The sequence below is a fragment of the Salvia miltiorrhiza genome, chromosome 6 (genome assembly GCF_028751815.1).
Source record: "Salvia miltiorrhiza cultivar Shanhuang (shh) chromosome 6, IMPLAD_Smil_shh, whole genome shotgun sequence".
In the NCBI taxonomy this organism is placed as follows: Eukaryota; Viridiplantae; Streptophyta; class Magnoliopsida; order Lamiales; family Lamiaceae; genus Salvia; species Salvia miltiorrhiza.
In genome coordinates this window covers 31905210-31977298 of record NC_080392.1, presented here as the reverse complement: position 1 = coordinate 31977298, position 72089 = coordinate 31905210, and the positions used below count along the sequence as shown (strand labels likewise).

The following is a 72089-nucleotide window of genomic DNA, read 5'->3' as shown; positions in this document are numbered from 1 at the left end:
CTCCCAGTCACACGAGAAACATCGTCCCGAACTTGAAGGGCCATGAACATTCTATACATAACAAAGTCATAAGTTCATTATGACAACTAAACTTATCTTAAGGTTCCTTATCCTATTGATCTCAAACCCCAAACCTCTCTTAAGACATATACACACAGACATACGTACACAGGCAAAACACTCTATTCATAAAATCTATCCTGTAGCAAAAGTCGATTTGATATTCCGTCGTACTTGAACATTTGAACGTAGAGACTATGGTTCAACCTTTGATGCAACGTTTACCTTGAATTCGTTCGCGTATCCGTCATTCTGTGTTTTTCCTTTACCTCGTACATATCTTTCCATTCCTCTTTGTAGTTCAAAAGAATCATTGTTTTCTTGAGGGAGCTGAAATGCTCTAAGTTCTCTTTCATTCTTCTACATCATCACCTTAAGAATCTAGATTGTAGAGATATCCTACTAATCTAGTAGTCTATGTTCTTTTAAAATTGTGATCATGCAACTTATAGCAATCTATGTTTTCCGGGAAAACATATGTCAATTTTTTCTATCATTCGTCTGATCATAACATCATAGATTGCGAAAATATGCCATGAAAGGCAAAACATTCAACATTTCATCATAACCTGCTCTTCACATAAACATATTCATGAAGCATTTTAGAACATTAACATCTTTAAAACGTTGAAACTGCAGTTACCTTCTTTCCTTGATTGAGCACGATGCAATGGAGTGTTGAGCGGTGCCATATGAACCCGTGTAAGTCTAAAGAATCAAACTAGACTCGACTCTTTAGAATAAGGTTTCTAGGGTCAGAGCGAACGAACCGCTCTGATACCACTCTGTCACAGCCCAACTATCCCAATGACGGTTTAACAGGGGTTATGACTTGGGGTGAACAATAAGAAATGGAAATGGACAATTACTTAACATTAAAGTATATGGAAATGTCACTCATAGATAAAATGCTAGGATCATATATGATTATTTGGATACTTATAAAACATACACATAAATGAGAACTGATTAAGGTGGTTACCCAATAACACGTATCACAACTTCATACCATAGAGCTATCCTAATCAAGTGTTTTGCAGCGGAAAACGTGTGAGATATACATATGAAGATGTATACTCAAGGTTACATTTCTTGAAATGTCAAAGGAACACCCGCTCAACATCATTCCATTCCATCAGTTGCTCAACCTGCACATTTAGAAATACATGCAGGGCTGAGTATAAAAATACTCAATGGGCATAGCCGAAAATACAACATGCATACATATATAAATTGAACTGCCATAACAGTAACACACATGGGTTTTCTTAAATGACATGTGCTTACTAAAATATTTCTTTCATTTTCATAAAGTCGATCGGCCGATCATTTTCCTTCATATGATCCAGTATCTGTTCCTTTCTGTCACGCGCCGGGAAGGAGGCCTCCTTACCACGGACGCCAAGACCGGTCGCAAGCGACTCGCGGTCTCCATAAGTGTACACGTTAACCCTAGCTAGCGACCTTTGTCTAGCATAGGATCCCAATTGGATTTCCTTTAAAGTTGGCGAACCAACACAGATAGGATACATATAAAAACATAAACATTTTGGCAGTCAATCATTTCATAAACATTTCATTTTCATAAACATTTCATTTTCATTTCATAAGAGTCATTTATCATTTGGGCATAATAATAAACTGAAATTAACAGTTAAAATCATCTCATGCATATATTCGTATAAGAGGCCTACGACACGCAGGGGATCTCTATATACGTATAGTAAAAGTAATGCCCACCTGTATAGGCAAAGCCTGTCGTTTAACCTTATCTCTGAATCGGAATAGCAGTACTAATCCTTCTGATGCTCGAAGCCTACAAGAAATTCTATTCTTAATAGGTCTCGTGAAACTAACTTAAAGTCTTAGTGGATGCACTAAACATACTTGATTCATCACGCCGGGTTTCCAAAATTTAGTAAATAAATAATTGAAAACTAAATTCTTGAGTTAAGGACACCAACAATATCCTTACTCGATTTTCTTAAAAATTGGAATTATAATTAAAACCAATTAAATACTTTTATTGCAAGTAAAAATGCAATTTCATGTCATGCTTAGCATATAATAAGTAATTTACTTAAAATATGCACATAATAATAATTTAATATTATTATGAAAACAAATCTTTGAATAAATTAATTAAACTAATTAATAGTCCAATTAATTAATATAAGTGTAGTCCATTTAATTAATAGAAGACAGCCCAAAATTTTTAAATAAATAAAGGCCCAACTATTAATTAAAACTGAGTCCATGTTGAATAATAAAATTAGCCCAGATTCAATTAAAAGAAAATCGGCCCATAACTTATTTAAATAAACTGAGCCCAATACTCAAGCCCAACACTCTAGTCCTAAAGGAAAAGACTCGGCCCAAATGATTTAATTCGGCCCAAAATAGAAGCCCAAAACCCCAAGCCCAAACCTAACCCAACTCTCACCCTTTTCTCCCCCTTCACCCCCTTCAGACGCACACACACACAAACACATATCTGATATCTCACACTCTCTCTCCCAAGGCTCCATCCCTCTCTCTCTCTCGGTTCACGCGCAGACACATACTCACACAACAAGCGGCGCGGCTTCTCCGGCGACAACAGCTGCCGGAAATCGCCCCATCTCCATCTGATCTCTCTCTATTCGGCTGGTAACAGCCGCCCGTTTCTTCTTCTCTCCCTCAAACGTCCGTGGCCGAGCAGTAGCAGCCATGGCCGCCGAGCTCTGCCTTCCTCCGCTGAACTCCGGCTGCCACGACCAGTAGCTGGTCGCCGCCCCTTCTCACCCTCTCTCTCTCCGTCCTCGGCCCGACATCAGCGGGCAGAGCCGCCGTGCAACGGCCTCCTCTCTCTCTCACTTCCGCCAACGAGTAGCGGAAGCCGCTCTCTTCCCCGACTTGACTCGGCAGCCGACGGCAGTAGCTTCGCCCCGCCGTCGCCGCTCACCCTCTGAAACTCCCTCTCTGCCCGTCCTTGGCTGGGCAGCAGCGGCACCACCGCCGCCAAACCCAGCCTCCCTCATCTCCCTCCGACGAACAGCGGCTGCCAGACCGCCGCCGCCAAGTTCTGACCCAGTCAACAGAAGACATGCACCCTCGGCTTCACTCTTCTCTCGGCTGAAACAGGCCCGACATCCCACCGCGAAGAGCGGCGCCCGAGCCCTAGCTCCCTCTCTCTCACCGTGGCCGGGCGACAGCAGCGCCGCTGCCGTGCCGTGCCTCCGTCCACCTCCCGACTCAACACAACAAGTTCGAACAGAGAAAGTTAAAGCTTCAAGACTTTTTTTTTTCTACTCTTCTTTTCATTTTTAAAACAAATCATGCTTTCATTGATGTATATGCACAGATTATGTATACATATCTATTTTCATAGTAAAGTATGTTTATGATCGAAAAGATGCACTAAATATATGTATATGTATGCATTTCTATCTGATGCTCGGTGAAGTTGAAATTTTGGGGAAAGGCCCTGAGTTCTAAAACAATTGTTGCGAAAATAAATATTTAAGGCAAGGTCTAGGATCTATTCAGTGTGGAGAAAACCTTGTGATACTGATTTGTTGATCTGTTGAGGGAGAGTCCTTTAAAACCAAGCTTCTTGTGGTGTGAAAGCATGCAGCAACAAAAACTTTGTAAGTTCAAGTTCTGTTCTTGAAAGAGGGAATTTGGTGAATAAGGCCCTCCATCTGCGTTTTTCTTGTGAGAATAAATTGTGGTGATTTGTTTGAAACAGAGTTAAAGCTTCCCTTAGCTGATATAAAATGTTTTAGTTGGTATAGTGGTGTAAAGGAAGCATAACTAGGTGATATAAAATTGTGAGGGAGTCGGTGGTTGATGGAATAAGTGGAAGGAAAGGTGCAGTGGAAGTTGGTGGTGGGAGTAGTGGAATGGAAAGTGGGAGGAAAGGTGGAGAGTAGGTGGGAGTAGTGGAATAAAATAAAATAAAATAAAAAAAAAATCTTCCGGGTTGTACTATGAAAACTGTAATAATCTTTCAATGTTTGCTTAAATAAATAGCTCATGAAAATGCTTGAATGCTAAATTAAATAAATATTCAATGCATATAAATTTAATTACTAAATTTACAAATATTTTTGTAAATCATTTTTGTTGGAATTAAAAATAAATTCATTTTCTTTTATCCGGCGTGAATCATCTTAAATCTTAAGTTCAAAATAAATTCTAAATTTAACTCAGGGAAACGGGGTATTACAGTATCACTTGTTGATTTTGCATGAAGAGTTTGAACGTGTGATGATGAGCTAAATGTTGCACCTCCAAGAACTTGAAAAAGAAATGAGCTTGTGAGAATTGAGCCTTTGATTGTCATACATTTACAATCTCATTTTGTTCTTGAGTGTAAATCATTTGAGCATGTGTGTTGATCTCTAGAACTTGCCATGAGTCCTCTCTTGAAAATAAAAGTAGATGTGTTGTTAATATTGAAGTGATTTAAGGCCATCTTTGTTAGCCACTTAACTCAAATTGTGTCCAAATTCTCATATGATCCTAGTTTACCCCTTTTGTGCCTTGTAGCCTTTCTTTGAATAACCAATAATAAAGGGGTAGAACCTAGAGTGTTGGTGGTTGCTTTGATGAAGAAAAGTTTGGGAAATGATTGAAAGTGCTTATCAAGCTTTGATTAAGTGAAAATCACTAGTCCCCTATGAGCTCAAAAAGAAAAAGAAATGAAAATGAATGTGAATAAAAGAGCATAAAGGGGAGTGATTTGCCTTTTTAATCATGGCCATGATAGATATCACTAAGGATGAAATGCAGGGATTGTGGTTTATGTTTGATAAGAGAAATAGTGAAGTCGATTTGTTCATTATGATTATTTGATCGTGGGATGAGTCACTTTGCCTAAAAACTACTCACCTTACCAAAGAACCCTCATTACAACCCAAGGAAAGCCCTTTTTGATCTTTATTTATAACACATTGAAGTATAAAGAGTTAGGATAAATGGCAAGCTTATGGTAGACTGCATGCATTGTTTCAAGTTGAGTGCAAACACGTCCATTCTAAACACTTGAGAGTTGAGTGCACCATTGAAACATCCACCTTGTGAGGATTCAAGCTTGGAGGCTATAATGTTGAACTTACTATCACTTGTGACTTCTTGAAATGCATATCTACTTGTGATACACTAGTGAAATATTTTGAAAAAAATTGAAGCCCTTGAAATGACATCAATTCATGCTTACATGTTTGTTTACTTTTATCTCTTTCTTTTTGTCGTTTGGGGACAAACAACGCTTTAAGTTTGGGGGGTTGACAAACATGGATTTCATACCTCAATATCACACGAATTGTTGTCATTTTTCCCCATGAATTGATTGCATATATGTGTTTGTATCCCAATTTTGAGTATTTATGAAGTTTTGATTGCTTAGTATAGTTTTTGAGTATTTTCAGGGCAAATCAAGAGTTGATTGGAGAATTGTGAGAGCATAGGATTGAAGTACGTCTCGAGAGGAATCCATGAGCGTGAACAGCGCCCGAATCGGAGCTCGGACGAGGGAGAACGGGGCCGACAAAGTCAGCCGCGCACAGAGGCCGCGGCCGCGGTCACGCGTCGTGGGGAAGGTATCGCCCGCGGTCACCACCCGCGGCCGCGGGGTGGGACCGCGGGCTAAGTGCTCGAGTCCAGGGGTGTCCCGCGGTCACCACCCGCGACCGCGGTCTGGGACCGCGGGTCCCCCCACGGTCACCACCCGCGGCCGCGGGGCGGGACCGCGGGTTCCCTGAGTTTTGCCCACGTTTGAGCACCACGGGCGCGGGCCATGACCGCGGGAAAAGAGCGGAGTCGCGTTTTCCAGCCCTTAAACCCCATTTTCCCCCTTTTTTCTCTCATTCTTCTTCTTCCCCATCACTCATCTTCCCCAACACTACACACACAAAACCCTAGCCTCCTTTAACACACCCATCTACCATTGAAGACCATTGAAGAGAAGAGAAGGAAGAAGAAGCTCATAAATAGGATTTGTCATTTCTTACTCTCTATTTCATTATGTACACCTTTAACTTTGATTTATTGTGTTTGAACATGTTAGGCTAAATTTCTCTTTGATTTGGGGATTAGGCTAGATGATTATTGTAATGGATTGATTATTTATGCTCAATATAAATCTTGTTTGTTCATTTGCACATTATCTTTTCAAACCCTTGATTTATTTCTTGTATGGATTGTTGGCCACATTCTATGCATTTCTAATTTGTACTTTGAATCGGGAGAGGATAATTGCAATAGATAAGGTGTTTGAAACATATCAATTCGATAACCGGGAGGTTGAGAGTTGGGTGAGAGTATGTCGATCTTTGTGTGCTTTTGGGAGTTATAGGTTAGAAGTTGACCGGGGACGGCAATTATGACCCGTAATCTACCGTTCTAGTCGTCCGGGAGGGGGCTAGAACTAGTTGGGAGATCACTCTAGATAATTAGGATTGTCAAGATTAATATTGAGCTATAATTGAAGTCTTTTGCTTAATTATCGATGCCTAGTCCCTAAATCGCCTTAATCATCTTATTTATCCACTTTGCTTATTTGATTTTTATTTGTCTTTGCACTTGTTAAGTATTTAGTTAGATAATCAAACCAATCACTCAATCGTTTAGTCTAGATAGTCGAGTAAAATGAATTAGGATAATCACTAGATTGAACTACTAATCCTTGTGGGATACGACCTTGCTTCCATATATTACAATTACCCGTATACTTGCGGCGTGGTGAAAATATTAGCGAACACTCTCCCCTCTCGGTTCTTCAACTTCTCACTCCTGCGCCGCCTCACTCCCATCTTCCATCGGCCATCTCCTTCTCGGTCTCAGTCACGCCGCCTCACCTCCATCGCCAGTCGCCTTCTCCACTTCTCTCGCCCGCCCGCCGCCGGAGAAATAGGGAACAGCAGCAGCAGTGCAGCACACTTCGTCCGCCCAGCCGCACGAACTCCCATCGCCGGTGACTTCGTCCGCCCAGCAGCAGTGCAGCACTTCGTCCGGCACTTCGTCCACACTTCGTCCGCCCAGAAGCAGTGCCGGTGACTTCGTCCGCACTTCGTCCGCCCAGCAGCAGTGCAGCACACTTCGTCCGCCCAGCCGCACGAACTTCGGCCGCCGCCTTTCTGTCACTCCAGTTCGGCTCGCCGCCAGACTCCACCGCCGCGGCACCGCCGTCGTTCAGCCATGAGTTTGGAAATAGTAGATCCATGGATCTGGACCCGCGGATCCGCGGATCTGACGGATCTGGATCTGGATCCAAAATTTTCAGACCCGCGGATCTGGATCCAGATCTGGATCTGGTATATGAAAACGGATCTGGATCTGGTATTGGCCAGACCCAGTCCAGATCCGGCCCGTTGCCATCCCTACTTAGAGGTAACTAACTACAACTCCCAAGATTCCCCCTACATATTCAAGAATCATCAACTTAATTATTTTCTTCTATCTCTAGGATGGATTATGGTGGGAGAGACCTTGGAGCAAAGCAATCAAGCCAGGAGAGAGACTACAAAGCATGGAGCTGGAGATGAGAGGAATCGAGTACTCCGTGATTTCTTCTGCTACGATCATTCCATTTCAAGCAGCAGAACAACACCAACTCTCCCAAATCTCACAAGCTATATCCACACGCATCGAGGAGAGAATCAAGCAACTTAGATGCTACTCTCCTTTCAACTCCAAAGTAGAATCAGAAACAAGACAACTCATGGCAAACTCATCATCATTACTCGAGCTGAAGCTCCCAAATCCCAAGCAAGGATGGCTCTATTTCTATTTCTCCTGCATACACATGTTCCTCAACGACACCGTGTGCTGCAACTCTGCAGCTTCAAGAAAGCCAGAAACAAAGGCCCAAGGCATCGCCACAAGATTCAAACATTGGATTCACAAACTAACCAGCCACGACAGGCTGTTGTTTGCCACCAAGTGCTCACTTTGCCTTAGCCTCGCAGTGCTGCTCGGATTGACATTTGACAAAGAAAACGGATGCTGGGCAGGCCTCACAATCGCCATCAGCTTCGTTACAGGAAGGCAGGCAATCTTCACAGTAGCAAACTCCAGAGTGCAAGGAACAGCTCTGGGATCAGTCTATGGAGTAATATGTTGTTTTCTCTTCCATTACGAAGAACTGAGGCTTCTGGCACTTCTTCCATGGATCATTTTCACGAGCTTTCTGAGACACAGCAAAATGTACGGCCAAACAGGCGGGGTGTCAGCAGCCATAGGAGCGTTGGTGATACTAGGGAGAAAGAACTATGGTGCTCCAAATGAATTTGCCATCTCTTGACTTACAGAGGTTTTTTTAGGCCTGACGGCCTTCATTGTCGTGGAGCTTGTCCTGCAGCCAACTAGAACAGCCACTCTAGCCAGGAATCACGCGTATCTAACACTACACGCCCTGCAAGACTGCATAAAAGGAACAAGAATGCAGAAAAACCAGACAACTAATGAGTTTCTTGATTTGAAAGAGAGGAAAATAAATCTGAATCACCTAGTCTCTCAGATACAGAAAAGCCAGAGCATGTTTAATAATATAATAGTATTAAACATAGTAGTGTTTTTCATATAACATAATAGTGTTAGTTGGAGACTTAAATAGTGTTATTCTTAATAGTATTAAACGTAGTAGTGTTTTTCATATAACATAATAGTGTTTTTCAACACCACTTAAAATGTGTTAGTTGGAGACTTAAATAGTGTTATTCTTAATAGTATTAAACGTAGTAGTGTTTTTCATATAACATAATAGTGCTTTTCAACACTTAAAATGACTATCGACACCATCTGCAGCTGATCGCCGAACTCCATTGCTGCACCTCACGGTGAAGAGTATCTGCAGCTGATCGCCGAACTCCAAAACTCAGAGCACTAACGGAATCCAATCCATCGACACCATCTGCTTCGCCTTGGGCTTCACCAGGTAAAGCAGAGCCGGAGCTTTCAAGAACAAATTAGAGCCGCTGAGGGATCGGCGAGTGGTGGCACCTCCTGACGTCGTCCCCTTCTCTCATCTCTCATTCTCGCTGAACCCTCCGCTCACAAGAAGACGGTGAAAGGTTTAGAAAAGGGGAAAAATTTAGGGTTTTCTTTTGGTTTTATTTTTCCAGTGAGAGACGAAGAGAGGGAGAAAGAAAGAGGGATCACCAGTGTAAAGGCGAGGACGTTGCCGGATCTTGAAAGGAATAAGCTGTGGTCTCTGGCTCCGAAACCGCACTCGCCAAGACCAAGTATTTGGGAGGCGACGAATTCTCCTTGGCCGATCTGAAATGTGAGAAGAGCGAGACGCAGAGAGAAGGAGTTGAGGTTTTTTTTTTTAAATATATGTTGGATCCGGGTCTGGGATCCGACCCGACCCAGACCCGCGCGCATTCTGTGAGCGCTCAATTTGTGAGGCGCGCAGATAAGTTTTTGTGTAATTTATATGTGGTTGAAAGGGATAAATTAACAACATATAATAGACAAAATCACGTTATCATGAAAATTAAAATTGCTACAACAGACCTGGAAAATTCATGATGAAAATGATAAAAGACAAACCTGATGAACTCATGATTTCTTGGAACGAAGATATATAAAATGAAAAATCAGTTGGCACTAGAAATGATAAATAGAGAGAGAGAGAGAGAGATAGTGTATTAACCGGAACTGGAGAGTGAGAGAGAAGGAAATAGATAAGTATTAAAATAATTTTACACAATTAATAGTATTTATAAAACTAATATTATGATCTAAATTATTCCACCAAATAAGGGACGGTTAATTGAAAGATCCCACAAAAAGAGCGTAGAAACATTTAATTAGTTATTAAGTCTTAAACATTAATTATTATCAATTAATCTTGTCCATAGATCTTTTAAAATGAAGGGCTCATATTGGTTCCTAGTTAACACATAAGTTAATGTTTTCATTTGATCTCTCTTATATATATATATATATATATATATATATATATATATAGGGGCGCTCCAGTGAGACCCCATATTTTTCGTGTAACATGAGTACAATGAATAAGACATATAATACTAATGAACAAAACGTATATCTAATGAACAAGATGTATATACTGATGAAAAATAAAATTTTAAAAATTCGTAATGAATAAGACATATATACTGATGAACATGGGCGTATATACTGATGAACAACGCAGTATATACTGATGAATAACAAAATTTAAAATATTCTGCTCCCTCCAGGATTCGAACCCTGCGAAAAAAAATCACCCTCCAGATACAATATCAGCCATAGGATTGATAAAATAAACGCACCAGATCGTGCCCTAGATCTCACTAAAATTAGGGGGTCTCATTGGAGCGCCCCCCTATATATATATATATATATATATATATATATATATACTAACTTTCAAAACTAAAGTAATGAAGTTTAAAAAACAAATAACAAGATTTTTTTTAGTTAATCAATTAAGTCCTATGGGGCTCAAGTTAATTTCGGATCAACCTTATCTGGTTGCAAGTTATTTGATTACAAGTCATTCAGGTTGAAATCTTTTTAGGGCTATAAATATTTAGCCCTAACTCTTTCGAATAGTCTGTCAATTCAAATCAATCTATGATTTAGGGCTGAATTGACATCTCTACTGCTAAATTAGAAAGGTTTACATGTATTTATATACTCCCCCGTCCTAAAAAAGTTTGCCCCACTTTCTTTTTCGAGATGTCCCCAAATTTTTTTTGCCCTAATCTACTTATGTTTTATTTTTGTATATAATCATATCAATAATTTTACAGTTACAATCATTTAAACACTATTTTTGCACATGACTCCACCGTCAAATAGTAACATTTTACCAATTTTTATTAAAACCTATGTCATTCACGTTGGGATAAATTTTTGAGGAACAGAGGAAGTATGAGATTTATTTGAATAAGCTTGTTTATTTATTAGAAAATTAAAATGAGGACTATAAAGATAAATTAATATAATTATATATTTTTTAAATCATTATTGTAAGTAAAGGGCTATGGCAAAATTTTTGAGCTGTGTTTAGAAATTATCCATGATTGAGCTGCCCCTTGCGGTATTTTGGATTTGGGAAAACCCTTTATAATCGAGCCCACCCCATTTTCCTTTACTAATTTTGCTTTTGAAGGGAAGACCCTTAAAAAAAGAAAAAGGAGTTGGCGGGAAAATTTAATCTGATGATAGCTATTGAACAACACCAACGCTCCGCCCCTCTTTGGCTCTAGAACAAGACCTGCGTAGTGAATCGGCAATAATCAGAAGATAAGACATTCATAGTAAATCTGAGGCGTCGCCGTGCAAGAAATGCGTCGGAAAGAGGAGTCGAGCCAGCAGCAGCAGCTGATCGCGGCGAAGAGGGCCTACAAGGCGGCGGCGGCGGAAGGGAACCGGCAGGAGGAAGCGCGTTGGGCGAACTTCATCGGCGACTTACTCAAGAATCGTGGCGAGTACGTGGAGGCCCTCAAGTGGCTGCGCAAGGACTACGATGTCTCCCTAAGGCACCTGCCCGATAAGCAGCTGCTTGCCACGTGTCAGTCCCTCGGTGAGCTCCACCTCCGTCTCCAGAATTATGAAGACGCCCTAAAATATCAGGTACATCAGGACTGATGCTCAATTCTCTTTTTACCTTGTTTAATTTGGTCTGAGTTTAGTTAATTTAATCATGTTTGGTTGTTGTTGAATGAAGCTTATGAATTTAACTATCGTATTTGAGATTGATGGTTGTCTGCTTGTTATTTCATTCCTTTTGATCTTGGGCATTTTCTAAACGGGTATTCATTTTCTGAAGATTTTCTCTGTTATTCAGCATTAAAAACCATTTTGGTTTTCTTCTTACTATTTTGGCAGAAAAAGCATTTAGATCTCGCCAAGGATGAAAATGACCTCATTGAGCAACAAAGAGCCAGCACGCAGCTTGGACGAACTTACCACGAAATGTTTTTGAAGTCCGATGATGACCATTCCTCAATTCGAAATGCCAAGAAGTATTTTGAACTTTCCATGGAGCTTGCACGAACTATAAAGGAGAAGCCGCCTTCTGAGGAAGTTTCTTTTGTAAAGGAGTACATTGATGCCTATAATAACCTTGGAATGCTTGAAATCGATCTCGACAACTTGAATGCAGCAGAGAAGAATCTTAGAGAAGGATTAGAGATATGTCATGAAGAAGAAGTCCCTGAGGGTGATGCTACACGCAGTAGGCTCCATCACAACCTCGGAAATGTTTACATGGAGTTGAGGAAATGGGATAAAGCATATGAGCACATTAAAAAGGATATTAATATCTGCAAGCTAATTGGGCATTGTCAAGGGGAAGCGAAAGGTTATATTAATTATGGGGAGCTGCATTACAGAAATCAAAGATATGAAGAAGCCATTGCATCTTATCGAAAGGCGCTTGATCTGGTAAAGTCATTGGAAGATGAGATTGCGCTGACTGAACAAATACATCAAAATATTTCAACTGTAACAGAAGCAATGCAAGTGATGAATGAAATAAAAACTGAAGAGTTGAATCTTAAGAAGCTCGAAAGGAACTCACAAATGGCCAGAGGAACAGAGGGCGAACGGAAATTTCTGCTGAAACAGAATTCCTCCCTTGATCGCCTTGTTGAGAAATCCAGGATTATCTTTGCTTGGCTAAAAGTATGTTGCTACAGTAGCCCTTAATTCTCCGTCATCATTTATACATATGTTCTCAAAAAAAAAAAAAGACAAATTACAGAAAAATGAAAAAGAATACAATTTAACCTGCCTTTTCGATTGCCATTATTTCTCAATTTCTCGTACCAAGAATAATTCCTTACTGTATAATTTTATGTCTGCAATATTTACATGTTTAATTGTTCTTAGGTTGGTGAATATGGGAAAAGGAAGAAGAGGATAGCAAATGACCTTTGCGACAGGATGAAACTGAGTGATTCGTTTCTGGTTGTTGGAGAGTCATACCAGAAGCTCAGGAGATTCAGCAAAGCCCTTAAATGGTATAAAAAAGGCTGGGAAACTTACCATTTGATTGGAAACTTGGAGGTGATTTTGTTTGTCATGCCAACTAATTAGTATCTTCATTTTTCCATTGTGGAGCCTGTCAGTAAATTTGCAATTCTTCTGTTCTTTTCAATCATTGTACAATGATTGTTGAATGTAGATTAGGTGTTGATTCTAATGATTGGTACAGGAATGTAGTAGTTACTGAATCTGAACAACTAGAACAACCTAACTGGAACATGTTTTGGCACTTGTTCTGAAAACAATGTTGATATCAGGGGCAAGCACTGGCTAAGATAAACATTGGTGATGTTTTGGACTCCACTGGTGACTTTGCAGATGCTTTGGATGCTTTTAGAGAGGGTTACAGGTAATTATCTTAAAGTAAATTCCCTATTGCCTTTGAAGATTAATTCTCCAATCTAGTTTTGGTGTGTTTACCTATTAGTTTAATAGATTTAAACTGCTGACAATTGCAGCATCACCACAAACAATGAGTTACTAGCAATTGCTTCATTCTCCTTTGTCAGCTTGCCTGATTTTTTGCATTTCTGTGGTGTGCTTTTACACATGGGAACTGGATGCACTTCACGTGTTTAGCATGCTGAACAGAATGTAGAAACATTTTGGTTACAATCTTTCCTCCTAATATTGAAAGATTGTAACTAAAGGTATATCTTTGATCTCTGCTGAAGATTGTTATTCTTTGCGACAGGATTTCTGTCAAAGGAAACCTTCCTTCCTTGCAGCTGTCTGCCCTAGAAAATATGCACTACAGCCACATGATTCGCTTTGATGATGCTGAAGAGGCCAGGTAAATTGTAGTGCTACCTATTTTGCGACTTTGGACATAAGTCCAGGTCAGCTTAAGAAATGGCGAGAACTTCACTATGAATATATACATTTGAGATTGGCCATTGTAAATGCTACCTTCCCTTTGGCTACTACATGAGCGTTCATTAATCTGTGGCTGGTTTCCAGGAAGACAAAAAATTTAATAGACAAATTAAAGCAATCCAAAGATGGTGAGATCCAGCCTGGAGGTTCTCTAGGTGACTGCTGTTCTGAGACTGAAACGGAGTCGGATAACCTATCTACAGATGATAGGTCTGATGGTAGCTTTACACCGAAAAAACATAATATACCGAATGCTCTTGGAGTAAAATGTTATGACACTTGTGATGAATCGGAGGAAGATATAACTTTGATATCCCTGCTTCAATCTAAAAAAGGCACGAGAAAGCGAAGACCCACTTGTGAAACTACACCTATCACTTCTTGTACTCCATGTGGATCCCCTGCAAGGAGCATATCCAGATCCTCCTGTAGTCTTACAGTTAACCGAAAACGTTTACGGGTCATTCTTTCTGATGATGAAGGTGAAAATGATGAAAACATTTTCTCAGACAGAATAGGTAGCAGGTGTCTAGTGGAAGGCATTGCAACTTCTGATGAACGTAAGCTGCATGCAGTGGTCATGTTTATTTTAATCTTAACACATCTATTGAAGATAAAACATTAACATTGTCTCTTCGATTGCAGTGAACAAAAAGGATGCTCCCTGTCATGAAGTCCAGGTAATAGAGTCTTACAACTCATTCAATATGGTTTTCTCAGTCCTTACAACTGTCTCAATAGGGTTTTCCTTTTCATCAAACCTCAAATTGTAATTCTTTTGTTCTATAGGATGTTTCACCTGTTGCTTCAAGATGTACAGTTGATGCATCTACTCCTGCCAGTCTTCAGCACAGCACCTCCTCACACAAATCCAGAAGTTCTAAATCTAACCACGCCAATGATTCTAGAATTACAGGATCATGTGCTGCTGTGTGTGATTCTAATACTCATGGAAATATCAACAGCATCTCCATTGGTTCCTCCAACTTATTGCGAAATGAAATGCCCACTGTGGTGCACGTTTGTTCTGATCAATCCTGTGTGAGTATAAATAATAAGAGAAACATGAAATTTACTCATTTTTTTTTCTATACCCCCGTCTCCTTGTCTTTTGTCTGTAAATTGTGATATTGAACAGTAAAATCTTGATACAGACAATGCGTTTTTTTTACGTGTCTGCCTAGACTGAATTTCTAAAGTCCAGATACACATAGCAAATGGTGATCATATCTCATGAGAGTACCTTTAATACATGTACTTAGAATGAGAAATTGACACTTGTTATGTCTAGATGGTTAGGTTCTTGATTATAACAATAAGCTGTTCTTGGATCTTTCATAAACACATCCTTCTAACTAATTTCTGTTACTTTGATGTGTGTTGCAGAAGCATATCAGGTTTAAAATTGATCAAGAATTGGTATACATGGACCCAAGCATGTATCTGGTTGATGGCAAACTCAACATAGAGCAGATGAAGGTTGATTTGGCATGCTCTTATTATTTACAGCTCTCCCATGAAAAGAGGTCAAGAGGTACAGACAAAATCTTATTTTGAATTTAGTTTAATTTGTTACATTTTCTATATTACCATATTTATAATGTTAGGTGTATGGTAATTGAAAGTCGGTCTATGGTAATTGAAAGTCCTGACCTTTGGATAGTACACAGCAAATTGATTCAGAGTCATATATTCAATATGATGTTTTTGTGTATGTGACTTTCACAATCAACTATACTTCATTTATTCCGGACTATAGATAAATTCAACCGATGGATAAGCACTTTGACTCATTCACGTCCAATATCATGAATGTTTGGGATGTTGTTAATAGATTGGTAAGACTATTGTTATGGTGAAGCTTGTACTATGTCAAATTCCACCGTATCATATATAATTATTATTTTGTAGCATCCTTATGTTGTCTTATGTGGAAAATTGTCAAGAAGACAAAATTATGGGGCTTTGTTTTGGTTGGTATGTGCTCGTCATGATTTCCATGTTGGGATATAGAATGCTGATGATACTCCTTAAGATCCTTAAGAAAGAAATAGACATAAGCGGAAGGGAAAGTTAATTTAGAACTCTGTATTTAGATTTCATGCAGTTATGAGCAATAACCTTGATCTTCAGCACTCTGCATTCAATTAATTTTTTGTTAACTAGCTGTTATTAGATATTCACATTTGAGTATCATGAAATTCTTAATTTCTTTGTGATATTATATACTCCCTCCGTCCGTCAAGATTATGTCACAATTACTATATCGGGCGTCCGCTAAGATTATGTCACTTTCCTTTTATGGAAATGGTCCCACCATCCTCTTTAATATTTTATCCTTACTAACACTCTTTATTTACAAAAAATCCACTCAAAATTCAATCTCAACCACTAGTGGTGGGACCCTTTCTCCACTACATCAAAATCATCACCAATTTTATTAAATCCCGTGCCCAAGCAAATTGCCATAATTTTGGCGGACGGAGGGAGTATTAATTTAGTCGTGCTTCATGTTAATAACTTGTTTATATGTGCTCCACTCAACGGCACAACTCCATAGATAAAATTACTCATTATCTGAAATATTTAATGTTTGAAAATTTTATGTCAATTATCCAGAAAGATGAAGGTTCTATGCCAATTCTCAGAAAGGAGAACAGAATAAGCCTGTGCATGAGAACCATTCCAGCACTCGCATAACCAACTTTTTCTGCTTACAATCACTGAAATATCAATTTGCTACTTCACAAATTTAGTTCCCTACGCTAAGGATATGCTTAAATAGGCCGCTTATATCCTGGTTGATTCCATATCAGCAGGATTGGTGCCAGTCATTCAAGATATGAAGTGTAGTGAGAAAATTCTTGAATCTGTGGAAACATTATACAGCTTTAACGATCATGCTCCAGAGAAGACCTGGATCGAGGTTTCTATTGGTGGTAAATCTTTAGGCTCAAAGAAGTATTTCATGCATTTGTCTGTTTCTTTTTCATTTCTTTCCTCTATTGCCCTCACACGTTCCTTGTCTGGATTAAATGCTGCTATGCCGTGCAACTGATTAAAGAATCACAGAAATATTTTTAAAAAATTCACCAATGAATAACCTAATCAAATTTAGAATCTTCTTTCCATACCTGCATAAAAAAGTTTATTCTCAAACACTAGAACTTCAATAGCCAAATTTCTGGATATGTGCTTTTAAGGTGTGGCCCTATAGAATACCTTGTAAAAACAACAAAGAAAAAAGTTTAACAATAGTTTCTCTGTAAGCATGTAAACAGGCATCCGGAAGTTTAACATAGCTGGTGGATATACATTTGATGTACTTAGACAATGAAACGTAACCTTGGAATATTATTGCCAAATGAATTAAAAAAACTAGTGGCATATGGTTGTAACTGGAAGTTAGAACATGGGATTATGGCATATTGATGGATTAGACTCATATGTTGGAGTAAAAATGTGTTAGGTCATACTTCTATCTTTTGAGATAGATCCACTTGATCTTAAATGTTTTTAACTTTTGAGTCATCTTGCTGGTATCGCCTATATTAAGTACATGTATCAACAGATCTCTTTGCATTGCCAGTTTAGCAAGATGGAATGGATGAACAAATCAAACCAATAGTGCTTCACTAGAAAATTGTCTATAATTGTGGATGTACAACTATGTTCAACTCATCATCAGTCTGATTAGTGCACATAGCACCTTCCAATAAAATTAAATACATCAGGGAAGGGTGATTGAAATGGATATGCTGATTGCTGATGCAATGGAGACTGTATGTCTTTTCATTTTTCCCTGTAATCTGAAAGGCTAGAGTATTTATTCAATTTCATCTATTTCACCAATGTTACATTGAGGGTTATTTTATTTTTTCAATCAGTTATGGTGCCGAAAAATGTGATGAAACTGTACATTGACTGCTGTGAGGAACTATCTGAAGTGCCTAATATGGAAGTGGTCCGGAGGTTGTACAACTTAGAGGTAACCTTTAATTTCATTTTCTTTTGAGGGGGGGGGGGGGGTTGATGGGAATGAGTATTTGATTTTGGTGATCTAGATTAAATTAAACTATCAAGCCAATATTGACATTTTTCTTTGTTAACTCTTTATTAGGTGTCAGAGGACGAAATTTTAGTGTCTGATTGCCAATTGCGAGATGTATCAGTAGCACCATTGTTGAATGCTCTGCAAATGCATAAAACACTTGCAGTCTTGGACCTATCGCATAATCTATTAGGTAAATGAGATCTGTTCTTCATTCTGTAATCATTGCACATTGGCGAAATGATGCCTGTATCTTCATATTTATAAAGTGCCATGAAGCTTGTTGTTGGGCACTGAAAATCTTTTGTTAAAACTTCTTACTTTTTACTTCAAATTTTGGAAACATACCTTTGCAGGAAATGGCACTGTTGAGAAACTCAGACGAGTATTCATGTCATCAGGACAAAGTTATGGTGGTCTTATAATGAATCTGCATAACAATCGTCTTGGTCCAGCTGCTTTGTTTCAGGTCTTGAATTGCTTACTATCAAACAAATACCTGCTTGGTATTCATAAATTTTACTTACACCAGGTGGAAATACACATGGTATAGTATCTACCATCTGTATGCTCGCGCACCGAAACCTATTACCTTTCTCTAAAGCTGCCTCCTACTCTTTAATACAAAAACAAAAAGTCACTTCAGAGTGCTTATACTTCAAAAGTCCTAGACATAATTCTACGCGACTGTCAGAAGCGTTTGATTTTATGTAATCATCCTAGAGATATGTTACTACTAAACCTTACCAGAAAATTAATCTCCATGGATTTGTTTTGTTGGACTCTAGTTTTTCATGTTGTTGGCGCCTATTTCATCAGGTCTGGATGTTTCCCTTAAAGCCATTGTCCTTTTTATTTGCAGATTTGTGAATGCCCAGTGCTCTATGCACGATTGGAAGTTCTCAATGTATCTGGAAACTCTTTGACTGATGCCTGTGCTTCTTACCTGTCAACCATCCTCCGAAACTGCAAAGGTGAAACCTTCTTATTGCTTTATCTATTTTTCAGGATTATCATAAGATGCTCTTTGCCTAGTGAGTTTTTCATGTTTTGAGAAGAATCAACCGAGTTTCGATGTCTCCAACAAACATATGTTGACATTGAACTGCATGATAAAGATTTCACCTGCATGGTAAATATTCTTATATCCTCCATTTAGTCATAGAAGAATTCTGTTTTTGCAGCTCTTTATAGTTTGAACATAGAGAACTGTTCAGTTACATCGAGAACAATTCAAAAAGTTGCTGATTCTTTGGATTCTGAATCGGCACTTACGCATCTCTTTATAGGTAGGTTCTATTTACGAAATTGATGGATTCATTGCAACTTTATGATTTACTTTCCCGAACAAAAGTTTGAAAACTCTTCATTGTTCAACAGGACACAATCACCCTGTATCTGGCAATGCGGTAATTAATCTTTTGCTCAAACTCACTGCAACCAACCGGTGCGCTGTTTATCTACTCATTCCTACTTTCGTGTCACAGGTCATTGTATTATATAAATTGTCTGATGCAGATAACAAACATTATGGTTTTTTAGGTTTCAAGTGCTCAGTCTAAATGGGATAAAGCTCAGCAAGCCAGTGGTTGATAGCCTTTGCCAACTTGCTATGGATTGTTGCTTGTCTGGGTTGCTTCTGGGAAATACAAACATTGGAACCGTGAGTTACTCATCCATTACATGTCAGGTTACAGGAACTATCATATCATTCATGCTTTAGTTCCTGTTTCATCATCCTTCACTCTCATTGCTTTTTTATAAATTTATTCATTTGCTTTTTATAAGAGTTAAAAAAAATATACTTTGCCTGTTATTATTTGCGACCGAACTCTATAATCCTCGCCTAGCCCATTTGTTTTACCTCGTCTTCTCTATGAAGTTTGGCTAGGTTTAAATTGACGGACTAAAACTTTTGGGTGTTTCACCGTGATACTGACCTTTATGCATAATCTAATCATATGAGGATGCTTTTCAGGAAGGTGCATTACAGTTGATCAAACCATTATCCAAGGACACCCAGGAACTAGTCAGGCTTGATCTATCAAATTGTGCACTTACTTGTGACTACATTGTTAGTCTCAAAGATGAAGCTTCATTGGTTTTTGGTATTCTTGAATTGAATCTTGCTGGAAATCCAATCATGAAAGAGGTTTGTATCCTTTTAATTGAGTGCTTGGCTTGGGTCTATTTTATGTTTCGCAATGCCCATTCACATTTCATAGCTGCTCATATAATCAGCAGAAAATAGGTCTAGTGAGTGAATTTTCATTGTTTGAGTAATTTTGCACAAATTAACCGCTAATATCATTCTTTCAGCTCATTGTCTGTTGTGAAATTTGAATAGAACTTAATGATAACTGAACACATAACTTCCATTCTACATGAACTGACCTCTGTAAGTATTTGCATCTGTCCTTGACATTATGAAGTTTGACTTAGTGTATATTAGAGCTATTTTTTATAAAAACACACCAATACCGCAAAGCTCCTAAAACGTTGTTTTGATGGAATAGTGTCAGCTTATTCTATTGTGCATTCGTTTGTAATATTTTCTGAAGTTATCAAGCTGTTTTGTATGTAAGTCTACAAGGAATGAAAATTAGTTTCGTGCATATTCTTTAGCAGGCAAATATCTGTAAATGGGATTGACAAATTAGCTTTGTGCATATTCTTTAGTTGGGTACTCTTATATCTCTAATGGTTCTAGAGTGAATGACTAACGCAGGGAAGCATTGAATTGTCATCTTTACTCGGCAATCCACAGTGTTGTTTAAGGGTTCTGGTGGTCTGCAAATGTGAACTAGGTCTTGAAGGTGTTGTTCACATGCTTCGAGCACTATCAGAGAATCACACTCTTGAAGAACTCAACCTGGCTGACAATATCAATCCAGATGAAGTTGAAGCATTAACAAGCAACTTCAGACTGCCAGAGAAAGGGCATAACTATTCACCGGCAGCCAAAAACGAGTTGAAAGTGGCTGCATCAGATCTTGATAATGCTCTACCTCAAGAGATGTGTGCCTTGGATACAGGTGAGAACCAGCTCGAAGTTGCTGACAGTGAAGATGAGCTAGAAAAGCCGCGAACTACATTATCTGGTTCAGGAGAAAGCCAGCCCATGCAACAACTTTCTTCTTCTGTTGAGATGGCAAGATCTTTAAAGCTGTTGGATCTTAGTGGTAATGGATTCTCTCGAGAAGTCATTGATGTTTTATTTTCAGCATGGTCCTCAGGAGCTAGAGCTGGTTTGGGTCAGAGACATGTCAATGGAAAGATGGTCCATTACTCGGTGCAGGGGATCATGTGCTGCGGCATTAAGTCTTGCTGCAGCAAGGTTTGAGATGTATGTATGAGAATATACAACGTCGTCGATATTTTGAGAGCCCAAAATTTGTAAGACCGACTCCACTCAAGTATATGTAATTATCTGCGGATCTTAAGGGTTCGTTTGCATGTTTATTTCTGAATAAACAAATAATTATATAGATCATGTAATGATTGACTCAAATTTGAGACGTTTGATCTCATGCATCAATTATTCTACGACTAAACCAGCGTATGTACATGGAGCTTTTACTTTTTATTATTTGTAAGATAGTTTTTTTGTTCTTATTATTAGGATTTCTTTAATTCTGTCTTTATTTTAATCGAATATGAATAAGAAAAAGTTAGCTCTAATAATATAAATTATTAAGAATTTTAGGATATTTTAAAGTTCTTTATTTTATAAATAATTACTTAATTCTTATGTAAGATATCATTGATGTGATTTAATGGGATGCAATCACATCCTCTGATATTTGGTTCCCAACACTCATTTATAAGGTATTTGATCTTGTGACAAAATACAATAACTTGATTTGTTCATCATGCTTTATCTCCACATCCTCTCATATTTGGTTCCCAACACTCATTTATAAGGTATTTGATCTTGTGACAAAATACAATAACTTGATTTGTTCATCATGCTTTATCTCCACATTAGCCATTAAATTCCAAGAATTTAGTAACGCTCGTGGTAAAGCAAATTAACATATCCATATCCTGAGTAATTGTCAATTGAATTGATTAAGTACCTATTAACCTTATAAGCTTTATAGACTATACAGATTAGATAAATATCTTATGCTTCATTCAAACTTTGCTATTTAAAGCTTGGTTACTATATGACCTAAAATATTATAATACCCCATGTTTTTTATTCTGGGATTAATAATATTTTAATGATATTATTAATATAAGATAGGTTCATAATTCCCGATTAATGAGAAAGAGTCTTTGATGCCTAGGATTTCTCTTAAGAAAGACGGAGAATAAAATAAATTAAGTTATTTATTTTTATTCTTTCGTGTGTCATATTGATTTAAAATCAATATAGTTTATACATTTTAAATGTGTGAAATTAAGTGGGCATTTATTTTTTGTTAGATCTCGATTTAATTCGAGTATCAAGCGAATGTGGGTTTGTAGAGAAGATTGAAGGTGGGGCGAGTTTTAGGGACGGTTTGGCCGATTTTGGGGCCCATTTTAGCCCAAAGGCATCCCAAATTCAGCCAATACCCACTTATAATATCAGCGACTCCCTCCGTCCCATTAAAACCGGTCACATTCTTTTCTTTTCGCACATAGATTAAGAAATGTATAGTTAGTGTTTAATTAGTGTGGTCCCCTACAATTTTACTTTTTTTGTGATACTTAATTAAAGTTTTAGTTCCAACCAACTCTACAACTATTTATTTCAATATTTACAATTTTAATTTATTTTAACTTATTAATTTAAAATCTGATAACACTCAAATTAATTTAAAATTTGGGGCGGTTGTTTCATGCTGTTTCATTTAATTAATCAAAGTAAATGAGAAAATAGTGGGTGGCTGTTTCAATAACACAAAAAATAAATTAAACAACACCAAAACAGGAGGGCAGGCGGCAACTCAAATTTTTGGCTCCAAATCTTTTCATTTCATAACTTTGAATACATTCACAAATTCCCACCAAATTCTACTCTATAAATCTGCCATCAGTTGGCAGCAAAATCAAACCATCATCTTCTCCAAAAAACACCAAAAAAACTCTAAGCTATGGTGAGCAAAAACCTCTCAAACAAAGATAGGAACAAAATATTGCAGTTTCTTCTAGCAAACTTGAAGAATGGGAAGCCTAGATATGATGTCATGAAGGAGGCTGCATCACTTTTCAATTCCTCCCAATGCAACATTACTCGCCTTTGGGCCGCTGCGAAGAAACAAAAGGAAAATGGTGAGCAAATATATCTAACAAGTGCCAAACTAGAAGCTGCTAGAATAAAAAGAGTTAGCGTCGACATAGAGCTTATTCAAAGCCTAGAGCTACACAAAAGATCAACAATTTGGAGACTTGCGGTGGGGATTAATCAAAGCAAAAGCACGGTATGGAGGTGGGTAAACCAGGGGCTGATCAGAGCGCATTCTAGTGCTATTAAGCCTGATCTCATGGCCCAAAGGCTACGATTTTAATTATGATGGCTTTGAAGTTTAAGGCTATGAACAACACTGTTCACATAGATGAAAAATGGTTGTAGATCACAAAGGTTGCACATAGATTTTACATAACAACGTGACGGAGCGTGGTTCCTTTTGCCTTTGTCGTTGTGCGGTGGAACTCTTCGTGCAAATACATTTATAATTTTCCTATGCCCACAGCTAGGTTCCGCTAGCGGTAAGTATAAGGTCGATCCCACGAGGAGTTGGTGTATTCTTCTCTCTTGTCACGGTCACGATCACAGTCACACTGGTATCACTATGGTCAGAGCGTTGGGGACAGAAGACTGTGCCTGGAAAGGAGAAACTGAAACGAAACAAAGAAAAACATCAAAAGTAAAGATAACCTGGTCTGGACACAATCTCATTAAGTCCGGGCACAGTCATCGCTCATAGGTTCAAGGATTTTCATTGTGCCATCACATCTTTGGTTATGGATAGTAGTCAATAGGCCCGACCCCTTTTTTTAATCGTCACGTGCGCAACCTACCCTGTCCTCATCCACATTTGACTGCGGACCCAAATGACCCATAAGCATGTGCGAAGACATACGATCACCTTTCCCACATTTGCCGCACTATGTGGAGCCGAATTTCTCCATGATTGGTTCCATTTGTTGCTTGTAACTTGGTTGTGCCCAGAACGTCATCGGCTGCATGAAGCTCCCAGTTTGCCCAAGTTGTATTGGCATCAGGCCAAATACTTCGGGAATGTGACTGCACAACTCATGTGCCCGTTTTGACCTCACGATTTCATAATGCCCATAACTCAATTCGATATGCCCAAAACCAGGAAGGAAAAATTAACTAGGCATAAATAAATAAACAAAGCCAAATGAAAAGATAGAAAATTAAATACTTGAATATATGAAAAAAGATCACAGGGGAAAACATCTCTGCCCAAAACCAACCTTGGGCAGAGCAAATAAAAAACAAGAAAATACAAACTAAACTAAGCCATGGCTACCCAAACTATTCTATGACTACATAGTGATAAATGTGTCTAGCCTCTAAAACTCAAAAACTGACTGCCCTCTAAAACTTAAAAAATGACTCCTCTGGGCATAGGAGAGTGCATCCTTATATATAGAGTGGAGTGGGCCTTGGGCCAGGTCCATGTAGATTAGGGCTTCTGGGCGCAACAGCTAGGGAACAGCGGCTAGGGTTTCTGGGCGCAGCCATGTTGCTAAGATTTATTTCCATGTTTGCTTTGCCCAAATCAGATATGCATCCCATAACTTTGGTAAGTAAAGCAGGGCAGATCCTCCTATGTATGGTAAGTGGATATCCGCTTTCTTCTTTCTTTATGTTGATGGGTGCGCGTTATGCCCTTGTACGTCAGGTTGTGCCTCAAAGTCAGCATTAAAATTATGCTTAATTCTCGTTCGACCTCTGACTTGCGGCTGTGCCCATAAACACCGACTTTTTCAGCTGTGCCCTGGAATGTCAGATTTTGCTCCTATGTCGCCCCTGTGCCTTGGAACGCAATTGGATCCTGCACGGTACTTGGTCTGGGCACAAGAGTACAACTGTTGTGCCCATGAATGATCTGAAATGTGTGCCTCTTTTGCGGAATGCAGTCTGTTATGCCCACGATCCTGTCCACATGTCCTTATACCCAAAATGTGTCCTCCCAAACACAAAAGACACAAAACAAACAAAAAGAAGACTCGAACTAGACCTAAAAGACACACAAAAAGAGCACAAAAAATGGGCTTGTCACACCGGCTGAGGGAGATCCTTACCGCACATGCAAGTGTTGGATTTGTATACTGAAAGCAAAAACGTTTTACAGTTGTATACAATGATTCCTGTGTTCACTATTTTATCTCCTATCTGATTGTATTCATGATTGCATATGTATGTCCTTTATCTCTATATAAGTAGATTATATGGTGATTAACAGATCATAGAAGGTCATATAATTGGAATAAACTTAAGAGATATAAATATATCACAACCGAGATGACTCTAGGACGAGTCATTGGTCTAGGCTGCAGTATAGATGGAAATAGTTTGTCTTGACTATTTGTCTATACTGGACTATATCTGTAATACCCGTTCCTTTTTGCTAAGTTTAGAATAATTTTTGAACTTAGATATTAAGTTGATTCACGCCGGATAAAAGAAAATTAATTTATTTTTAATTCCAACAAAAATGATTTACAAAAATATTTGTAAATTTAGTTATTGAATTTATATGCATTGCATATTTATTTAATTTAGCATTCAAGTATTCTTCACGAAATATTTATTTAGCAAACCCTGAAGTATTTATTATAGTCCCGATATATTATTTATGTTCCTAATAGCCACCCTATATCATGATTATTTTTAGCATACATGTATTTATGCAGACTAATAAAATCCTCCCATATCTTATCCTCAATCCACTACTCATCAATGGTGCTACACTACTCACCAATTCACTACTTCCACCACCAACGTTAACATCACTACCCACTCACACTTTCCACCCACACTACACACGATACCTTGCCCCCCATTTCCTTCCACTCACCATTTCTCCTACATACCAAGGAACAAGTGCAGAGGTAAGAACTGCAATCATAATTTCATAATTTAATTCTTACAACCTTCAGCAACTCCCAAGCTCTCTCTCTCTAAAAAAAAAAACGCCACTGCCCATGTAAGTTTGGAACTTTGAAATTCTTTCATTTTTTCCTTGTCTCTCTTGCAAATTTTGAATAAAGCAACATCTGAAATTCTTGTACAACTCCATTCACAGAACTCCATTCACAGAAGCTTAGTAAACAACAACAAATACAACAACAAACACCAGCCGAAACCTCATCAAAAGGTTATAATTCTAACTCAATTAGTTTACTTCCTGTGCTAATTGAGCCTAAAGCAGAGAAACAAATCCATATTCATCATCTCACAGATATATGCATATATTTATATATATATATACATTCATGTATGTGCATAAGCAAGTACTAAATAGTTTTTCAAGTCTGTTAATAAACGAAAGAAAGAAAAGAGGAGTCTTGATCTTGATTTAGCTTGCTTTCGAGTTTGAGGCGTCGAATCGGTTGGTTGTTGTTGCTGCTTGTATGAGTCGAGTCAGGGGTGGGAAGAGGTTGGCTGTGCGTCGACGGCGCAGTGACGAGCTGTTGCTGCTGCTGTCGCCGAGAGAGAGACCGAGGGAGGCGGCGGCGCTCGTCGTCGCCAAGGTGGAAAGAGAGAGTTGGGGGTTAGGACGCTGGTGGTGGTGGCGTGAAGCCGCTGCCGTCGTCCGCTGGATTTTTAGAAGGAGGCGACGGCGGATCTGCTGCGAGGACGCCGGAGGCGGCGGAGCTCCGCGGCGGTTGCGCCTGCTGCGTGAGGGAGATGAGAGAAGGGAGAGCCGAGAGTATTCGCCGTTGCTCCGGCGAGCTTCCGAGGCGGCGGAGTTTCTGGCGGAACCGAGGGAGAGAGGGCTGAGCGGGGCTGTTGGCGACGTTGGGTGCGTGCGTCTGTGTGTGAGAGACGAGAGATGGGGGAGAAGGGAGTCAGGGGACGGCGGTCGGGCGGCGGAGGCGGCGCTGCTACCTCTGCCGGAAAAGAAGAGGGTGTTGCTGTATGCGTGTGTGTGCGTTTGTGTTTGTGAGGTGTGCGTCTGATATGAGAAGGGGGGAAGGAGATATGGGTTTGAGTTGGGCTAGGGCTTAGTTAGAGTGTTGGGCTTTGGGGTTGGGTTTGAAGTTGGGGAGTGGGCTTGAGTGTTGGGCCGGGAATTAATTAGTTTTGGGCTGCGATTTTTTTTATTTTGCTTGGGCCGATTTTAATTAGTAGTGGGCTCGAGTCATGGGCCGATTTTTATGAGTATTTGGGCCGAGATTTTATTTATTTTTGTTTCAGTTGGGCTTTTAATTAATAAATTTGTTGGGCCTTATTTTATTTAAGGACTTTGGACTGCCTTCAATTAATTAAATTGGGCTTTCTTATTTTTAATTAATTGAACTATTATTAGTTTAATTAATTTATTTAAAGGATAATTTTCATAATAATATTATATTATTATTATGTGCATATTTTAAGTAATTACTTATTATATGCTAAGCATGACATAATTTGCATTATATTTTGCAATAAGAATATTTATGATTTAATTGGTTTTATTATAATTCCAATTATTAAAGAAAGATGAGTAAGAATATTGTTGGTGTTCTTAACTCAAGAGAAATGTTTTCAATTATTTATTCATTAAATTTTGAAAACCCGGCTAAGTGAATCATAGAATATTAAGCACTTCACCATGACTTAAGATTAGAATTCAAGGAGACCTATTGAGAATAGATTTCTTGTAGGCTTTGAGCATCAGGAGGATTAGCACTGCTATTCCGATTCAGAGATAACGTTAAACGACAGGCTTTGCCTAGACAGGTGGGCTTATTTTTCAAATGTATGATTTAGCTATTGAGCTTAAATATTCGTGTAATATAAACTGTTTATCCAATAAAATATTTTTGTGCACTCTACCATGTTTAAGGCTCGTACAGTTAATCAATTGAGGTTCTCTTATGACCTAACACGTTGTTTGAGAATTGTGTACACTTGTTAGCTGACTCGGTGGGTTGATCTCCATCGGGCACTAACCAGAGGCGTTATAAGGGTGCTCGACGGGATGTGTTCCGGAGCATAGAAATGATAGGCCTGTCTGGATTAATTTCCGAGGTTTATTATACTTGACTGGGTTACGCCCTCAGTTCAAGTCAGCGGGAGACAGAGATCCGTCGGTGGCTAGAGGTCCGGGATCACAGCGAGTAACAGAATGGAGTGTGCAAACGCGCGCAAAATAATTAAGTATATATATATGAAAATGTTTTAACATGCATAGAAGTTATTTCTCTTTAAAACCTTCTATGTCATGTCAGTAATATTGGATAAACTGTTCTTCAGATTATGAAATGCTTTAAAAGTTGCAGCCCACTAAGTACATTAGTACTTAGCCCAAAATTACTTTCAAATGTTTTCAGGTTAATGGCTGGTGATGACGGGGCAGAGCTGAGGCTAGGGTTAAACTCCGTATTTTGTCTTCCGCTATTGCACTAGCTTTTATTTGTCTTTTGTTTCTCCAACTTAAGACTTTTATGTTAAATTCTGAATTATGTTTTTATTGAGCTTAAACTCTCAACTTCTAGCTCTATGTTATTTAACGTTGGTTATCGGAAGCATGAAACCGAACTTGTGATCCTAAGGCTTAGAATGTTGTTGATTGATTAGTATCACTTGATTTCTATCTTTCTTCATTCAAAGGGCATTGCCCAACCTTTTTATTCTATTATCTGAATTTCACAAGGTTCTTCCCTTGATTATTTCTATGATTTTAGTCGTACCTCGATTATAATTTATTCCTTCAAAGAATTGGGGTGTGACAGAATGGTATCAGAGCATGAGTTTTCTTTCATGTTTCTGATAACCATAAGTTTTTAAATGTCGAGTCTAGAATAGTACCTCTAGACTTCTAAGAAAGTTGTTGAACCTCAGCTCGCCGTCACACTGCCGCAAGAAAAAGGTACGATTTAAAAGTTTCAAGGTTATTAAATGTTTTAGAGTTTTCAAGAAGTGCGCGCTTCAGTAAATGATGCTATGTGAATTGCTTAACGCTTTCCATATGCTATAAGTTATGAATTGCTAATTGCTTTCATATTGTTATTTTGAGTCTCCGACTCATATAACCAACTAAGTATCGTGTTTGGGACAACCAGAGCCCTTAACGATAAGATAAGTCAGTATCGTGTTTGGGACAACCCGAGCCCTTAACGATAAGATAAGTCAGTATCGTGTTTGGGACAACCCGAGCCCTTAACGATAAAATGAAGTAAAGTCGTGTTTAGGACTATCGAGCTTTTCACGAATACCAGATGTATGGTCGAGTTAGATTCTTTGAATCTTTCCGGCAATAGAAAAGTTTCATGTGACATTAAATGTCCACATGTTTCAGGTTTCAAAGAGAATGAACGAATAAGAAAGTTATGTTATTGTTTTAGGTTCACTGCCTATACGATCAGAATAATAAGAACTCTTACAACTGTTTGAGTACCACCCAAGAATGTCTTGGGAATGTTAGTCGTGATAGCCCCGCTTGATCGATTTAAGTAAGGACTGGTAAGATAGAAACGTTTAACATAGATATGTTATAACGTAGAAGCAATGAGATAAGATTAAGGATTCACTTGAGTATTCCACCCAGATAGATCAGTTTCCCCATAGAGTTAGCCTTTCATAGGGTTACACTATAGAAGTAATATACCTTAAGTATATCTATGTATGTATATATGTATGCATGCATGCAGAATAAGTCTCACTTTTGTGTTATTTTCGTTCGTAAATCAGAATGGAAGACGCACCAAGAAGACGCGGTAGGGGACGAGGACGTGGTCGTGGTCGTGGACGCGGCAGGGGATTCATCCCTGAAGAGCCAATCCAACAAGTAGCACCAAATCGTACTGCTGAAGAGAAGTTTCGCAAGGAAAAACCTCCAACATTTGACGGGCTGGGCGATCCAACAGACGCCGAAAAGTGGATTAGGGCCATAGAGCGTATCTTTAACTACATCCGTTGCGATGACGAAGACAAAGTAACTTGTGCAACCTACCAACTGGTGGACGAAGCCGACTTCTGGTGGGAATCGGTGAGGCGCACAATGACTGAGGAACAGTGGGAAAATTTCACTTGGGAAGATTTCAAGACTGAATTATACGAGAAATACATACCGGGATGCTATAGACAGAAGAAGCAGAATGAGTTCTGGAATCTGAAGCAGAGGGCTGGGACAGTTACTGAGTACGATAGAGCCTTCAATCAGCTATCAAGATATGCTCCGACGCTGGTGGACACTGATGAGAAGCGTGCAGAAAAATTCAGGAATGGACTGCGCCACGAGATATCAATCTCCCTAGCAAGCCAGGGAGGTCTCACCTACGCACAAACTTTGAGCAGGGCTCTTACCATTGAGTCATTGCTACCAAAAGAAAAAGGGAAAGCTCCGGGACAGTCTGGATTTGTACCACCTCAAGATGGTGGTAAAGGAAAAAGAAAGTGGAACGAGGGAACTGGAGGAAACCCTGGAAATGGAAATGGGAAGAAACCATGGGTTGCTAACCAAAATCAGAATCAGCGTCAGAACCAACAGCCGCAAGCAATGGGACGACCACTTTGCCCAAAGTGTCAGCGACCTCATTCAGGGGAATGCCTGAAAGGAATGAATATATGCTATAGATGTGGGGAAACTGGGCACTATGCTTCAGTATGTCCGAAGAAGAACGGAGGAGCACCTCAACAGCAAAACCCCAGAAATCAACAGCGACAAAATCAGGGTCCTGGAGGACAACGGGGACAGCCACAGAATGCTAGGGCCTATGCCCTTAACCAAAAACAAGCAGCGGGAAACCAAGGAAACTTGGCAGGTATGATTAATGTTTTCGACGTGCCGATTATAGCTTTGTTTGATACGGGAGCGTCCCACTCTTTCATTTCACATGCTGCTTGTAAGATATTAGAATTGACTCCACAATTGGCTGAGACAACTTTAGAAGTTAGCACCCCTGGTGGTGGAAGATTGGCTGCTAAGGACATTATCTCGAACTTAGAGCTGAACATAGGTGCTGAAACATTTAAGGCAGATTTGTATGTCATCACTATGATAGAGTTTGACATAATCCTAGGGATGGACTGGCTTACTCAAGTCGGTGCCACGATACTGTGTAGCGAGAGAAAGATCTCTTTCCAATCCGCTGGAAAGGAGAAGGCAAGTTTTCATGGCATAAGAATGAGAGGAAGAGTACCAGTGATTTCGGCGATGAAGGCCACAAAGATAATGAGAACGGGAGAATGTCAGGCTTTTCTGGTCAGTTTGACAGGAGAACATGAAGTAAAGAAAACGATCGAAGAAGTTCCAGTGGTGCGAAAATTCAAAGATGTTTTTCCCGAAGAATTGCCCGGTATGCCACCGAACAGACAACTAGAATTCACGATTGATCTAGAACCCGGGGCAGCACCAGTGTCAAAGGCACCATACAGAATGGCCCCGCCAGAGTTACAAGAATTGAAAGTGCAACTACAAGAACTGTTGGATCTAGGTTTCATACAGCCTAGCGTGTCACCGTGGGGAGCACCAGTCTTATTCGTCAAGAAGAAAGATGGTTCACTAAGGATGTGTATCGATTATAGAGAATTAAACAAGCTCACGATAAAGAATAGATATCCTCTTCCAAGGATAGACGACTTGTTTGATCAGTTGAAAGGAGCCGGTGTGTTTTCCAAGATTGATCTAAGATCTGGTTACCATCAACTCAAGATGAAAAGAGAAGACATTCCAAAGACAGCATTTCGAACGCGTTACGGACATTACGAGTTCACAGTGATGCCCTTTGGATTAACGAATGCCCCAGCCGTTTTCATGGATTTGATGAACCGAGTGTTCCATCAATATCTCGATAGTTTTGTCTTAGTGTTTATTGACGACATTCTCATCTACTCTAAGACTGAAGAACAACACGAGGAGCACTTGCGCATCGTACTCGAAACCCTGCGTAATGAGAAATTGTTTGCTAAATTCAGCAAATGCGAGTTTTGGTTGAGAGAAGTAATGTTTCTCGGTCACATCGTGTCGACTGAATGAATCAAAGTAGACCCCGCCAAGGTCGAAGCAGTCAAGGAATGGAAGGCACCATCAAATGTCAATGAGATCAGGAGTTTCCTCGGTCTAGCAGGTTACTACAGAAGATTCATCGAAGGATTCTCGAAATTGGCTAGGCCAATGACTCAGCTTTTGAAAAAGGGGACTAAATACGTTTGGTCTGAAGCGTGCGAACAAAGTTTTAAGGAGCTGAAGACTAGGCTGACTACTGCACCAGTGTTAGCAATACCAGAAGAGAATGAAGAATTCGTGGTGTATACTGATGCCTCGAAACTAGGATTGGGTTGCGTGTTGATGCAAAATCAGAAAGTGATAGCATACGCGTCTCGTCAATTGAAGCCCCATGAGCTGAAGTACCCTACTCATGATTTAGAACTAGCAGCCGTCGTGCACGCGCTGAAGATTTGGAGACACTACCTCTATGGAGTAAAGTGTGAGATCTTTACAGATCATAAGAGTTTGAAATACTTCTTCGAGCAAAAGGATTTGAACATGAGACAACGAAGATGGCTCGAATTAGTAAAGGATTACGATTGCACCATCAGTTATCATCCAGGAAAAGCGAATGTAGTAGCTGACGCACTGAGTCGAAAGACGAAGGCTAAGCTAGGGTATTTCATCACCCAGCAGAAGGAACTTATTCGTGACTTCGCCTCACTCAGTTTGGAAATTGTTCATCCTCCAGACACAGTATCGGGTTGTGTTGCTGCATTGATAGCTAAACCTGATTTGAGAGAAAGAATTGTGCAAGCACAAAGAGAAGATTGGTTCTTGGAGAAGATGCGTCTCGCTGCAAGAACAAATGAAACGAAAGGATTCACTGAAGCAAAGGATAATGCACTTATGGTTGGTGAAAGATTGTGTGTGCCACACAAAGAAGAATTAAAGAACGAGATTATGAGCGAGGCTCATGATACTCCTTACACTGCACATCCAGGCAGCACAAAGATGTATCAGGATTTGAAGAAAATTTTCTGGTGGAAAGGAATGAAAAGAGATGTAGCGTTGTTTGTAGAGCGATGTCTCGCTTGTCAACAAGTGAAGGCCGTGCATCAGAGGCCGTATGGAATGCTGCAACCACTACCTATCCCTGAATGGAAGTGGGAGCACATTAACATGGACTTCGTAGTGAGCCTACCGAGGTCAGCACGTGGAAACACTGCTATTTGGGTCATAGTGGACCGATTATCAAAGTCAGCGCACTTTCTGCCAATTCAAATGACTTTTGGATTGGAGAAACTTGCAAAGTTATATGTCAGAGAGATAATACGCCTTCATGGTGTACCTGTATCTATCACATCAGATCGTGACACCAGATTCACATCGCGTTTCTGGAAAAGTTTACAAGAAGCAATGGGCACTCAGCTAAATTTCAGCACAGCGTACCACCCTCAGACTGACGGGCAGTCAGAAAGAACGATTCAGATCCTAGAAGATATGCTGCGAACGATTGTCACAGACAAAGGTGGAAGTTGGGAGGATTTGTTACCTCTTGTAGAATTTGCTTATAACAACAGTTATCAAGCAACAATTGGAATGGCTCCATATGAGGCTTTGTATGGCCGAAAATGTCGATCGCCACTTTACTGGGATGAAGTGGGCGAGAGAAAGTTGTTAGGTCCTGAACTGGTCCAACAGATGGTTGAGAAGGTCGACCACATCAAGCAAAGAATCAAAGAAGCTCAAGATAGACAAAAGTCTTACGCCGATAAACGCCGATCGGAGTTAGAATTCAATGTTGGGGATCGAGTTTTCCTCAAAGTTTCTCCCTCAAAGGGAGTTATACGTTTCGGAAAGAGGGGCAAGTTACGACCCCGTTTTATAGGACCTTTTGAGATCCTAGATAAGATAGGCCCTGTAGCCTATAGGTTGGCATTGCCACCCAGTATTGGAGACGTGCACAATGTGTTTCATGTCTCTCAGTTAAGAAAGTATGTGTTTGATCCAAAACACGTGATTAAGCATGATGAAGTGGTCCTAGCCCAGGACTTAAGTTATGAAGAGAAACCAGTCCAGATACTTGATCGCAAGGTTCAAGTTTTACGTAACAAGAACATCGTTCTCGTTAAAGTGAAGTGGAACCATCACGGGATGGAAGAGGCCACATGGGAACTTGAAGATTCAATGAAAGTCAAGTATCCCCAGCTAGATTATCAAGGTATGTAATTTCGGGGACGAAATTTTTTTTAGGAGGGAGGGATGTAATACCCGTTCCTTTTTGCTAAGTTTAGAATAATTTTTGAACTTAGATATTAAGTTGATTCACGCCGGATAAAAGAAAATTAATTTATTTTTAATTCCAACAAAAATGATTTACAAAAATATTTGTAAATTTAGTTATTGAATTTATATGCATTGCATATTTATTTAATTTAGCATTCAAGTATTCTTCACGAAATATTTATTTAGCAAACCCTGAAGTATTTATTACAGTCCCGATATATTATTTATGTTCCTAATAGCCACCCTATATCATGATTATTTTTAGCATACATGTATTTATGCAGACTAATAAAATCCTCCCATATCTTATCCTCAATCCACTACTCATCAATGGTGCTACACTACTCACCAATTCACTACTTCCACCACCAACGTTAACATCACTACCCACTCACACTTTCCACCCACACTACACACGATACCTTGCCCCCCATTTCCTTCCACTCACCATTTCTCCTACATACCAAGGAACAAGTGCAGAGGTAAGAACTGCAATCATAATTTCATAATTTAATTCTTACAACCTTCAGCAACTCCCAAGCTCTCTCTCTCTAAAAAAAAAAACGCCACTGCCCATGTAAGTTTGGAACTTTGAAATTCTTTCATTTTTTCCTTGTCTCTCTTGCAAATTTTGAATAAAGCAACATCTGAAATTCTTGTACAACTCCATTCACAGAACTCCATTCACAGAAGCTTAGTAAACAACAACAAATACAACAACAAACACCAGCCGAAACCTCATCAAAAGGTTATAATTCTAACTCAATTAGTTTACTTCCTGTGCTAATTGAGCCTAAAGCAGAGAAACAAATCCATATTCATCATCTCACAGATATATGCATATATTTATATATATATATATACATTCATGTATGTGCATAAGCAAGTACTAAATAGTTTTTCAAGTCTGTTAATAAACGAAAGAAAGAAAAGAGGAGTCTTGATCTTGATTTAGCTTGCTTTCGAGTTTGAGGCGTCGAATCGGTTGGTTGTTGTTGCTGCTTGTATGAGTCGAGTCAGGGGTGGGAAGAGGTTGGCTGTGCGTCGACGGCGCAGTGACGAGCTGTTGCTGCTGCTGTCGCCGAGAGAGAGACCGAGGGAGGCGGCGGCGCTCGTCGTCGCCAAGGTGGAAAGAGAGAGTTGGGGGTTAGGACGCTGGTGGTGGTGGCGTGAAGCCGCTGCCGTCGTCCGCTGGATTTTCAGAAGGAGGCGACGGCGGATCTGCTGCGAGGACGCCGGAGGCGGCGGAGCTCCGCGGCGGTTGCGCCTGCTGCGTGAGGGAGATGAGAGAAGGGAGAGCCGAGAGTATTCGCCGTTGCTCCGGCGAGCTTCCGAGGCGGCGGAGTTTCTGGCGGAACCGAGGGAGAGAGGGCTGAGCGGGGCTGTTGGCGACGTTGGGTGCGTGCGTCTGTGTGTGAGAGACGAGAGATGGGGGAGAAGGGAGTCAGGGGACGGCGGTTGGGCGGCGGAGGCGGCGCTGCTACCTCTGCCGGAAAAGAAGAGGGTGTTGCTGTATGCGTGTGTGTGCGTTTGTGTTTGTGAGGTGTGCGTCTGATATGAGAAGGGGGGAAGGAGATATGGGTTTGAGTTGGGCTAGGGCTTAGTTAGAGTGTTGGGCTTTGGGGTTGGGTTTGAAGTTGGGGAGTGGGCTTGAGTGTTGGGCCGGGAATTAATTAGTTTTGGGCTGCGATTTTTTTTATTTTGCTTGGGCCGATTTTAATTAGTAGTGGGCTCGAGTCATGGGCCGATTTTTATGAGTATTTGGGCCGAGATTTTATTTATTTTTGTTTCAGTTGGGCTTTTAATTAATAAATTTGTTGGGCCTTATTTTATTTAAGGACTTTGGACTGCCTTCAATTAATTAAATTGGGCTTTCTTATTTTTAATTAATTGAACTATTATTAGTTTAATTAATTTATTTAAAGGATAATTTTCATAATAATATTATATTATTATTATGTGCATATTTTAAGTAATTACTTATTATATGCTAAGCATGACATAATTTGCATTATATTTTGCAATAAGAATATTTATGATTTAATTGGTTTTATTATAATTCCAATTATTAAAGAAAGATGAGTAAGAATATTGTTGGTGTTCTTAACTCAAGAGAAATGTTTTCAATTATTTATTCATTAAATTTTGAAAACCCGGCTAAGTGAATCATAGAATATTAAGCACTTCACCATGACTTAAGATTAGAATTCAAGGAGACCTATTGAGAATAGATTTCTTGTAGGCTTTGAGCATCAGGAGGATTAGCACTGCTATTCCGATTCAGAGATAACGTTAAACGACAGGCTTTGCCTAGACAGGTGGGCTTATTTTTCAAATGTATGATTTAGCTATTGAGCTTAAATATTCGTGTAATATAAACTGTTTATCCAATAAAATATTTTTGTGCACTCTACCATGTTTAAGGCTCGTACAGTTAATCAATTGAGGTTCTCTTATGACCTAACACGTTGTTTGAGAATTGTGTACACTTGTTAGCTGACTCGGTGGGTTGATCTCCATCGGGCACTAACCAGAGGCGTTATAAGGGTGCTCGACGGGATGTGTTCCGGAGCATAGAAATGATAGGCCTGTCTGGATTAATTTCCGAGGTTTATTATACTTGACTGGGTTACGCCCTCAGTTCAAGTCAGCGGGAGACAGAGATCCGTCGGTGGCTAGAGGTCCGGGATCACAGCGAGTAACAGAATGGAGTGTGCAAACGCGCGCAAAATAATTAAGTATATATATATGAAAATGTTTTAACATGCATAGAAGTTATTTCTCTTTAAAACCTTCTATGTCATGTCAGTAATATTGGATAAACTGTTCTTCAGATTATGAAATGCTTTAAAAGTTGCAGCCCACTAAGTACATTAGTACTTAGCCCAAAATTACTTTCAAATGTTTTCAGGTTAATGGCTGGTGATGACGGGGCAGAGCTGAGGCTAGGGTTAAACTCCGTATTTTGTCTTCCGCTATTGCACTAGCTTTTATTTGTCTTTTGTTTCTCCAACTTAAGACTTTTATGTTAAATTCTGAATTATGTTTTTATTGAGCTTAAACTCTCAACTTCTAGCTCTATGTTATTTAACGTTGGTTATCGGAAGCATGAAACCGAACTTGTGATCCTAAGGCTTAGAATGTTGTTGATTGATTAGTATCACTTGATTTCTATCTTTCTTCATTCAAAGGGCATTGCCCAACCTTTTTATTCTATTATCTGAATTTCACAAGGTTCTTCCCTTGATTATTTCTATGATTTTAGTCGTACCTCGATTATAATTTATTCCTTCAAAGAATTGGGGTGTGACAGAATGGTATCAGAGCATGAGTTTTCTTTCATGTTTCTGATAACCATAAGTTTTTAAATGTCGAGTCTAGAATAGTACCTCTAGACTTCTAAGAAAGTTGTTGAACCTCAGCTCGCCGTCACACTGCCGCAAGAAAAAGGTACGATTTAAAAGTTTCAAGGTTATTAAATGTTTTAGAGTTTTCAAGAAGTGCGCGCTTCAGTAAATGATGCTATGTGAATTGCTTAACGCTTTCCATATGCTATAAGTTATGAATTGCTAATTGCTTTCATATTGTTATTTTGAGTCTCCGACTCATATAACCAACTAAGTATCGTGTTTGGGACAACCAGAGCCCTTAACGATAAGATAAGTCAGTATCGTGTTTGGGACAACCCGAGCCCTTAACGATAAGATAAGTCAGTATCGTGTTTGGGACAACCCGAGCCCTTAACGATAAAATGAAGTAAAGTCGTGTTTAGGACTATCGAGCTTTTCACGAATACCAGATGTATGGTCGAGTTAGATTCTTTGAATCTTTCCGGCAATAGAAAAGTTTCATGTGACATTAAATGTCCACATGTTTCAGGTTTCAAAGAGAATGAACGAATAAGAAAGTTATGTTATTGTTTTAGGTTCACTGCCTATACGATCAGAATAATAAGAACTCTTACAACTGTTTGAGTACCACCCAAGAATGTCTTGGGAATGTTAGTCGTGATGAGACGGGCGGCTAGGGTAGGAGGATGATCGGGCGACGGGGGCCGCGTGTGCGCGCGCTTGCGCGCTGCGCATCGCGCGCCCAGTCTGCGCTGCATGGCCGCCGCGTTGTCGAGCGTTGGCTCGGGTGAGGTGGGCTGTGCATGCTGGGGCCGCGCACGCGCGCGTCTGCGCGCTGCGCGCCCAGATCGGCACTGCACGGCCGCCCGCGCCTGCTGCCTGCCGCTGCTGCTGCTGTGTCTGCCAAGACGGGTGATCACTATTTTTATAGCAACAAAAACTGCAACTAACACAGGCAATTGTAGCAAATAATAAGCAATCGAGTATCATATCCACAGAGACTGTAAAAACCGAAATTACTTTAGCTATTCCCTAAACAGACACTCACAGTAGACAGGCAAAGCAAATAAGACGGTGAATCAAATACTAAACTTAATAAAAAAAATCTAATCAGCAGAAAAATAATGATAAACAAATCAAATATTAAAAGACTCTGACCCTAGGGATGTACTTTTACTAATTAATTACATGCATTTAATCTATTGATTCAATTACCAATTTAATCCAACCCTAATGAGAGATCACAGAACTATTCACAGGCTTCTCTAACGAACACCTATGAAAGTAGATTAATTTATCCCCCCTTCACATTCAAGACTCCAAGGAATAAATTAACTCCCAAGCGTACACAAAGAATAGCTCCCTATAGTTTCACATATCCCATTCAAGTGTCAAGGCTACTACTATAACATGCGTTCCTGAATCAGCTGAACAATTATCGCATTCAAGTCTTCAAATCGAACAACTAGACATGTAAATTATTGGCCAAATAATTCACAAGAAATTAAGCACCAGGAATCATGAATCACAAGTTGGAGGGCAAATTGATATCAATAAATCATACACACATAATTAATCAGCTATGTACAAACCCTAGGTTCAGATTAACGAACTAGCCAGACATACTAAAATAAATCAAAAGCATAAATAAAAAGAAAGCAATTAAAATAAATAAAATAGATAAAACCCGAAAGAATGTTGAATGACAGCTTGAATCTTGTAGGAAAATAAAGCTAATCTATGAAAACAATAAAAGTCTAAGTCTAAAACTGAAAAGATGGAGAAAAGAGGTAAAGAGATGTGAAAAGATGTGTCTATTAGGTCAGGAAAATGACCTATATATAGGCACAGGAGATAAATACAGTATAAAACTCCAAAATATTGATAAAATATAAAAAACCCGAAAATTCCCGAAAATTCGGAAATTTCCGTCAACACTATTCAATGCTGTGCGTGACTTTCTTGTTTTGGCCATAACTTTCTTGTCTGAACTCCGATTTACGATCCGTTTGCGCTCACGAACTCGTATCGAGACGTTATACAACTTCTATTTCAGAAAAGATTTTTAAATTCGAACTCAATATTTCTGAAAAAATCATTAAAGTACGACCAAGTAACATATTTCACAAGATAAAGCAATTTAAGCACAAAACAATCATCCAACACTCAATTTCCTATAAAATTTACATCATATGAACACTAAAAATAATGGAAACATGAGTGTTATCAACTCCCCCAAACTTAAGCCATTGTTCGTCCTCGAATAATGAGAAGAACACAATCAATAACACGAATGGGTAAGAAATCTAGTTCATCGATGCCTCCAAAAAATAAAGGATAATGGAATTATCAAATCTTCAATAATCAAGTACAAAATTCACCAATAAACACAACCTATAGCAAAATCAACCTTGACATTCGAAACAATTGAATCTCACAAGGTATGTGTATCACTCAACTCTCAATTTGATGGAATATATAGGACGTGTATGCTCTCATCGAATTCAATGCAATGTAGGTCACTTACCATAAGCTTGCCAATCGTCTACAATCTCCATCGCTAAAAGTGTGCCAGAACTAAGATCATAAAGGTCTTTTTCTTTGGGTTTTAATGTAGGGACATTGGTTAAGGTAGAGAAATGTAGGCTAAGTGACTCAAATAGATTAAGAACACCAACCTTATAGCTTCACAAATCGAGCATGAAATAAATTCCATCTTCCTCCCAACTATGCCACCATAATCAACAAAACTCAAGGGATTCAATCATCACAAAACACAACTAAACACTCTTTTATGCTCCCCATTTACTTCCAACAAAGAAAGTCGATTTTCTAACAAATTTCTCAATAAACACTTGACTTTATATTTTTTCTTTTCTCTTTCTTTTTCTTTTTTTCTTCTTTTTTTTTCTCAACTTTCTAGAGCTTATAAGAGTAAATAGTAGCACAATATCATCCCTTCTTTTTCATGACCCACTATGATATTCACCACACAAAGATTCTCATATACTACATCACCCTCTATCATCCAGCTAAAGAATAAAAGCTAAACAGGCTCAAAGTAGATAACAAAGGATAATTTTTCGTTAAGGACAGTGTTTGGGATAATAATGTGGCTAACAAAAGATGGCCTAAAATCATCTCTTAATCCTAGGCACAATAGCAACCTCGACACAGGGACCATGGCAAGTTTTAGAAGATCACCACATGCATGACAAAACTCACAACAAAGAATAAACGGTGTATGATAAATAGATATGGCTCAAAATCTCACAGGTTTATTCAACGTCCAAAAGTCAAGGTCAAAATCACTCTAGAATTATGCAAATTAGTTCCAGTTATGCTCAAATCATCAAAGAAAAATCAAATTCCAATTTTTTCTTTTTTCACAAAAATCATCATTGGCATCTCACCAGAAATCTAATGGAGCAATAAACATCTCAAAATAAAAACACACACCACCAACCAAGCAGGTTAAAACAAAAAAGCTAACAAAAAGATAAAAGTGATACACATATCTACTCTCACCCCCCTCCCCCAAACTTATTACAGAACATAAGTTCGAAAATAAGTTTGGAGGGATGATGATATGTGTGTCACTACTCACAGAAATACATGCTCCATGGTGGTGGTATGAACAAGGCGCGAGTTCCCGCATCTTCCAAGCTCAACACTGCACTAAAACCCCAAACAAAACAACGAAACAAAAAGAAACAAAACAAAACTAAAAGAACGAAAAACAAAACAAAGAAAAACAGTTGGGTTACCTCCCAAAAAGTGCTTAATTTAACGTCTAGAGCTCGACGATACCTCATGGCCTCAATGAACATCAAACGCAGCGGGCGTGACAGACCGCCTAACACGAACAGAGACAGAGGACTCATGCGCATTAGCTGCGTGAACTTAATCAACCTGCAGGGTTTAGCGCAATAAACTTTATTGAGCTCCTTAAGGGGTGTCATTATCCTATATCGGATACGGGTACTAATACAAATAATCGAATATCATATATTAACCGTTATCACCCAAGATACAGAGTACTCAAGTTACTATATAACTCTCACTCATAGTAAGTCAAAGATATACACGAATTAACATATATATCTGAAATCTTATTAGTATTAAGATTTTATTAAGTCACCGAGATATTGATTCTTCACTTAAGTCAGATAGAAGAATACATCTCACTGTGGTCCTATCAATACGTTATGACGTACCAGTATAAAGACAAACTACTTCCATCTATACCGCAGCCTAAACCGATGACTCGTCCTAAATTCATCTCGGTTGTGATAATTTTATATCTCTTAAGTTTACTCCAATTATATGGTCTTCTGTGATCTACAACACACCATATAATCTACTTATATAGAGATAGAGAACATACATATGCAATCATGAATACAATCAGATAGGAGATTAAAACAGTGAACATAGGAATCATTGTATACAAGCATAAAAGGTTCTTGCTTTCAGTATACAAATCCAACAATCTCCCACTTATACTAAAGCAAACTTTTAGTATACAATGTGTCTAAATACTAGCTATTACAACAATCACTTCACTTCTTCTCCCACTTATACTGAAAGTTTTCTCTAAGTGGGTGGCATCAACCGCAATCCCATTCCTCGAGCATGCTTCTCGTAGGCCTTTTGCGGCAAGCTCTTCGTGAAAGGGTCAGCTAAGTTCTCCAAGGTTACAATCTTCTCAACCAGCACATCTCCTCTGTTTACGATTTCTCGTATGATGTGGTACTTTCTCTCTATGTGTTTGGTCACCTTGTGGGTCCTGGGTTCCATAGAATTTGCCACTGCACCCGAGTTATCACAATAAATTATGATACTCTTAGGTAAATTAGGTACCACTCCTAGATCCAAGAGGTAGTTTCGGAACCATACAGTCTCTTTAGCAGCTTCAGAAGCAGCTACGTACTCGGCTTCCATAGCGGAGTCTGCAATGCATTTCTGCTTTGCACTCCGCCATGATATGGCTCCACCTCCCAAGGTAAACACATATCCAGAGGTAGATCTCTTCTCATCCCAGTCAGCCTGGAAATCCAAATCGGTATAACCCAAAGGAGTTAGACTGTCTGATTGGTAAACTAGCCTATAATCTCGAGTCCTTTTCAGGTACTTGAGAATATGCTTTACCGCAGTCCAGTGTCCTGGTCCAGGGTTCGACTGATATCTTGCAACCATGCCAACGGCATAGCAAATATCAGGTCTCGTGCAAAGCATTGCATACATGAGGCTACCTACAACGGAAGCATATGGTACCTTCCTCATTTCCTCAACCTCACTAGGCGTCTTAGGACACATGTCCTTAGACAGAGGAATGTCATGTCTGAAAGGTAGCAAGCCTTTCTTGGCAGTTTGCATGCTGAAACGAGCAATCACAGTATCAATGTAGGACGCTTGAGATAAGCTCAACATCCTTTTCTGGCGATCACGAACAACCTTGATCCCCAGGATGTACGCTGCATCTCCTAAGTCCTTCATTTGAAACTGTTCGGATAACCACTTCTTTATGTCTGATAATAGCTCAACATTGTTGCCAATGAGGAGGATATCATCTACATAAAGTGCAAGGAAAACCACGTCACCATTGGCATCTAAATGGTACACGCAACTTTCATTTTCACAACGAGTAAATCCATAGGATTTAATAACCTCGTCAAAACGTTAAGTCCATAAATGGACTTCTTTAGCTTCCAAACAAGATGCTCTTCGCCCTTCTTCACAAATCCTTCGGGTTGCTGCATATAGATGTCCCTTCCTTCTTCTAGGAAACCGTTTAAGAAAGCGGTTTTGACATCCATTTGCCAAATCTCAAGGTTCATGTGGGCTACTATGGCAAGGAGTATTCGGATAGACTTGAGCATGGCAACCGACGAAAAGGTTTCATCGTAATCTATACCCTGTTCCTGGGTATATCCTTTCGCCACCAGTCTAGCTTTAAAAGCTGCGACTTCGCCATCCAAATCTCTATTTCTCTTGTATACCCACCTACTACCTATAGCTAAAAAGCCATCAGGCAGTTTAATTTTCTCGTATACATCCATAGCTGTCATGGATTCTATTTCAGAAACCATGGCGTCGTACTAAGAATCTGCATCTAGATCTTCCATCACTTGTCTAAAGTTATCAGGGTCGATATCCTTTTGTTCATCAACAGGAAGAAGATCCGAAGATTTTCCCAAGAACATAAATCGATCGGGTTGGACTATAACCCTCCCACTACGACGAAGCGGTGGTGGTACAGCTGTGATAATGGTTTGTGCAGTATCCTGTGGTGCATTCACTTGCACACTTGGCTGGGGTGATGGAATCGCCTGTCCATTGCCTTCGATTTCTTAAAGGACAATCTCGGACTTAGACTTGTGTTTATCTATATAATCATGTTCCAAGAATCGTGCGTTGGTGCTAACAACCACTTTCTGATCCTTAGGATTATAGAAATAACCACCTTTCGTTCCTTTAGGATATCCTACAAACAACATTACTTCGCATCTAGGCTCCAATTTCTTCGCTTCCTTGTCTAGCACGTATGCAGGACAACCCCATATCTTTATATGGTTTAGACTGGGCTGGCGCCCATACCATAACTCGACAGGAGTTTTAGGAACCGACTTGGACGGCAATAGATTCAGCAAGTATACCGCTGTTTCCAAGGCATATCCCCAAAACGAAATAGGCAATGATGCATAACTCATCATTGATCGTACCATTTCCAAAAGCGTCCTATTTCTTCTCTCCGCTACACCATTCTGTTGGGGAGTACCCGGTGCAGTCAATTGGGATGTAATCCCAGAATCTGACAAGTATTGCAAAAATTCGTTCCCGAGGTATTCGCCACCGCGATCAGACCGCAATGACTTAAGGGGATGTCATTATCCTATATCGGATACGGGTACTGATACAGATAATCAAATATCATATATTAATCGTTATCACCCAAGATACAGAGTACTCAAGTTACTATATAACTCTCACTCATAGTAAGTCAAAGTGATACACGAATTAACATATATATCTGAAATCTTATTAGTATTAAGATTTTATTAAGTCACCGAGATCTTGATTCTTCACTTAAGTCAGATAGAAGAATACATCTCACTGTGGTCCTATCAATACGTTATGACGTACCAGTATAAAGACAAACTACTTCCATCTATACCGCAGCCTAAACCGATGACTCGTCCTAAAGTCATCTCGGCTGTGATCATTTTATATCTCTTAAGTTTACTCCAATTATATGTAATACCCTGAGTTTCAATTCAGTGATTAAGAGTATAATATGAATAATTAATTTTTTTTTTTTGCATCTTTTATTTAATTTATTCTTGAAGCTATTTGATAATTACTAATTGTTGGATTTCTTTAAGATTATAGATTTGAAGAGGATGGATTAGAATATTTCTTAATCGACTTTGGTTCAATTTAATGAAGTAACGAATGTTATTTAATTAGTAAGTTATGAAAATAGCTTACTAATCTAATTAGTTTGTTTAATTAGTAGATATTTAGATGTTTAAAGAAAAAAAGGGAGTAAAAGAAAAGGGAAAAGAAAAAATAGAATTAGATATTTGTTTTCTTCTTTCTTATTCACGTCTCTGCCTTCTCTCTCTCTCCCGTATTCCTCTCTCTCGAACGCACTCAAAGAACAGAAGCCATGGGAGTATCTGGGTGAAGCTCAAGTCCGAAATTCAAGCCCTAGTTTCAGTCCGATTTCGTTTTCGAGTTCGAATTAAGGTTGGCTCCCATTCTCACATCGATTTGGAGACTGCGAATTCAAGATGTCTCAACTCCAATTTCTGATTTTTTTTTCAGTTTCGAGTCTAGATCATTTTGATTTTCAAGTATGTTGTTCCCTACGATCTTGTAAGCATGTTTTGTAGAGGAGATTCAATTGAATCAAAACCTAGGGCTGTTGTTTAAAGGGGGCAGATTATACTTTCTTCTCAAGCATGTACTTCAAATTTTGTTTGATGAATTGATTGAGTTTATGAGTGTTTATATACTGGAAGCATGGTGATTGATTTACAATTTATGGATGATAACTGTTAAACGAAATTAAAACTGGAATTCTGTCAAAATTTTACAGCAGTTTCAAGCTTATGTTTCGATGAGTTTTCATTGCTTGATGGCTTTGAAATTTTAGTATGTTTATCTATGATATGTGTATTTCGTCTCTGTAGAATTTCATGTCTTTTGGATGATGTTTGCTATTTTAAAGATATTTTGAAAAATCTTTGACAGAATCTGTCAACTGTTGGTAGACTTCACAAAAACGTTTATATCTATTAATCCATGAAGGATTTTGCATCACCGTTTTTTTTAAACGAAACTAGACTCCAATACCTTTCTAAAAACATAAGATTTAGATTTTTATGATCTCTGAAACAGAGCAGTTTATTATTTCAAAAATGCCCTGTTCTGCTGTCATATTTTTCCAACAGTAAAAGTGTATGAGTTTCATTGTTTATTTGGCAGGTCATATGAACGATTTCTCTTATGAAATTTTTACCAAATCTTCAAGGATGCCTTTAGTATTGGCTGATTAAATTTGATGAAATTTTATTAAGGTTTGCCTTGGTTTCTAATGGCCTAAACAAAATTGGCAGAAACTGTCAATCTTTGACAGCCTGCACTAAAAGAGCAATATCTCCAAAAACCTTTAACCTTTTTGGTTAACTACCATTTTTAGAGTGAACTACACTTCATGAAGTTTTTGAAATCACTTGGTATGAGAGTTTATGATGATTGAGTTGATTGTTATGAATTTTTAAAGATGACACAAAAACAGCAAAACTTTCTAGATAACAACTTGATCATATTTGTTTTGATGGATGATACAATATGACTAAATGGTGTGAGTTGTGAGAGTTATGATTTACGCACATACGTGTTGGTGTTTGATGCTCGAACAAATGGTTTCGAGCCTAAATGGTAGTGATGTGATAAAGAGTCTTGTGATTGTTTGATATATCGAGTTAAGGTATAGAAATGAGTCCACGTTATGTTATGCACGCATTAGGACCCCGTTGAACGACCCTATTTAAGGGTAGAGCATGCTGAAATTTGAGTTGACAGTTTTGACACATCGTCAAAGAACTGTTATAACTTTTTGTGTAGTTGTCTAATTTGAGAACCGTTAATTCCTACCGACCCTGACTTGACTACCTTTTTAATGGAACCACTCTCGTTACTTAATTCAAACCAAGTGTGAATTGATCACCTAAAGAAGCGGACTGTTTTGCTTTAGGAGTACTTTTATTTTAGATTTTAGATGGAGTTAATAATTATAACCTAAGGCGGTTATAATTAATTAATTCTACTATGACGAGGAGTTGTAGTAACTAAGAATGTTAATAATGGGTAAGTATACGAGTTATGTTGGATGCTAAGTTCTAATAAGGTTTATAAGAGGTTAATCGTTTAGAATAAATCTCTCCTTTCTTAACCGACCTTTTCTTCTCGGCTCACCGATTCTTCATTTAATGAAGGTCAATTTGGGAAGTAACGGTCCAAAGGAAGGAGGGGACGCGTGCCTACTAACTTAAGGACGTAATGAGGTGGGCTTTCTTAAACACGTATATAGAGATCCCCTGCATGCAGGCCTCTTATACGAAATGAAATGAATGACATGATATAATTGTTAAGTTTCGATTTTATGAAAATGATCAAATGATGAATGGTTCTTTATAAAATGAAATGAAATGAAGGGAATTATTATATGAAGGATGTTATATTCAAGTTATTGCATTGCCAAATTTTTGATGTTTTGGTATGTTATCTATCTGCTTGAGATGCAGAATTCGGTCCTATGCTAGTGTAGATACTAGTAAGGATTTGTGTACACTGAGGTGGTCGTGAGTCATCGAGCGGGTTGGCCGATCACAGTGCTGCAGAGGGAGGCCTCCCTCTCAGTACTTGATGTTATAACAGATATGATACATACTTGATGAGAAAAGTCTGCGCAGACAACTTTGAGGAAATGAAAATGAGTTTAGCTAATACAGGGCCTTTCTACAAATTCCTTGTATTATGCATATGAAATGGCAAATGACAATATTTATAGCTTTATAAGAATGAGATGTTTGGCATGTGTTCACTGAGTGCTTTTGTACTCAGCCCTGCATATGTTTTCTAAATGTGCAGGTTGAGCTGATGTGGTGATGGTGCTGCAATGAGCGGAGTCTCCAGGGTTGTTAATAAATGAAGTTAACCTGCCTAGAATATGTCTTCATACATATGTCTAGCTACTTTCCGCTGCAAAATAGTTATGATGTTATAGTATGTTATGTCATACTTTGAGTCTTAAGAGAATGATTTCATATGATGTACAATTGGATTAATGATGTTTATTAAGTTTTTATGTTGTCTTTCATAGAATGTTTAAATGAGTATTAATGAGAAATTATGACAAGTTTTTCTTAAGTTGAGTAAGTTTTACGTTTCCAAATGACGCCCCTTTCTTCCCCTTATTCTTTAACCCCATCCCTAGTCGTAGATCACTCGGCTTAACTATCCTTAGTTAGAGCGGGCTGCGACAGAGTGGTATCAGAGCGAAGGTTAGCTCTGAATTAGAAGTCTTGAGTTTAGTCTAGAATGAGTCACTAGACTAATAGTTATTAACAACCGTGAGCTCAGCGCACCATCACACCAGGCTCAACGAGGTATGTAAAATTTCAAAGTTTATTTGACGTTAAATTTTGAAGAGCATGATGTTGAGGTTATATGCTGAGTTATGATGTTATACTTTGAAGATGCATAGTTTGAGTTTGAGGATGACAACATGATTAACAATGAGTTATTATGTTGTAAGAGCATATGTGCTGTTACATGATGAATCATGAGAGCGTTTATATCATATGATGTTATATGATTGAGGATGCATAATTATGAGTTATGATGTGATGTATTTGAGATGTTTTGTGACGCGAGTTTTGCTCACGCAACCTGAATGGTACTTGAAAAGGTATCATGAGCCATAGTCTTTGGAGATGGCTTTGAGAGAGAATTGTTTGAGTTGTCTTACTGAGTCACGATGATTTAGATTAAGGGATCTAATATCATTGTTTAGAGAGATTCCCTACTAAGTAAAGATGGGACGAGATGAGAATTTAGATGTTTTGAGCTTGAGTTTTAAGATAACAGTACTACTTAGTAGGAGTTTTGCTAAGTTATGTTTTGTTTATTTCTGTTGCTGGAGCCAAGTAGAGTTAGTTCCTAGAGTTACCTTTAAGTTCTCCTTATAGGTTGGCCAGGACTGTTGGCACTGCACGAAAGTGGACTGCTGTGAGATCGAACTCAAGGAAGATCGGATACGAGGACGAGGCGTACCGTATGTGGTACAGAGATACCCTAGCAGATTTTCAAACACATGTTCATAGACTATGAAAGGATGAAAGCCTTATGGTTGTTACTAGACTAGATGACATCGTGCACCTAGTCCCCGTGCTACCAATCGAGTGGTAGGATTGAGCAAGGAAGAAAGCCTCTCAATATGTTGGGACATGTCGTCTTGAGCGCTGGACCCATAGGAGATGGGATTTGTTGCAGATACCCTGATTTTCTATGCGGATCTACTGACCGGATGCCTGTTTTCTACCAGGGACTCCAGAAGAGTGTAGTAGATATCGAGTCGATCCTTGAGTATCAGTTACCAAAGATGATAAAATGATAAACGATAATGAGGATGAGAAGTAGCCGAGGAGGGCTAGAGTTGATGAGGATGAGAAGAGAAGCCGATGTAGGCTAGAGCTAAGGATGATCTTGAGAGTATGAGCGGTACACCCTCGTTTTTGATTAGTTTCAATTACATTGCGATGTATATAACTTACTTAGGAGATACTGGTACTTGAGCTTTTGACATGATGATAGATGAGCATGCGAATATAGTACCCTACTGATGTTAGATAGATGAATGTTAAGGTGACCGTGAGGGTTTCCTTAGAGTTTGAGTTAGTGAGTTGAACTTGAGTTTCGATGACGCTTAGAGTGTTGGTTGAGTTGAGTTTTTCCTTTTTGTGATTACAAAATGCCTCAAAGATTTCATCAAGAGTGTGGCGTGGAGGATAGGTGAGAGACAATACTCCGCCACCACCACCGCAACATGAGAGGAGAGTCGAAAAATATTGAACTTTCGGAACAAGAGTCTAGAACATAGGACCCTGAGTTTAAGCTTTTAGCTTGCTGGTGCGAACTTAAGTTTTATTATGTATAGTATGTTGAGGGTTTAGAAGACACAGAATTTCCAAGTTCGGGATAGTATATCCCGTGTGACTGGGGAGTGATTATGTTGGACCTGGCCAGTCCGCATGATCCAAATCTCAGTAGACGTTTTTTTTTTTGGGTTTATAAACCCACGTGTTTCAACTTTTGGTTAAAAAGCCAGATGGGTTCTTACTCTAGGTCATTTTTGTTCGACCTGGTAGTTACTTCATTCTACCATCTGGTCATTCATTTGAGTCTTTTGAACAATTTTGTTTGCAACAATTTGTTTTGATGTCATTCTAGGGTTGAACCCTTACAACTTTTGAGTTATCCTAGTAGATTCTTTTAATGTATAAGACTAGTGAGAGACACGTCAGAGGACTTTAACACCTGAGCAACTGCTAAACTATACTTGAAAACAATTCAAGGCTACTCTTGAGAAGTATGTACCGAGGGGTACAGTAAGCAGCGAGAGGCTGATTATCGAAGTTTGATGCAAGGAAAGAAATCGGTTGTAGAGTATAACCGAGAATTCTGTGAGCTATCACGTTCGCTCATCAGAAGATGGATACTGATGAAGAGATGTCTGAGTTTTATGTGCCGATTTAAGGCAGGACTTTAAGGTAGTATGGGCAAGTTATTGGATGCACCAGTTAGAATCCTGTTTAATACAGGAGCCTCGCATTCTTTAATTGGTTGAAGCATGTTACCTTCAAACTCGAACCAAAACAAGCTAGTCCCAAGTTGAGAGTAATCACTCCTGTAGGAAGAGCTACTACAGTTTCTCACATGATTTCTAACTTAGAGCTTGAGTTAGGATCACTAAAGATGAAAGCAAGAACCTTGCACTTAATGCCTATGTGGAACGTAGACATTATTCTAAGGATGGACTGGTTAGCAGAGAACTTTGCCCCGATTGATTGTAAGAAGAGACAGATAACTTTCCAACCACCTGGGAAGGAACAGACATGTTTTCACGGCATTGATAGAAAGAAGAGAGTTCCAATCGTTTCGGCACTTCAGGCGTCGAAATTGGTAAAGAAGAAAGGAGCACAAGCTTACCTAGTTTACTTGAATGATGAAGGAGAATCAAGTAAAAACTTTGAGGATGTAGCAGTGGTAAGGGAATATAGAGATGTATTTCTCAAGGTCTTACCAGGATTGCCACCAACAAGACAGTTGGAGTTCACTATCGACCTAGAACCTGGATCAGCACCAGTGGCGAAGGCACCCTACAGAATGGCGCCTAAGGAGCTACAAGAGTTGAAGATCCAGCTACAAGAACTGCTCGAGTTAGGTTTTATCAGACCTAGTGTATCCCCGTGGGGAGCACCAGTCCTTTTTGTCAAAAAGAAGGATGGCACGTTGAGAATGTGCATAGATTATCGAGAGCTGAATAAATTGACACTCAAGAACAAATATATTTTGCCGAGGTTAGATGACTTGTTTGATCAATTACGAGGAGTGAGCTTTTTTCTTGAAAGTTGACTTGAGATCAGATTACCACCAGTTGAAATTTTGACAGAAGGATATACCTAAGACAGCTTTTCAAATGAGGTATGAGCACTATGAGTTCATAGTTATGCCATTCGGTTTGACGAAGGCACCAGTAGTTTTCAAGGATCACATGAATCGAGTTTTCATCAATAACTGGATAAATTTGTCCTAGTTTTTATAGATGATATTCTCATCTATTCAAAGAATGAGCAGAAGCGCCAAGACATTTGAGAACGATGTTGGAAATGCTAAGAGTTGAGAAGCTTTTTGCCAAATTCACCAAGTACGAGTTTTGGTTGAACGAAGTAACTTTTCTAGGACATATTGTATCATCCGAAGGAATTAAAGTTGACCCCGCCAAGGTACAAGCTGTACATGAGTGGAGATCACCAACTACGCCTAACGAGATTCGCAGCTTTTTAGGCTTAGCAGGATACTATCAGAGGTTTATTGAAGGATTTTCCACGATAGCAAGACCGATGACACAATTACTTAGAAACGAAGCTAAGTACAATTGGAAAGAGGAGTGTGAAGAGAGTTTTTAAGAGCTTAAAGAAAATTGACTACAGCACCAGTGCTGCTAGTCCCAAAAATGGATAAAGAGTATACCATCTACACAGATGCGTCAAAGAATGGGCTAGGATGTGTTTTGATGCAAGAAGGATGAGTTATAGTCTATGCATCACGACAACTTAGACCCCACGAGATAAATTATCCAACGCATGATTTAGAGCTTGCAGCCGTTGTGCATGCCCTGAAAATTTGGAGACATCATCTCTACGGAGTTAGATGTGAGATTTTCATGGACCACAAAACTTTGAAATACTTTTTCGAGTATAAGGATATTAACATGAGGCAAAGGAGATGGCTCGAATTAGTAAAGGATGTTAACTGCGACATTAATTATCACCCTGGCAAGGCCAATGTAGTAGCCGATGCATTGAGCCGAAAGGTCTCGTCAAAGTTAGGATGTCTTCTCACGAGAAAGGATGAGCTTATAAAGGACTTTGACAAGATGAGGATAGAGATGATAAAACCACCAGGGACGATAGCGAGTATTGTTGCGACGATGCCTAGTTTGAGGAAAATGGTGATTGAAGCACAAGGAAAGATGAGACAATGAACAAGTTACGAGAAAGGATAAGAGCAGGAGATCTCAAGAATTACCAGGAAGCATCAGACGATGCTATTTTCTTTGAAGGGAGAATATGCATTCCCCACGATGATGAACTTAAGAATAAGATCATGAGTGAAGCCCATGATACCCCTTATACTGCCCACCCCGGAAGTACCAAGATGTATCAGGATCTAAAAGAAAAATTTTGGTGGGAAGGGATGAAACGAGATGTGGCCTAATTTGTTGAACGATGTCTTGCCTGCCAGCAAGTGAAAGCATTGCACCAACGGCCCTATGGAAACTAAATCCACTAGAGATTCCAGAATGGAAGTGGGATCATATAGCCATGGATTTTGTGACAGCATTACCCAAGAGCAACAAAGGAAACACAGTAATTTGGGTAATTATTGATCGACTAACAAAGTCTGTACATTTCATACCGATTCCAATCACGTATGGGTCAGATAAGTTAGCACAGTTGTACGTCCGTGAGATTATAAGATTGCATGGAGTACCAGTGTCGATCACATCAGATAGAGATTCCAAATTCACATCACGCTTTTGGATGAGTTTACAAAAAGAGTTAGGCACGAGACTAAATTTTAGCACAGCTTTTCATCCTCAGACAGATGGACAGTCAGAGAGGACTATTCAGACTCTTGAGGATATGATCAGGACGGTTGTCCTTGATCGAGGAGTAAATTGGGAGCAAGTTTTACCACTTATTGAATTTGCATATAACAACAGTTATCAGGCGACTATCGGTATGGCACCGTATGAAGCTCTATATGGAAGGAAGTGTAGATCGCCACTTTATTGGAATGAAGTTGGTGAGAGAAAAGTGTTAGGACACGACACAGTAGAGGAAATGATTCAGATTGTTCGGAAAATAAGACAGAGAATCAAAGAAGTACAAGATAGGCAGAAATCTTATGCAGACACCCGCCGAACAAAGTTACAATTTGAGACGGGAGATAAATAGATTTGGAGTTAAAGGAAAGCTTCAACCCAGATTTATAGGTCCTTATGAGATCTTGGAAAGGATGGGCCCGGTAGCTTATAAGTTGGCATTGCCACCTAGCTTTGGAAATACTCATAACGTGTTTCACGTGTCACAATTGAGGAAATATGTGTTCAACCCCAAACATGTTGTCTACCAAGATGAGGTGATTCTCAAACCGGACTTAAGTTACGAAGAACGCCCGGAGATCATTTTGGATCGCAAAATTCAGCAATTGAGAAACAAATCAATTGCATTAGTTAAAGTCCAATGGAGACATCATGGTTACGAGGAAGCAACGTGGGAGCTTGAGGATAAGATGCAAGAAAAGTACCCAGAACTTTTCCAAGAGGTACAAATTTCGGGACGAAATTTCTTTTAAGGGGGAGGGTATGTAATACCCTGAGTTTCAATTCAGTGATTAAGAGTATAATATGAATAATTAATTTTTTTTTTGCATCTTTTATTTAATTTATTCTTGAAGCTATTTGATAATTACTAATTGTTGGATTTCTTTAAGATTATAGATTTGAAGAGGATGGATTAGAATATTTCTTAATCGACTTTGGTTCGATTTAATGAAGTAACGAATGTTATTTAATTAGTAAGTTATGAAAATAGCTTACTAATCTAATTAGTTTGTTTAATTAGTAGATATTTAGATGTTTAAAGAAAAAAAGGGAGTAAAAGAAAAGGGAAAAGAAAAAATAGAATTAGATATTTGTTTTCTTCTTTCTTATTCACGTCTCTGCCTTCTCTCTCTCTCCCGTATTCCTCTCTCTCGAACGCACTCAAAGAACAGAAGCCATGGGAGTATCTGGGTGAAGCTCAAGTCCGAAATTCAAGCCCTAGTTTCAGTCCGATTTCGTTTTCGAGTTCGAATTAAGGTTGGCTCCCATTCTCACATCGATTTGGAGACTGCGAATTCAAGATGTCTCAACTCCAATTTCTGATTTTTTTTTTCAGTTTCGAGTCTAGATCATTTTGATTTTCAAGTATGTTGTTCCCTACGATCTTGTAAGCATGTTTTGTAGAGGAGATTCAATTGAATCAAAACCTAGGGCTGTTGTTTAAAGGGGGCAGATTATACTTTCTTCTCAAGCATGTACTTCAAATTTTGTTTGATGAATTGATTGAGTTTATGAGTGTTTATATACTGGAAGCATGGTGATTGATTTACAATTTATGGATGATAACTGTTAAACGAAATTAAAACTGGAATTCTGTCAAAATTTTACAGCAGTTTCAAGCTTATGTTTCGATGAGTTTTCATTGCTTGATGGCTTTGAAATTTTAGTATGTTTATCTATGATATGTGTATTTCGTCTCTGTAGAATTTCATGTCTTTTGGATGATGTTTGCTATTTTAAAGATATTTTGAAAAATCTTTGACAGAATCTGTCAACTGTTGGTAGACTTCACAAAAACGTTTATATCTATTAATCCATGAAGGATTTTGCAGCACCGTTTTTTTTAAACGAAACTAGACTCCAATAACTTTCTAAAAACATAAGATTTAGATTTTTATGATCTCTGAAACAGAGCAGTTTATTATTTCAAAAATGCCCTGTTCTGCTGTCATATTTTTCCAACAGTAAAAGTGTATGAGTTTCATTGTTTATTTGGCAGGTCATATGAACGATTTCTCTTATGAAATTTTTACCAAATCTTCAAGGATGCCTTTAGTATTGGCTGATTAAATTTGATGAAATTTTATTAAGGTTTGCCTTGGTTTCTAATGGCCTAAACAAAATTGGCAGAAACTGTCAATCTTTGACAGCCTGCACTAAAAGAGCAATATCTCCAAAAACCTTTAACCTTTTTGGTTAACTACCATTTTTAGAGTGAACTAAACTTCATGAAGTTTTTGAAATCACTTGGTATGAGAGTTTATGATGATTGAGTTGATTGTTATGAATTTTTAAAGATGACACAAAAACAGCAAAACTTTCTAGATAACAACTTGATCATATTTGTTTTGATGGATGATACAATATGACTAAATGGTGTGAGTTGTGAGAGTTATGATTTACGCACATACGTGTTGGTGTTTGATGCTCGAACAAATGGTTTCGAGCCTAAATGGTAGTGATGTGATAAAGAGTCTTGTGATTGTTTGATATATCGAGTTAAGGCATAGAAATGAGTCCACGTTATGTTATGCACGCATTAGGACCCCGTTGAACGACCCTATTTAAGGGTAGAGCATGCTGAAATTTGAGTTGACAGTTTTGACACATCGTCAAAGAACTGTTATAACTTTTTGTGTAGTTGTCTAATTTGAGAACCGTTAATTCCTACCGACCCTGACTTGACTACTTTTTAATGGTACCTCTCTCGTTACTTAATTCAAACCAAGTGTGAATTGATCACCTAAAGAAGCGGACTGTTTTGCTTTAGGAGTACTTTTATTTTAGATTTTAGATGGAGTTAATAATTATAACCTCAGGCGGTTATAATTAATTAATTCTACTATGATGAGGAGTTGTAGTAACTAAGAATGTTAATAATGGGTAAGTATACGAGTTATGTTGGATGCTAAGTTCTAATAAGGTTTATAAGAGGTTAATCGTTTAGAATAAATATCTCCTTTCTTAACCGAACTTTTCTTCTCGGCTCACCGATTCTTCATTTAATGAAGGTCAATTTGGGAAGTAACGGTCCAAAGGAAGGAGGGGACGCGTGCCTACTAACTTAAGGACGTAATGAGGTGGGCTTTCTTAAACACGTATATAGAGATCCCCTGCATGCAGGCCTCTTATACGAAATGAAATGAATGACATGATATAATTGTTAAGTTTTGATTTTATGAAAATGATCAAATGATGAATGGTTCTTTATAAAATGAAATGAAATGAAGGGAATTATTATATGAAGGATGTTATATTCAAGTTATTGCATTGCCAAATTTTTGATGTTTTGGTATGTTATCTATCTGCTTGAGATGCAGAATTCGGTCCTATGCTAGTGTAGACACTAGTAAGGATTTGTGTACACTGAGGTGGTCGTGAGTCATCGAGCGGGTTGGCCGATCACAGTGCTGCAGAGGGAGGCCTCCCTCTCAGTACTTGATGTTATAACAGATATGATACATACTTGATGAGAAAAGTCTGCGCAGACAACTTTGAGGAAATGAAAATGAGTTTAGCTAATACAGGGCCTTTCTACAAATTCCTTGTATTATGCATATGAAATGGCAAATGACAATATTTATAGCTTTATAAGAATGAGATGTTTGGCATGTGTTCACTGAGTGCTTTTGTACTCAGCCCTGCATATGTTTTCTAAATGTGCAGGTTGAGCTGATGTGGTGATGGTGCTGCAATGAGCGGAGTCTCCAGGGTTGTTAATAAATGAAGTTAACCTGCCTAGAATATGTCTTCATACATATGTCTAGCTACTTTCCGCTGCAAAATAGTTATGATGTTATAGTATGTTATGTCATACTTTAAGTCTTAAGAGAATGATTTCATATGATGTACAATTGGATTAATGATGTTTATTAAGTTTTTATGTTGTCTTTCATAGAATGTTTAAATGAGTATTAATGAGAAATTATGACAAGTTTTTCTTAAGTTGAGTAAGTTTTACGTTTTCAAATGACGCCCCTTTCTTCCCCTTATTCTTTAACCCCATCCCTAGTCGTAGATCACTAGGCTTAACTATCCTTAGTTAGGGCGGGCTGCGACATTATATGATCTTCTGTGATCTACAACACACCATATAATCTACTTATATAGAGATAGAGAACATACATATGCAATCATGAATACAATCAGATAGGAGATTAAAACAGTGAACATAGGAATCATTGTATACAAGCATAAAAGGTTCTTGCTTTCAGTATACAAATCCAACAGATAACGCTTCCATTTGGCACATCTATCATAGCTTGCCCCGTAGCTAAGAATGATCGACCAAGAATCAACGGCGGATCTGTATCTTCGGGAATATCGAGGACCAAGAAATCTGTAGGGAAGACGAGCTTGTCAACCTTCACAAAGATGTCTTCAAGCTTTCCTCTTGGCTTCACTCTTGATCGGTCCGCCATCTGAATCTCCATCGAGGTCGGCTTGAGATCTCCAATTCCCAACCGCTTGAAAACAGAGATGGGCATCACATTGACACTAGCCCCTAAATCACAAAGAGCCTTGGGAAAGAGCTCTCCTTCAATCTCACACTCAATGGTGAAGCTACCCAGATCTTTCTTCTTCGAAAGTAGCTTCATTGGCAGCTCAGTGCACACAGCTTTCTTGTCATACCCCGACTTTTAACCCCTGATTAAGGGCTTAATTATTAATAATTAGGGTTCGGCATCCATTAATAATAAAACTGGTTTGATTTATCTGATGTGATTTAATCGTTATATATGTGTTTTAATGTGCTTAGTTAAAGAAAATTTTTATAAATGCGGTGCATAAGTTTTAATTGGTGAGTTAAGTGTATTTATATGAGCAAGTTATTATGATTTTTATTTGAGGATAATAGCACTTGGAATTTTAATTAAGTTTTCAAAGCAAGTGTGGTTTATTTTTACCGAGAAATCGAATAATAACGATTTATAGAAATTTTTCAAAGCATAATATTTTTAAATTATTTTTCCTATGCTGAGGAATATTATAATTGAGTGAGTGCACTAATATTAGTGCCATATTTATTTTAAATTTTGGTCACAAGAGTTTTGTGTTATAGCATTTCATTAATTAGTGATTAGTCTTTCATGATTTTAATACATGGTTTATTCCTACACCACATACTACCTTACACACACATGATTATTTTAATTAATTGAGCATGTGTTTAATTCCTAACCTTGCATGAGAAGGGAACAAGTGGCAAGTGGGCTTTTAATATTCATTAACTACTTAGGAAACTTAGTGACCAAGTTTAGCATTAAACAAAAGCATTTCCTCTCTCTTCCTCCCCTCTCATTTTCGTCCATCTCTCCCCCCCTCTCTACTCTCACTATTTTCTTTTCAATCCATTATGGAAGAACACTCCAAAGCTTCTAAACACATGGATCCACCATCACCATTCCTAGAGCTAGCCTTCAATCACCAAGAATCAAGAGAATGATCAAGCTAGAGTTTCCAAACCCAAGTGGATCAAAGAGTTCGCCATTTTCTTAAATATTGAGGGTAAGTGGATCAACCTTAAGATTCCTTAAATCTACCTCCATTTCTTGATGTTTTGATGGAAGAAAACAAGAAAATCAAACCCCTCCATCATTTCTCTAATTTTCGAAAATTGGGGGTATTTTTACCCTTCAAATATTTTCACTTTCTTTTCTTAAATCGAGGCAATAATTATGTAATTGAGAACCTATTGAGTTGATATCCATGAGTTTTTAAAAGGATTAGAAAGGATTTTGAATTTTCAAAGAGTTTAGTTTGCTAAATTTGGGAAGTTTTGGATTTGAGGTTGATTGATGAATTGATGGATGATATATGCTATTGAGAGTGTTTATATGAGATTTGATGGATTGGATTGATGGTTGAAATTGATTAGTAATTTTTGATATGAGTTAGTTTGATGTAATTTGGGTAAAATTGATTCTATGGTTTAATTTACTAATTGATTGCTTATTTATGCTATTAAGTGTGCCAATTTGATTAATCTAAGGTTGGATTAATGATTTATGTATGTTTGTAGATTTTCAAAAAGTTTAGTTTGTTAAAAATTGGGACTTTGTGATCTATGTGTTAATTGATTAAATTGGCTAAGTTTAATTGTTATTAAGCATGATAGAAATGATAATTAGGGATCAATTTGGTTAATTGTCAAGAATGCCTAAAATTGGTTAAGTTTAGTTTGCTAATAATTGGGAACTTTTGATTAATGAGATAAATACTTGAATTGATGATGTTTATATGTTAGTTAGACTACTAGCAAGGAGAAAGCATGATTAATTTGGTTAATGATGTTGATTTGTGAAAATTTCTCGAGTTTAGTTTGCGTGCATACATGAGATCTTGTATATAAGATGAGTTATGAGTCGAGCATGTTTATATATGGCTATTTGATGATAAATTGAGCTTGTATATGCGATATGAGACGAAACGGACCAACTCCTAATGACTTATGTGTTGGCCGAATGTAAGGAGAAAAAGGGGAAGTCGATGTTTGAATTTTCTTGAGTTATATGATCATGTATTTATGTTATTGTGATTTATATGAGCTTAATTTGAATTTTTGAGAATTTTTCATCGAAGAAGTCCGGAATTTAGGTATATTTGATTTATGCTCAAGTTTGGAGTTAATTTGAGAACCTTTTTAAAGGCTACTGACCTACTGTTTTCGATGCGATTTTGATATCCAAAAGCCATGAAAATTTTATGGTAAGTATATTTGAGAGTTTTAAGCACACCGGTAAAATTTCAAGCCATTACAACTTCGTTTGATATTTGTTTAAAATGCAAAATCTAAACTGCACATTACTACCGAGAATTTCTGAGAACAGGGGAAAGAGTCTTTCATTTCAGTAGCTTCCTGTGTGATATAGATTTAAAATTTTTTATGGTATTAACCTTATTGTGTTAGCTAGATATCCACCAAATTTGATCCCAGTTTGACAACATTTACTATTTTTCAAAAATCCAAGTTTTCGATTGCTCAAAACTGCTGAATATGGTAGATCGTGGTAAAAATGACATATCTCCCAAACCACTTGGAGTTTTTGACTCTACTTTTTTTTATATGAAACTAGACTCGAAGATCTTTCTTTTGGTATGAGTCTCGAGTCCAGGAGATGTCGGATTCAGAACAGGTTTATTTTTGAAGTTGAGTCAGTGTAAAAACAGAGCATGTTTTGATGGTGCATGATTATTATCTCTTATGTGAACATGTGAATTTCTAAATGATATTAAGTTTAAGGATGTTGAATTCTTTTATTTTGTTTGTTATGTGGTTACGTGATATTATGTGGTTAGTCGATGTTATGTTGGTTTTTGATTGTTTTAATCGAAATGAATTATGGATGCTAGAACCCTAAAACACTAAAGGATACCCTAGGCACGTAGAATTAGACTTTGTCTTGTGACAATTTTCTTCACGAACTTACCGACTCTTCATCAATAAAGGTCCGGGCGACAGGAAGTGAAGCCGAAGAAGAAGCGACTCCACGCTAGCTTAAGAACGTTTGAGGTGGGCATTATTTTATTATTACGTATATAGAGATCCCCTGCGTGACGTAGGCCTCATATGCGAATATATGTGCATGATATGTTTTAACTGTTTATTCAGCTTTTATGAAATGCTCACATGATAAATGGCTCTTATGAAATGAAAATGAAATGTTTATGAAAACGAAACGTTTATGAAATGATTGACTGCCAAAATGTTTATGTTTTACGTATGTATCCTATCTGTGTTGGTTCGCCAACTTTAAAGGAAATCCAATTGGGATCCTATGCTAGACAAAGGTCGCTAGCTAGGGTTAACGTGTACACTCATGGAGACCGCGAGTCGCTTGCGACCGGTCTTGGCGTCCGTGGTAAGGAGGCCTCCTTCCCGGCGCGTGACAGAAAGGAACAGATATGGATCATATGAAGGAAAATGGGTCGGCCGGCCAATTTTATGAAAATGAAAGAAATGTTTTAGTAAGCGTAGGACTTTCAAGAAAACCCCTGTGTGTTACTGTTGGCAGTTCAATTTATATATGTTATGCATGACTGTATTTTCGGCATATGTCCACTGAGTATTTTTATACTCAGCCCTGCATGTATTTCTAAATGTGCAGGTTGAGCAGCTGATGGAATGGAATGGTGTTGAGCGGGTGTTCCTTTGATCATTTCAAGAAATGTAACCTTGAGTATACATCTTCATATGTATATCTCACACGTTTTCCACTGCAAAACACTTTGCTTAGGATAACTCTATGTTATGAAGTTGTGATACGTGTTATTGGGTAACCCACCTTAATCAGTTCTCCTTTATGTGTATGTTTTATAAGTATCCAAATGATCATATATGATCCTAGCATTTTATCTACAAGTGACATTTCCATATACTTTAATGTTAAGTAATTATCCATTTCCGTTTCCACTCATTAATTCTCATCCCAAGTCATAATCCCGACTAAACCGTCATTAAGGGTAGTGGGCTGTGACATTTCGCCTGCGAAATTTTCTTATCCTCATCCCCCATCTTGTTGGTGTGAACAATTGCCTTTTCTTCTTTATCCTTGGGATCCTGCAATTGTGAGAGAATTTGAGGCTGTGCACGTCGGTCCGATTCTTCGAGTAGTCTCTCTAGCTCATCCACTATACGTCTATGCTTTGTCTCCTCGGGATTGGCAATTTTTTTCTCATTCTTGCAATGGGGGACCTCCAGCTTGATTTCCTTGGCATCCACCTTTTTGCTCGACTTCACAGCACATTGCTCTTCAAGCACCTCCCTCTTCATCAGCCTACGTGGGAATGGAACCTTTGGGATGTATTCCCTAAGTGGAACAAGAGCCTTGTATGGTTCCTCACTTGGTTGTTCGTTCTCCTTGCTCATCCTCCTATCTTTTGGAGACAGAGTGCCATCAAAAATAGCATTGCATTGGCCCCTAGGATTGACAGTAGTGTTGCTTGGGAATTGGCCCGGCTTGTCCTGCGCAGCTGCTTGGTTGGCCATCTGACCAACTTGAGTCTCCAACATCTGCACTTGCTTGGAAAGTGCTGAGAAATTATTTTCCATGATAGATATCTTATTTCCCACATTTGTCTCCATCCCATTCATCTTCATGAGCATCTGCTTCATCATGTCCTCCATCGAATCCTTCTTTGGCTCATTGATTACTTCCCCACTAGAAACAGAACATTCTGGTGGAGATTGCACAACATTGTTTGGGTTGCCATAAGAAAGATTCGGATGCGGGCGTCCTCCTGGCTGGAACTGCTGCTGACCCGGCTGATACTGCTGACCTCTACTATATACTCCTGGCTGTCCTTGCTGAAAATTCTCATAATTTCTGTCATTGATATAATTGACGTTTTTCAAGCCTGATGGGTCTTTCACAGCTTGCTTAGGATGTCTAACATTCAACTCACTGATCTTAGTAGTCAGCTCTGCCAGCTGCGTAGCAATCGCTGCCTGCTGTGTAACCATCGCTGCCATAGGATCAGAACTGGAAGCAGTTGCAACCTTTTTCAATTGAACTATCTCTGATGGCCATTGAAAACTCGTAGCAGCCATACTCTCAATGATGCTCCACGCCTCGGAACTGCCTTTCTGAAGCAGAGAACCTCCTGCAGCTGTGTCCAAATGCATTCTTGTACGCTCTCCACAAGCATTGTAGAACATGATAATGAGCGTGCCTTCATCAAATCCGTGGCTCGGACACTTTCTCAACTTCTCTTGATACCTCTCCCATGTATCTGCCAGCTTTTCTCCCTCAAACTGCTGGAACTGCACAATGTCCATCTTTAATTTCAGGGTCAGGCTAGAAGGATGGAACTTGCGTAGAAAAGCTTGAGCTACATCTTCCTACGTAGTAGTTGCACTCAAATTCAATGTATAATACCACGACTTCGCTTTATCCCGCAGTGAGAAAGGGAAAAGACGAAGACGGATAATATCATCAGATATTCCATTCATCTTTACAGTGATGCAAAGCTCCAGAAATTGCGCCAGATGCGCATTAGGATCCTCTATAGCGTGTCCTCCATACTGGTTCTGCTGGACCATCGTGATCAAACTAGTCTTCAGCTCAAAATTATTGGCAATAATACGGGGAGGTTCCTGATACTCATACTGAGGAACGAACATCTCTGCAATCGGAGGCTGATTCTGAGATTCTTTAGCAGCATGAGCGTCCAACAGCTGTTGCAGCTGCTCCTGTAGAGCACGGATTTGTTCATCAGTAACCATCGTATGCAGTGCCTGAAAAAAAACGAGAATTAGAAAAATAAAAATAAAAAGAAACAGTAAACGCCTGAAGTACTACTAAGTCCTATCGAAAATATTAAAGAAACTTCTAATCAGTCCCCGGCAACGGCGCCAAAAAGTTGATCACTATTTTTATAGCAACAAAAACTGCAACTAACACAGGCAATTGTAGCAAATAATAAGCAATCGAGTATCGTATCCACAGAGACTGTAAAACCGAAATTACTTTAGCTATTCCCTAAACAGACAATCACAGTAGACAGGCAAATCAAATAAGACGGTGAATCAAATACTAAACTTAATAAAAAAAATCTAATCAGCAGAAAAACAATGATAAACAAATCAAATATTAAAAGACTCTGACCCTAGGGGTGTACTTTTACTAATTAATTACATGCATTTAATCTATTGATTCAATTACCAATTTAATCCAACCCTGATGAGAGATCACAGAACTATTCACAAGCTTCTCTAACGAACACCTATGAAAGTAGATTAATTTATCCCCCCTTCACATTCAAGACTCCAAGGAATAAATTAACTCCCAAGCATACATAAAGAATAGCTCCCTATAGTTTCACATATCCCATTCAAGTGTCAAGGCTACTACTATAACATGCGTTCCTGAATCAGCTGAACAATTATCGCATTCAAGTCTTCAAATCGAACAACTAGACATGTAAATTATGTTGGATTTATATACTGAAAGCAAGAACTTTTATGCTTGTATATAATGATTCCTGTGTTCACTGTTTTCAATCTCCTGTCTGATTGTGTTCATGATTGCATATGTATGTTCTTTATCTCTATATAAGTAGATTATACGGTTATACGGTGTATCACAGAAGATCGTATAATTGGAATAAACCTTAAGAGATATAATATGATCACAGCCGAAATAACTCTAGGACAAGTTATTGGTTTAGGCTGCAGTATAGATGGAAGTAGTTTGTCTTGACTACTTGTCTATACTGGTACGTCATTACGTATTGATAGGACCACAGTTTGAGATGTATTCTTCTATCTGACTTAAGTGAAGAATTAAGATCTCGGTGACTTATAAATCTTAATACTAATAAGTATTCAGATATATATATTAATTCGTATATCACTTTGACTTACTATGGGTGAAAGTTATATACTAACTCGAGTACTCTGTATCTTGGGTGATAGCGGTTAATATATGATATCTGATTATCTGTGTTAGTACCCGTATCCGGTATAGGATAATGACATCCCCTTAAGGAGCTCAAAAAGGTTTATTACGCTAAACCCTGCAGGTTGATTAAGTTCAGGCGTAATAATAAAGTTTGAGTGGTACTACTTAAGGAATTATTAAGAGATTAATTAATTTAAGCTGTCAGAGCTCTAATTAATTAATGGATGTCGGATATTTTAAATACGGAGATTTAATAAGTCTAAATACAAGCCCCGACTCATCACCGGCAATAAAGGGGTAAGTCAGTATCGGTTCTCTAGTGGAATGAACTGATATTTATAAATTAATTATGGTCTGGGCTGACCATGGATAAATTAATTTATTTGAGGCCCATCTTTATTCCTTGTATCTGGTCCCTGGGCTGGCCCAATGTCTCCTAGCCCAAGAAGACAGAATTTTCGGCCCTCACATGTAAAGTGGCACCTCCTCCTCTTTTCTGTATTATTAAATACAGCTGTCAGCTCTCAGGAAAATACACTGATAAAAATTAGGGTTTTTTAGAGCAGAGGGAGGCGCAGAAACGTGTATGGTCTTTCTGTCTTGGGAATTTCCATAGCTCGTTGTCCATCCAAAGTTGGGAATTGAGCGGGATACAGTCGAGAAGATCAGAGCTGGAGTCAGATTCTTTCGACGCGATCATCAACAGTTTGTGCATCCGATTCTCAAGTAAGTTTTCCTAACACCTGTGTGCAGCTGTTAAATTCATAGGAGCATATTAGGTTTTAATCGTTGTATGATGAATTAATAATAATCCAAGAAACGATCATCGGGCAATCGAGTATTAATTCGAGCGTGGGGGCGGCTGCTTTGGGAGGAGGCGGCGGCAGCTAGGGTTCCAAACCCTAGCTGCGATTGTTTCTCAATCCTAGGGGGCCCAAACCCTATTTTCCAAAGATGGGCCTGTTTTGAAGTTTTGGGCCAAGTTTTCGTTTTTGGGCTTTCTTTTCTGTTTTAAATGTAATAGAATAGATGTTGGGATTCCACGAATGGGTCACGAAGAATTTTAATTTTTTTCTGTTCTTTGCATGTCGTGGTGTTAATCCTTATGCTCTTTACCTGCTGTTGTTCGTCTCTGCTTGTTAATATGCTTTATTAACTGCGCTTAGACAAGCATGATAGTAGGTTTATCGTTTTCTTAAGCATGTTTTAGAATTCTGTAAGCATGTTTTACATGTTACGTTCTAGATGAGCATGTTTAGGATTATGTGTTGAGCATGTTCAAACCTTTTGAATGTAAAAAGACTAAGCTGTATTAATAATTTTATAGATGATTAAAAATTATTTAGACCACCACAAACGATCTCAAGACAAAGTGATTGAGATGTGAGTAAACGTCCACACGATCGTGGCTTACTTCACATTCGATTTCACAAGTTTGTTGAGTTGAGATTTCTAAATCCATTGAAGTAGTGGGAGTTATGCAGTAAACGTCCACACGATCGTGGCTTACTCGTATAATTTTTCACAAGTACTTTAGAAAAAGGAATTAAACAAGATAACTAAGAAATTAAATTGAATGCGACATGGTCCTCGTGTGTATGTCAAGGTTCGAGAATTTAATTTCAAAGTTAGTTTGTGGTAATTGTTTAAAAAATTTTATTCTTAATTTTATATAGACCTCCACATGCGGCCTCAAGACAAAGTGATTGAGGATGTGAGTAAACGTCCACACGATCGTGGCTTACTTCATATTCAACTTCACAAGTTTGTTAAGTTGAGGTTTCTATTAAAAATATTTAAATCCATTTAAGTAGTGAGAGTTATGCGGTAAACGTCCACACGATCGTGGCTTACTCGCATGATTTTCATAAGTACTTTAGATGATGGACTTTAAATAAGATAACTGAGAGGTTAAATTGAAAGCGGTATGGTCCTCGTGAGTATGCTAATTTCGAGAATTTAACTGTCGAGGTTAAATTGTGGTCGCTGCTTAGATATCATTTCAAGTACAATGTATAACTCCCCATCGGAGTCCCTTCTTGAATATGATATGGTCTAGTTAAGGTCCAACTATTAATTTCCTTTGTCAAAAGGTTAAGTTGACATGGATGGAAATTAAACGACTAGGTAAATAGTCTGGTTGAGGGGTTCATGTGTAAACGTCCACACGATCGTGGCTTACCCGCGAGATTCCTTGGGCAGTTGGAGGTTTCATTAATATTGTTTTATCAAAAGGTTACAATATTATTGTTACGAATTATGTGCTTCATGTTCTTACATGTTTATTTGTTTACTTTCAGATATGTCTATGTCTCCAATTATTAACATTCTAGCAAACAATCCTCTCATCGGTCCAAATTACACCGAATGGAAACGCCATATTATGTATATTCTTGACGCTGATGAGCACAGTTTTGTGCTTACTACTCCACGTCCCGCGCCCTTAACTGATGAGTCCACTGATGCGGAACGAGAAACGCATAAAAGGTGGCACAAGTCAAATAATATGGCCAAGTGCTATATTATGATGACTATGTCACAAACTTTGCAACTCCAGCATCAGGTCATGAATGACGCGGCTGAAATCATGTTAAACCTCAAGGAGGTTTATGGGGAGTCCGAGAGGTCTGCTCGTTTTAACTTGATGAGAGAAATCTTATCTTGTAAAATGAGCGAGGGCAGCTCGGTGCACGATCATGTCATGCATATGACAAATTTGTTTGACAGGCTTGATCTGCTAGGAGGGGGTATCGAAGGCGAAGCCAAGGTTGATATCATCCTCAACACTCTCCCCAAAACCTATGAGAACTTCTGACTCAACGTCGTTATGAGCAAGGCCAACTATACTCTCAATGAGTTATTGAATGCTCTAGTTTCGGCGGAGGGAGTCATGGGCACGCGCAATGGGAAAGAGGTCCTTGTTGCTGCCAAGGGATCTACTTCTTCGTCGAAAGGCGAGAAAAAGAAGTGGAAAGGTCCAAAGGGCAAGCATGACCATGAGGCTAGTGGGAGCGGTAAAGCCAAAGTAGATGGCCCTACCGGCGGCGTGAACAAGCCAACGGCCAAGGGAAAGTACTTCAAGTGCGGCAAGGTTGGGCATTGGAAGAAAGATTGTCCAGTGCTCAAGGCAAAGGGACAAGGTACGTCACAAGTTTTAGTAACAGAAACATGTTTAGCTTCGTTTTCTACTCATTCGTGGGTAGTGGATACGGGGGCAACTGACCATGTTTGTTACACCTTGCAGGGCTTCAACCCAACAAGGGAGCTAGCAAGTGATGAGATCACCATCTCCATGGGCAATGCGTCGAAGGTCGCAGCTGTTGCTATTGGAGATTTATCTTTATGTTTTGGTGATGACATTTTAGTTTTGAGAGATATTTTGTATGTGCCGGAATTTCGGCGGAACATAATTTCTGTTTCAAAATTGTTTTTGAATGGATATTCTGTTATTTTTGATAGGGGTGTTTCTATCATGAGAGATAACAAGACTATTTGTTCTGGAATTTTGAACAACTCTCTCTATACTATTACATGTCCAATTAACAACTCTGTCCATGTTGCATCTACATCACAAATCCTTCCAAATCCGAATAAGAGGAAGTATTATTCTCATGAACAATATACACATGCGTGGCACCTAAGGTTAGGCCACATCAATCTAAATAGGATCCAAAGGCTCGTTTCAAATGGAGTCTTGAAAGACTTTCAAGTTGTTCCATTTAGAACCTGCGAATCCTGTATAGAGGGAAAGATGACGGCAAGGCCTTTTAAGGCCAAGGGGAATAGGGCCTCGCATGTGTTAGAATTGATTCACTCTGACTTATGTGGACCAATGTCCACAAAGGCTCGTGGAGGCTATGAGTACTTCGTCACTTTCATTGACGATTACTCAAGATATGGGTATATTTACCTACTTCAACGCAAGTCTGAATGCTTTGAGAAATTCAAAGAATTCAAGGCGGAGGTGGAGAAGAGATTGGGTAAATCTATCAAGTCATTGCGGTCTGATCGCGGTGGCGAATACCTCGGGAACGAGTTCTTGCAATACTTGTCAGATTTAGGGATTACATCCCAATTGACTGCACCGGGTACTCCCCAACAGAATGGTGTAGCAGAGAGAAGAAATAGAACTCTTTTGGAAATGGTAAGATCAATGATGAGTTATGCATCATTGCCTATTTCGTTTTGGGGATATGCCTTGGAAACAGCGGCCTACTTGCTAAATCTAGTACCATCCAAGTCTGTGCCTAAGACTCCCACTGAATTATGGTCAGGGCGTAAGCCCAGCTTGAATCATATAAAGATATGGGGTTGTCCTGCATATGTGCTTGACAAAGAGGCAAGGAAATTGGACCCTAGATGCGAAGTAATGTTGTTCATAGGATATCCAAGAGAAACGAAAGGTGGATATTTCTATAATCCTAAGGATCAGAAAGTGGTTGTTAGCACCAACGCACGATTCTTGGAAGAGGATTATATGAATAACCACAAGTCTAAGTCCGAGATTGCCCTTCAAGAAATCGAAGGCAATGGACAGGCGATTCCATCACCCCAGCCAAGTGTGCAAGTGAATGCACCACAAGACACTGCACAAACCATTGTCACAGCTGTACCACCACCGCTTCGTCATAGTGGGAGGGTTGTAGTTCAACCCGATCGATTTATGTTCTTGGGAGAATCTTCGGATCTACTTCCTGTTGATGAACAAAAGGATGTCGACCCTGATAACTATAGACAAGCGATGAAAGATCAAGATGCAGATTCTTGGTACGAGGCCATGGTTTCTGAAATAGAATCCATGGGTGCTATGGATGTATACGAAAAGACCGAACTTGTAATACCCCGTACTTTTATGAGTAGTAGTAGTATCGATACACTACAGAGAGTACTACGGTACTGAGATATGAGATTATAATTAAGATGAGATGGAGTTATGATGATAAATAGAAATATTGAGTATTAGAGTTACATTATTTTGATGAGACGAGTTATTCTTCTAGATAGAGATATGAGTCTGATAGAATCAATGATAAAGATAGAGATGCTGATTGAATTGAGAGAAGAGCATAATTTATTTTTCCCAATGACGGATACAGAGGTATCTGTGAGTTTAATTGTCCTATTGCAAATAGGAACATCTGAAGAAGAATAGAGTTGAGATAAGTGAGTGAGAAACCCTATAGAAGGGAGAGTCGATCTGAGAGATGATTGCTGATTGCTTTAATAAGAATTGTATCTGTGTTTTATCTGAGATGGTTTGAGTGATTTTCTACGTGACTATTTGTTTACGATGATGTGAGTGTGTTTTGTTTTGTGTTATCTTAACACGGATTATTTTCGAGATAATTTTTTAAATCGGGAAATGGCATACAACTATTATTATTTTGCATATCAGTTTTTTTTATGAGAAATATTTTACTGAGATATATATAAATAAGTTTATGATGAGATGAGATATTCCAATAGTTTGAGCTATTGTATTTTTGATGAGGTTAAAAATTCATTTCCTTTCGATAAAACTGTAGCAGCTCAAGCATAGCTGAGCTCTGCTCTGGAGGCAGAGCTGAAAACCGAGCTCTGCTCTGGAAGCAGAGCTGAAAACCGAGCTCTGCTCTGGAAGCAGAGTTGATGTTGAGCCGAGCTCTGCTCTGCTCTGACGACAGAGCTGAAAACCCGAGCTCTGCTCTGGTGACAGAGCTGAAATCGAGCTCTGCTCTGCCGAGTCAGTTAGCTCTGCTTTGGCCGAGTTAGCTCTGCTCTGGTGAGTCAGCCGAGCTCTGCTCTGGCCGAGATAGCTCTGCTCTGGTGAGTCAGTTAGCTCTGCTCTGGCCGAGTTAGCTCTGCTCTGGCCGAGATAGCTCTGCTCTGGTGAGTCAGTTAGCTCTGCTCTGGCTGAGTTAGCTCTGCTCTGCCGAGTCAGTCAGCTCTGCTCTGACTTGTGAGCTCTGCTCTGGATGTGAGCTCTGCTCTGGATGTGAGCTCTGCTCTGGATGTTAGCTCTGCTCTGGCGAGTTTTAGCTCTGCCCTAGCGAGTTTCCAGCTCTGCTCTGGCGAGCTTTTTAGCTCTGCTCTGGCCGAGTCTTTTAGCTCTGCTCTGCTCTGGTGGCAGAGCTGTGATCGAGTGTACTACACTTGAGATATTTTGTTTTTACCACATGCTCATTATCTTAAATGGCAAGTGGATTAGGAGGTAGGAGTTAAGGGGGGACATGCTTTAATTATAAAGTGAAAATGTTGGGATAACACTTTGATTCAAGTGGGATTAAATTCTTGAGCAAGTCATTATCCTAATTCTACAAATAACTCACGCACACCCCCTCCCTTCTCTTCCCCATTCTCGGCCTCCCCTCTCTCTCTCTCTATACTCTCTTTTCCTCCATTAATGTCCATTGAAGAAATCTTAGAGAAGCTTCATCAAACACTACTATGAGATAATCCACCATCCAATCCAATCAAACACTATCATATCTCATCAAATTCAAGAAGCTAGAGCTAAGATCAAAGTTGGAGCAAAGTCTTGATCACCTTTTAAATCCTTGAGTAAGTGATCTTAGATTATTTTTTTGATCATATTAATGATATGTGAATGAGTATATGATCATGATTGAGCTAGAAAATCACCAAACTTATTCCTAGGAAATTTTCGAAAATTAGGGGCTTGAAACCCTACGAATTTTGTTGTTTATTTTCTTGAATTGGCTTGAGTTATATGATGATGGATTTGAGTTTATGAGATGATCTAGATGATTAATAATGGATGAGATTGAAGCTTGAGGTTGAGAAGTGAAAAATGAAAGTGTTAGTTGAGGAAGAAGATGACATTATGTGTATCTATATGGGATCTTGTTTTATGATGTTGATTTGTGCTAATTGGTAACCTAGGATGTTAGATCTATGTTTTGATCAATAGGTTATACATGATTAGTGGTATTTCAAAAGTTTTAGTTTAATAAAAACTAGGGTGATTAATAAATCTATGTGATTAATTGTGTGAAATCATTTAAGTATATAATCTTGAGCATGAAATAAGTGTATGTTGAGGATATTGGCTATGGTTTGCCATGGGAATTTAATTGAGTTAAAGTGAGATTTGCTTTTGCTTTGAGTTGATGTTCGAGAATGATATGAGATGAGAAGTGTCGAGGTTGAGTATATTTTTCGCTCGATCGTTTTGATGTGGTTGAGCATATAAAGAGTTTGAGATGAGATTTTGGAGAAATTTTCGTAGGCCTTACTGACCTACTGTGATCGACGGTTTGTCGATGTCAAATAGCTTTGAAAATTTTATAGCAAGTCCATACATGAGTCTTGAGTACCCTGGTAAAATTTCAAGTCATTTCAACTTCGTTTGATATTTCTTTAAAATGCAAAACCTAAACTGTGCATTATTACCGAGAATTTCAGAAAACAGGGGAAAGAGTCTTTCATTTCAGTAGCTTCCTATGTGATCTAGCTTCCCAACTTTTTATGGTATAAACCTTATTGTGTTAGCTAGATATCCAC

At 38.7% G+C, this 72089-nt stretch overlaps 2 protein-coding genes and 4 long non-coding RNA genes across 8 annotated transcripts; 5 read left to right on the top strand and 1 right to left on the bottom strand.

Moving 5' to 3' along the window:
• Positions 1 to 960: 960 nt before the first annotated feature.
• Positions 961 to 4237, bottom strand: LOC130989099 (uncharacterized). Its single transcript, XR_009090468.1, has 3 exons — positions 3601 to 4237; positions 1801 to 1876; positions 961 to 1208 (listed from the first exon to the last, which is right to left on the bottom strand). It is a non-coding gene; the product is annotated as an uncharacterized LOC130989099 (long non-coding RNA).
• A 3203-nt stretch (positions 4238 to 7440) lies between these two features.
• LOC130989098 (uncharacterized) lies at positions 7441 to 8435 on the top strand. The gene has a single exon (XM_057913060.1). It carries the CDS (start codon positions 7574 to 7576, stop codon positions 8345 to 8347), a length of 774 nt encoding a protein of 257 aa, XP_057769043.1. The 5' UTR covers positions 7441 to 7573; the 3' UTR covers positions 8348 to 8435.
• Positions 8436 to 11099: 2664 nt separating this feature from the next.
• On the top strand, positions 11100 to 21534 carry LOC130989097 (protein TONSOKU). Of its 3 annotated transcripts, none has more exons than XM_057913058.1 (19): positions 11100 to 11637; positions 11893 to 12690; positions 12898 to 13074; positions 13311 to 13402; positions 13748 to 13846; positions 14014 to 14489; positions 14575 to 14609; positions 14719 to 14970; positions 15316 to 15463; positions 16749 to 16868; positions 17817 to 17917; positions 18050 to 18173; positions 18337 to 18449; positions 18843 to 18954; positions 19165 to 19269; positions 19361 to 19427; positions 19523 to 19643; positions 19959 to 20132; positions 20709 to 21534. In XM_057913058.1, the coding sequence occupies exons 1-19, from the start codon at positions 11350 to 11352 to the stop codon at positions 21321 to 21323; spliced, it is 4017 nt and encodes a 1338-aa protein (XP_057769041.1). In that variant the 5' UTR covers positions 11100 to 11349; the 3' UTR covers positions 21324 to 21534. The 3 variants fall into 3 exon arrangements, with proteins under 3 accessions (XP_057769041.1, XP_057769039.1, XP_057769042.1); XM_057913056.1 differs by having other exon boundaries at positions 16746 to 16868; XM_057913059.1 differs by lacking the exon at positions 16749 to 16868.
• Positions 21535 to 45325: 23791 nt separating this feature from the next.
• On the top strand, positions 45326 to 48161 carry LOC130989096 (uncharacterized). Its single transcript, XR_009090467.1, has 3 exons — positions 45326 to 45473; positions 47228 to 47296; positions 47883 to 48161. It is a non-coding gene; the product is annotated as an uncharacterized LOC130989096 (long non-coding RNA).
• A 6132-nt stretch (positions 48162 to 54293) lies between these two features.
• Positions 54294 to 56976, top strand: LOC130989095 (uncharacterized). Its single transcript, XR_009090466.1, has 3 exons — positions 54294 to 54441; positions 56196 to 56264; positions 56851 to 56976. It is a non-coding gene; the product is annotated as an uncharacterized LOC130989095 (long non-coding RNA).
• Positions 56977 to 58476: 1500 nt separating this feature from the next.
• Positions 58477 to 61601, top strand: LOC130989092 (uncharacterized). The gene is made up of 3 exons (XR_009090463.1): positions 58477 to 58692; positions 60634 to 60697; positions 61293 to 61601. It is a non-coding gene; the product is annotated as an uncharacterized LOC130989092 (long non-coding RNA).
• Positions 61602 to 72089: the final 10488 nt, after the last annotated feature.

What these genes read in the sequence shown, in the direction of transcription:
- LOC130989097 (XM_057913056.1), top strand. Translation starts at nt 11,350, where the DNA reads ATGCGTCGGAAAGAGGAGTCGAGCCAGCAGCAGCAGCTGATCGCGGCG. An exon ending in TTATCTTTGCTTGGCTAAAA is followed by an intron (nt 12,691 to 12,897) that starts GTATGTTGCTAC and finishes AATTGTTCTTAG; the next exon opens with GTTGGTGAATATGGGAAAAG. An exon ending in GAAATACAAACATTGGAACC is followed by an intron (nt 19,644 to 19,958) that starts GTGAGTTACTCA and finishes GATGCTTTTCAG; the next exon opens with GAAGGTGCATTACAGTTGAT.
- LOC130989098 (XM_057913060.1), top strand. Translation starts at nt 7,574, where the DNA reads ATGGAGCTGGAGATGAGAGGAATCGAGTACTCCGTGATTTCTTCTGCT.